The sequence below is a fragment of the Dasypus novemcinctus genome, chromosome 27 (assembly GCF_030445035.2).
Source record: "Dasypus novemcinctus isolate mDasNov1 chromosome 27, mDasNov1.1.hap2, whole genome shotgun sequence".
Lineage (NCBI taxonomy): Eukaryota > Metazoa > Chordata > Mammalia > Cingulata > Dasypodidae > Dasypus > Dasypus novemcinctus.
The window spans coordinates 29,027,630-29,099,718 of record NC_080699.1 but is presented as its reverse complement, the minus strand read 5'-3'; the positions used below and the strand labels follow the sequence as shown (position 1 = coordinate 29,099,718).

Below are 72,089 nucleotides of genomic sequence, written 5' to 3'. Positions count from 1 at the left end.
GTCAGAGATCCTGGGTTCAGATCTTGGGGGCTCCTAAAGAAACAAGGAAGATGAAGAGACACAGCAAGTAAAAACAATAAGGGGGTAGGGAGAAATAAATAAATAAAAAGAAATCTTTAAAAAAAAAAAGGTCTCAGGCAGAGCGAAAGTGTGGAGCAAAGAGAAAGAGCATGATGCTACATTGTAGAAACTGCAAGCAGTTTAATAAGATTTAGGATGGTATGAAGCAGAGAATAAGGAGAAAGAAAGACGGAGAAGTAGTCAGGGGCCAAATCACAATGGGACCTGTATGTGATGCTAAAGAATTTGGGGAGCCATTAAAAAATTTTAAGGGGAAGTGGATGTGGCTCAAGTGATTGGGCTCCTGTCTACCATATGGGGGTTCCCAAGTTTGGTTCCCGTGCTGGTGAAGGTGAGCTGGCCCGTGCTGCCGAGAGCTGATGCAACAAGATGACGCAACAAAGAAGAGACACAGAGGAAAGACAATGAAAGACATTGCAAACCTGGGAGCTGAGATGGCTCATGTGATTGAATGCCTCTCTCTCATGTTGTGGGTCCCAGGATCAGGTCCTGGTGCCTCCTAAAGGGAATATGAGAAGAGAAGACAAGCAGATACAGAAGAACACAGAGAATGGACACAGAGAGCAAACAGCGAGTGCAGGCTGCAAGGTGGGGGGTGGGGGTGGGGAATAAATAAAATAAATCTTTAAAAAAAGATTTTAAGTAGAAGGTTATCATGATTACGTATATATTTTTTAATGATCACTCTGGCTTCAGTAATAGGCTAAGTCGGGAAGTGGACTTGGTCCAGTGGTTAGGGCGTCCGTCTACCACACGTCTACCACACCGTCTACCACACGTCTCCTTGACCCGTGTGGAGCTGACCCATGCGCAGTGCTGATGCGCGCAAGGAGTGCCCTGCCATGCAGGGGTGTCCCCCGCGTAGGGGAGCCCCACGCGCAAGGAGTGCGCCCCGTAAGGAGAGCTGCCCAGTGCGAAACAAAGTTCAGCCTTCCCAAGAATGGCACCGCACCCACGGAGAGCTGACACAACAAGATGACGCAACAAAAAGAAACACAAATTCCTGTGCCGCCAACAACAACAGAAGTGGACAAAGAACACACAGCAAATAGACATAGAGAATAGACAACTGGGGTGGAGGGGAGGAATAAAATAAAATAAAATAAATCTTTAAAAAAAAGTAATAGGCTAAGTGGATCCTATGATATGATGCAGAGATTCAGTCACAGAATAGTTCAGAAAACTAGTTTGAACTTCAGTTCAAAAACTATAGGCAGGGAAATAATTAAGAGGACTCAAAGAGGTGAAAATATTGAGACCCTGAATTAAGAGAGGGGCAGTGGAGATGGAGAGAAGGGGACAAATCGGGGACATACTTAGGAAGGACAATGAGAATTCACAGGGCTTGGTGACCACTTGGGGTGAGGGAGAGAAAAGAGTCAAGAGTAGGTCTCATCTGCACACCTATGTTCACAGCGGCATTACTCACGATTGCCAAAAGTTGGAAACAACCCAGGTGTCCATCAACTGAAGAGCGGATAAACAAACTATGATATAGTCACACGTTGGAATATTATGCAGCTGTAAGAAGAAATGAAGTCATAAAGCACATGACAACATGGTTGAACCTGGAGAACATTTATGTTGAGTGAAGCAAGCCAGACACAAGGGACAAATACTGTATGATTGTGTTACAATGATCCAAATATATTGTGTATATATTTTGTATGATTCCGTTTATATAAAATGTAAATATAGATCAAAATTAATAAAGATGTAGGGGCAGGGAAGTCATGCAAACGAGTGTGGAGTTTTTCTTTTTGGAGTAATGGAATAATTCTAAAACTTTTTGTGAAGATGAATGCACAACATTTTGATTATACTAAAAGCCATCGATTACTCACTTTAGATAGTAAGGTGTGTGAATATATCTCAATAAAACTGCTTAATAAATAAATAAGTAATTGTGCAGGGACAGCCAGAAATAGCAGCTCTGACAGCAGGGGAAACAGAAATTGAGGGATGAAGAAGTTTCTCGTTTATTTGTCTGGTTTTTGTTTATTGTTATTATTATTATTATTATGGAAATAATGAAAATGCTCTAATGATTACTGAAGTGATGAATGTACTACTATGTGATTATACCAAATACTATTGATTGTACACTTTGGATGAATTATATGCTTTATTAATATGTATCAATAAAATTGATTTGTTTAAAAAAAAAAAGAATGGGTCTCAGGATTTGGGCCTGCAACCCAAGTATAAAAATGAAGGCAGCAGATAGTGGGATTAATGCAAAGATTGGGACTTAATTGAGAAAAGTGAAAAGACAAAGGAGAAAGAAAGGTGAGGATAATTAAAAGATAAGGAAGAAGTAATGCATTTTTATTTCTAGGCAGATTGGAGAGGGAAATCAAAAAAAAAGAAGATTGGCAGATGGCTGTGAATAGAGAGGCAAAATGACCAGTGATCTTATTAAAGTCAGAGATTGGAAGGGTGAGAAACTCTAGTCACAGTTTGGATAATGGAGTTAAAAATTTCATACATTGAATCATTTTATATTAAGGATTTCTTTTATTTATTCTTCCCCTTGTTTTTTGTGCTCCTATGTCTGTTTGTTGTGTGCTCATCTTCCTTTTAGGAAGCACCAGGAACCAAATACAGGACCTCCCATGTGGGAGGGAGGCATCTAATCATTTGAGCCACCTCCACTCCCTGCTTTGTTGGGTCTTTCATTATGTTTTCCTCCTTGTGTCTCTTGTTGCATCATCTTGTTGGATCAGTTCACTGCACTAACCCATCACTGTCTTGCTTCTCTGGAAACCAAACTGAGAACCTCCCATGTGGCAGGTGGGAGCTCAATCGCCTAAGCCTCATCTACTTCCCTGAATCATTTAGATGATGACAATCCCCAGGGTGTGGCCATAGGTGGGAGTGGCTGAATGGAATAGAAGCAAATGTCACATGGAAGCTGAACTATGGGACAGGTCACCCACATAGATCCTGAAGTCAGGATGATGGCAGGTCCTGGGGTGGAGAGGAAGACTTTGAGCCAACAATAGAATCTTCCAGGAACAAGTCAGGGTGGTTGGGAGTTTGGGGGATGAACATTGTGATAAAAGGGTAGCACTGAGGGCATGGGCTTCAAAGGAGCAATCATAGCAGGATTAGAAAGTTTGGTTTGTAAGCAGCACCCAGAAACCTTAGGATTGTTGGTTGGGTGGTACCTGGAGAGTGGGAGAATGAGTAGGCTCCAGGGTAGACAATGGAGGTGAAGCCAGATCCTTGGGTAAGGGCAGGACTCAGTTACAATCAGGAAAGGGGACAACGTTCCAGGAAGAGCTTGAGGAGGTAGGGGGTGTATTTTCCTTGGTGTTAAATTCCTGAGTTAGGGGAGAAGAAGCCCAAGGACAAGGACAGGAGAACTGTTTGGTAAGGCTCATCTTCATCCTGGTCTCCCCCACATTCAATTAGCCACCAAGGCCTGTTGATTTTTAGTCCTCAGCAGCCCCCCAGCCCCTGCCCATCCTTCCTTCTCCACTGCCGGGGCCCCAGCCTGGCTCTCTTGGCCTCTCACACGGCCCACTGCAGTGGCTTCTTTTCTCTCTGTCTCCGGCCTCCCTGCCTCCTCCACCACGCCCATCCTCCCATCCCTCATCCTCCACCCAACAGACAGAATGTTCTTTTTGATCCACAAATCTGCTCTGTCATTTCACCACTCAACATTCCTCAATGGCCTCTCAACCATTAACAAGATACAATCTCTCCCATTTCCGTGGCATCGACGCTCACTCGCTCCTTCATAGTCAGGCTCCTGCTGCTCTGTCCATGACTCCATCTCCAGAACTTTATGCTCTAGTAACACCTGGTTATTTATAGCTCACAGAACCTGTTCCTATATCCTCTCATGTACCCAGATTTTGCACATTCCATTCCTTCTACCTACCACATCTTGCCCCTGCCAGAGCCCACTCTAGAATCTACTTAAATACTCATTTAAATACTGATCCTGCCTCCTTGGATGCTTAGGAGATCCTTTCCTGAAACTCTCCTTCTCCTTTGCATAGCATTCCACTAATTATGTACTGGACTAAATTTATGGGACTATTTGTCTCACCACTTGACAATAATGTCTAGAGGGAAATGTATTTTAATGCTTATTTCGAGTGCTTATTATGTTACCTAACATATAGTAGGTGAAGTCAATAGAATTAATGACTGAATTATCAGATGTGTGTTTAGGGAAAGAATATCCAGTGATCTGGGGCAGAGAGTAACTAACTAGCCTCTAAGTTCCAAAAGAAGCTCTGCAGTGAGCTGTTTTGAAGCTATAGACTGATTCATCTCCAGATGAATTCATCTGCTTCATCTCCAGACTTCCTATGGCCAGGGTGAGGACAGCATTTTTTAAGTGACGGTGGCTCAATAAACATGAACTGAAGACAAAATCCCTGCCCTCCAAAGTACACAATGTACCAAGAAATATTTCTGCACCCATGCCATGCCTAACCTCCTGCTTCTTCCCTTGTCACTACAGAGAGCCAGGAGTTCAATTGCTGGGTTTTTTTCATCCATTCATTCAACAAAGCTGCCATATGTCAAGCACTATCTGCTTTTTAATTGTAAATGTCTGAAAGGGCAAGACTATGGTTAGTTTGGCTCGTGCTGCCTTGCACAGGCTTTGCCTCCTGCAGAAACAGACCCTTTCCCTCCAAGGACTTGGCTGTGCCGACCGCTGTCTGCCTGACCATCCCAGCTCACCAGGCTTTCTCTTACTCTGGAGCCCTGGTGTCCTGGAGTCAGAACCAGACAGTTTAGTGCGAATTGCTCTCTAATTGTTTCAAGTGCGCTATTTTTATCTCCCCAGTACACTGCACACTCTCCTTGAAAAACCAGCCTGGTCTTTGACTTTCTCATTGCCCACTGCGCCCCCAGTGCTCAGTAAAAGCTTGCTGATTGATTTTTCTATGAGCTGTAATTATTTCCAAGGCTGCCCTAGGATATGAAACTCTCTGGAAACTCTTGCTACTTCTACCCCCTGCAATCCCCCTTCCCACCCCCAGAAACTTATTTACGGTTTCTTCTATTGTTGTCTGCTCTTATCCTGGAACTTCTTTGATCTCCTTCTCTCCAAAATAGCAAACCTCTCTCTCTCTTTCTGTCTGTCTCTGTCTGTCTCTGTCTCTGTCTGTCTCTGTCTCTGTCTCTCTGTCTCTCCAGATAGTCCTTTTGCCCAGGGTCTCTCTTGGCAAGAAAGGTTATTTTTTTAATTTTTTTTTTTAAAGATTTATTTTTATTTATTTAATTCTCCTCCCCTCCCCCGGTTGTCTGTTTTCTGTGTCTTTTTGCTGCGTCTTGTTTCTTGGTCCGCTTCTGTTGTCGTCAGCGGCATGGGAAGTGTGGGCGGCGCCACTCCTCGGCAGGCTGCTCCCTCCTTCGCGCTGGGCGGCTCTCCTTATGGGTGCACTCCTTGCGCGTGGGGCTCCCCTACGCGGGGGACACCCCTGCGTGGCAGGGCACTCCTTGCGCGCATCAGCACTGCGCATGGCCAGCTCCACACGGGTCAAGGAGGCCCGGGGCTTGAACCGCGGGCCTCCCATGTGGTAGACGGACGCCCTAACCACTGGGCCAAAGTCCGTTTCCCGGAAAGGTTATTCTTATCAACTGTCTCGTGCTCTATTTCTGGCTCTTCATGCGACTTATTAAATACTTTTGGAACCTGCTGGAGTAAATGAAGCCTTCATTTTGATTGGGTTTCTATGCTTTCAGTTTTATTATCTTAAGACACAGTTAAAGGAAGGGAATCTTGAGGGGAAGACAGAACTAAGGCGAGTTCGAGTGGGAAGAGAGAGAGGCTTCTTTCCCTTTTTGGAAGGGGGAGCAAAGTGTGCTCCCAGGGCTCAGGGAGGGTGTAGCGCCCTGCCTGTCAGCTCCTTGCCATTTGGTCTTAGGAAAAAGACTAGAAGGTGATAGAAACATTTTAGATCTTTGACCCAGAAGTGTTTCTTAAAGTTCAGAGACCTACTGAGGATTCTCTGAAAATTGGTAATTTGGCTCTGCAGCACCCAAAACCACCCCTGCCTGCCCCGAATGCCTGCCAGGATTGATAGATCTGAGCCAGCTGTCGGGATGGTCCTGTCACCCGCCCCCCAGGCAGGGTCTCTCTGATGGGCCCTGACTGAGCCATTCCAGTGACTGGAAGTCCTCAGATTCACAAAGGGGAGTTGGTGGTGATGACAATCATTCTTCAAGTCAAGTCTACACTTGTGGCCTAGAGTGGGAGTGGCAGAGAATAGGGGCTACGAGCTGGGCTTGGCTTAAAATTGACCTGAGTTTGGATCACAGCTGTACCATTTCCTGTGCAGCTTCAGGCAGATTGCTTAAACTCCCTGAGCCTCAGTTTCTCCCCAGATAAATGGGCACAAGAATACCCCCTTTTCGGGCTCCTGCTAGTTCTCCTCGGGGCCTGGAGAGCACCTGGATGATCATGCTGGATGATCAGCGACACCTGCTAATATTCCTCCAGGTGAAGCTGTTACCTTCATCCTCACCCTAATTCCCTTCCAATGCTCTGCAACTCTGCTGAGGTCCCTGGACAAAGTAATTCAATCTTTTACACTTTTCCTGGGTGTTCAATCAATTGTGGGAAGTTAGAGATGCGGCGACAGCAGCGACCTGAGCCCCTTGCAATGCGGCCTTGGCACCGTGGGAATTGAGCAGCCTTTTCTGTGGACACAGTCCAGCCCTAGCCAACAAAATATACATGTCTATAAAATATTTTCCCCTCCTGGCCTAGCCATGTGGTGGCCCAGGTCATTTATCATATGGGGTTGGTGACAGGTAATGTAGTATGAGTGCAAAAAGCAAACCATTAGAAGGTGGAAATCTCTGGGTTCAAATAATGGCTCCAGTTTTTACTCTTATTTACCCTTAGGCGAATTATCCAACTCGCTAAGAGAGCTTCAGTTTCCTCTGCAAAATGGGGGTCATAAAAATTCTTTATTATTTTTTTTATTTTACTGTTGTACTAATCAAAAGAGACCACATAAGAAAATGTAGTGATTGCTCAATAAATGATGGTGTTAGTAGTCATTAAAGGGGTGGTAGATTACCCCCTTACCGGGATTCACTCTGGTTTTTTGCCTCTGCCTTGCAGGTGCCTGCTGCTCTTCTTCATTACCATCATTCAAAGCCCAGCTCATGCCAACCTGGACTTGAACCGAAACAGTCTGTTTCCAACCTCATTGGGGCATTTAAGTTTCTGCATCTTCATCAACTGAGCTTGGCCCAGAAGAAGGCAAAACTCCTTCTGGCTGACTTGGCACAGCAGGAGAACAGCCGTGTCAAAGGCTTACTTCCCCCTAAAGGCTGCCGACACCTCCATTCACAACACAGAGCAGACACTGCACTCCCCGGCAAGTTCCTAATTAATGGTGTGTAATCAGTGTCTCTCAAATATGCATGTGCCATTCTCTGCAAACTAATTAGCTGCACTAAGCATTTCATGGTTGAAGATGGGGCATGGGCTATCAGAGAAGCCTGTTAGAACCAGACATCCCCTTTCGAGTTCTGGGTTCACAAGACCCAAGTATTGGGCAAGTTTCCACTAAGCTGCGTAGGATCTTAAATTGGTCAGTTAACCTCTCAAAGCCTGTCTATCAGGTGGGACAACAGAGCCTCTTGAGGTTATTATAGCTGGGGCAAACGTGACGACCTTGAGAGACGTTCTCTGAAAGGTATGAAGTGCTACACAAATGTATGCTCTGTTCACTCCTGGCCTTGACCGAGACACTGTTTTCCAGGCAGGAAAGGTGAGCAGTCTTAGGCAAAAAGGTGGTGTGTACATGCCTTGTGAGGTCAGGACTTCACACACATAAGCTTCATGAACCCCTTTTTACCCAGAAGGAAGAGAAAGCTCCTTAGCAGGTGTTATGAATTCAATCATGTTCAAGTCCTAAACCCCAGTCCTGCAAGTGAATTCATCTGAAAATAAAAGGATCTTTGAAGATCCTATTAGCTAAGATGAGGCCAAAATGAATTAGGGTGGGCCTTCATCCAATTGGGTGGGGTCCTTATGAGCAGGGGAAATGTGGCCAGAGAGTGGGAGAGAGGTGGGGACAGATGGCCATGTGACGGAGGCAGAGAGTGAGTTACAGATTGCTGGTAAGCCGCCATTGGTACGCCACAGACCTCAGAGAAAGCAAGAGCCAGGCTGCACCTTAGTTTGGACTTTTAGCCTGCAAATCCATGACACGATGAATTCCTTTGGTTAAACCAACAAGCTGTAGTACTTTGTCGCAGCAGCCCTGACAAACGAAGACAGTAGGATTTGCAAGGTGATCACCAGATGGTGAGAGGCTGAGCCACAGTTTGAATCCAGGCTGATCTGACTTAAAAATCCATGATTCATTTTCCTTCCTCTACTGTGCAAATTATACTACATCTTGTATAGCCCCGCCCAGATGGCTCCAACCCCTGCTCCCTACCTCCTTTTCCATTTCCTTCTCATCTCTTTCCCATTGCCCCCTCCACCACCTAAATATACTCTCTTCTGTTATGCCCTCTCAGGACCCTGCAGCTTCTCTTCCTCGGTGGAGTCTAGTCGAGCTGATCAAATGCCAGATTAATGCTACCATTCTTTCCTCCCCTCCGCCTCTCATAATTTAATTTTTTAAGTAGGCACCTTCTGGGAAGAATGGGGTATTCTCCAATCACCCAGGAGAGTACCTGCGTGCTCTCCACCTGCCCTGGGAGTTGCCCTGAGCAAACCTGCTGAGGAAGCTTGAATGAGCGAAGCCAGGAGGTTTTAGGCACAAGGAGATGAAGGCAGAACAGGTTACAAGGTGAGGGGTGCTGTGAGGAGGAGCTGGGAGACACTGTGAGGACAGACAGGATCATAGAAGTGAGCGCATGTTGGAGCTGGAGCGCTGACTTCACTTGGATAGCACGGAGGGCCCAGGGAGAAAAAGAAGTCTCTCTCTCCCCTCTGCTGCTTCTCTCTCCAAAGCCTTCCTGGTCACAGAGGTGGCTCTTGTGGCGATGAGTCGCAGGTGGCTGCTAAGCAGTAATTTTTGATTTACTGCCAGCTTTCAGGCAGGGAAGGGGCAGCTGGTAGGGCCTCATCTGAGTTTTGCCATGGAATCAATTGCAAAAAGATGTTTATTTCCCATTATTACACTCAGGAGGCATCTTCCAAGTCTGCATAATAGAGGTTAGGAGAGGCGGGTCTCAGCACACGAGGTATGCCTGGCTTATCAGCGGCACGTCACGTTTCATTCTCTCTGTTTCTCAATCTGTCTCATACACACACACAAACCTGACTACGGAAATTGGGAGCAGGTGGACAGTGGTTCATTGCTAGGGACACAGAGAGAAACAACAGTCCAGAAGAAATGATCAGTTATGCTTTATAAATGTAGCAAGATGCTGCTGCCCCCACTTCTGGTCTGTCTGCTGTCCTTATTGCCCAACTCCTCTACTGGCTTTGCTCGCTCAGCCTCAGGCCTGGGACCCTCCACGGGTGGCTGTCTGTGATGTTATCTGAGTCGGGAAGCATTCGTCTGTGGAAAGCTTCTGAGCCAGTTACCTGGACGTCCAAAGCCTCCCACTTAATTGGGTTGTTTTTGCATTTAAGATTTAATTAAAACTAGGTCATCTCCATCCCCTCCATGGCTTCCCAGCATTTTCACCCGAGATTCTCCCAGCCCCGCGGCCATGTTTTCCTTGTCCCCGGGCTCCCCTCCTGAGCCTGCGGTCACCTTTCCTCATCGCGTGGCTCCCCTGGACACCACCAGCTCTCACCAGCCCTTCACTCCCAAATTGCCGCCAACTCCAGGCCCTGGGTGGAGCAGACATTTCTGAAGCATTGGGGCAACAGAGAAGTGACACAAGAGTGGCGCTCAGTAAATGCCTTAAGACTGAATATTAGACATTCCAGTTTTAAAATTCTGTTGAGCCGTTTCTGCCACCAGAGAAGTTTTTGCTGATTATCTTTTCATTTTCTTAGTTTCCAGCCTCTTGCAAGGTCGCTGAGCCCTTTCCCTTCAGCCTCTTTCTGGCTCTTTCCTAGTTAGATTGCTCCAAACCCTCAAATTTCTATACATTATAGACAGAGCAATTTAACCACAGCCTGGACTCTTAGTGACTCCGAGTCATGCCCTGAGACCAAAGGGAGCCTTTTCACAAACCAAAATGACCCAGCAAATTGTTCTGATAAACCTGTGTTGTCACATATTTAAATTTATTAAAATTAAATAAAATTTAAAATGCAGTTCCTTAGTCCCATTAGCACATTTTAAGCTAATATATTGGATGGTATAGGTACAGAACATTCTCCTCATAGCAGAAAGTTCTATTGGACAACCCTGAAGCTAAACTGAGGCCAATCTCTTCCCCAAAGAGTTGTATCACCAGTCATTCAACTAACACTTTTTCCTTGCTCTGTGCAAAGCACTTTTCATGTGCATTTCATGTAATCTTCACAATAGTTCTTTATTTTATTTTATGTTTTTAAAGATTTATTTATTTATTTAATTCTCCCCCTCCCCTGGTTGTCTGTTCTCTGTATCTATTTGCTGCATCTTGTTTCTTTGTCCACTTCTGTTGTCGTCAGCGGCACGGGAAGTGTGGGCAGCGTCATTCCTGGGCAGGCTGCACTTTCTTTCGCGCTGGGCGGCTCTCCTTACGGGGCGCTCTCCTTACGGGGCGCACTCCTTGCACATGGGGCTCCCCTGCGCAGGGGACACCCCTGCGTGGCAGGGCACTCCTTGCGTGCATCAGCACTGCGCATGGGCCAGCTCCACGGGTCAAGGAGGCCCGGGGCTTGAACCGCGGACCTCCCATGTGGTAGACAGATGCCCTAACCACTGGGCCAAGTCCGTTTCCCACAATGGTTCTTTAAAGTGGGTAGTATTGGGAAGCGGATTTGGCTCAACTGATAGAGCGTCTGACTACCATATGGGAGGTCCAGGGTTCAAACCCAGGACCTCCTGACCCGTGTGATGAGCTGGCCCACACGCAGTGCTGATGTGTGCAAGGAGTGCCGTGCCATGCAGGGGTGTCTCTTGTGTAGGGGAGCCCCACACTCAAGGAGTACCCCCATAAGGAGAGCTGTCCAGCACGAAAAAAGCACAGTCTGGCCAGGAGAGGTGCTGCACACATGGAGAGCTGACACAGCCAGATGACGCAACAAAAGGAGACACAGATTCCTGGTGCTGCTGACAAGAATGCAAGCGAACATGGAAGAACACACAGCAAATGGACACAGAAAGCAGACAATGAGGAGTGGGGGGAGAAATAAATGTTTCAAAAAATAAAAATAATAAAGGGGGTAGTGTTTTCCTTGTGGGAGGAGCCTGAAGTTCCCACAGCCAAGGAAGTTGGGCCAGGTTCTTTCCACTAAGCAAATGCTTATGGGTAATGGTGATCGATGGACTGGAAAGGGACAATTAGCAATAAAAAAAAGGAGAGGCCTTTGTGACAATTTGAAGCTTTTTGTGAAGCCAAGAAAGATCATGTTCTTAAAGCAAATCATTCCGTGCATGTGAGACCCTTTGATGGGACTAAGTTCAGATGGGGGGATTTGATTGGATGGCTTCAGGGAGGTGTGACCCCGGGCGGGTCTCGGCCCTCTTCCTGGCTTCCTTGATAAACAGGAGAAACACGCAGAGTGCACAGAAAAAGTGGTAGAGTCAAAGAAACCCCGTGAGGCTGAGACAGAGGCCCTGGAGGCCAAAGGCTGGGATCAGCGGAGCCGGGAGGCATGGAAAGAGGCTCCCAAGAGGCTGAGAGGGAGGCTGGAGAAGGGGGAGAGAGTGTATGCCTAATCACCCACAGCTGAGCTGGGGAGAAAGTGAGCCTGGAGGAGACGGCAGAGACCTGCAGAACCGCCAGAGTGTCTTGTCATGTGGCAGGAGTCCAGGGTCACCAGCAGCCGACCTTCATTTCAACAGCATCTCTGGTGATGCCTTGATTTGGACATCCTCAGAACCATATGCTTTTTTTTTTAAAAGATTTATTTTTATTTGTTTCTCTCCCCCCCACCCCTTGCCAGTTGTCTGTTCTCTGTGTCTATTTGCTGCGTCTTCTTCTTTGTCCACTTCTGTTGTTGTCAGTGGCACAGGAATCTGTGTTTCTTTTCGTTGCGTCATCTTACTGTGTCAGCTCTCCGTGTGGGCGGCGCCATTCCTGGGCAGGCTGCACTTTCTTTCACGCTGGGTGGCTCTCCCTATGGGGCGCACTCCCTGCGCGTGGGCCTCCCCTGTGTAGGGACACCCCTGCGTGGCAAGACACTCCTTGCGCGCATCGGCACTGCGCATGGGCCAGCTCCACATGGGTCGGGGAGGCCCGGGGTTTGAACTGCGGACCTCCCATGTGGTAGACGGACGCCCTAACCACTGGGCCAAGTCCGCTTCCCGGAACCATAAGCTTTTAACCTAATACATTCCCATTATAAAAGGCAACACATTTCTGGCATATGGCTCCCAACAGCCTTTAGCCAACTAAAACAGGCTTAGTCAAGCACATTTATTATTTTTATTAAACTTTCGGAAGAATTTCCTTATTCTTATGGGTTGAGTACCAGAATGGGGTTACTAAAAAGGACGCTCAAGGAATATTTTATACTTTGTTGATAGAGAGAAAGGAGAACATTGCTTCTGGCAGCTGGCAAAGCAGAAACAAGTGTATCAAGGGAGAGATCGGAGCCGTCCTTTCAAGAAAACCAGCAGTGAGAGGGGACTGAAGTGGTTAAGGAGCCACCCATTCCTCCCCCACACCAGCTGCTCCCAATACTTCCTTCTGTTCTCCACTCCGCAGAAGAGCCTGCCAGGCCAGAGCCACCCCCTCCTGCTCGGGAAAACCTGTGTTTCTGTAGGTTGAGGAGCTTGACCCATTTCCATCAGCTTCCAAGGAAGCTTGGGGTTCGTCGATAGCGCCATCTGCTGGCCCTTTCTCACGCTGCAACTCACGGGACCGTTCCCTCCAAAATCTAAGGCAAAGGTTTGGTTCCTAAGCTGGCAGCATCGACAACACCTGGGAATTTGTTAGACATGCAAATGCTCAGGCACCACCCCAAACTCAGTGAATCAGCAACTCTGGGGGTGGTCTTAGCAGTCTGTGTTTCACAGGCCCCTCGGGTGATCTTGATGCCCGCTAAAGCTTGAGAATCTTTGATTAAGTAGATCCATCTCCACCATTTACTCTTCCATTAAGTCAACAATTGTTAATGAGCATTTTCTAGACAATAGAGATAACAAAGGAGAGAAAAGCAGACAGGAAATCCCCTACCCCTATACGCACATTCCTGCTTGCTCTATCTCCACGTCTCTGTACAATGACGAGTAGAAGCATCAGGATCACTCCATTTTACAGAGGAGGATGAAGAGAGAATTGGCCCAGGATCTCATCCCGAGCTCAGGTCTTTGCACATCAAAGTCTACAGATTACTTCCCTTGTACTTCCGAGAGGGCTTCCTCCCTCACATACACAACTGAATGTCATCACGATGCCTATAATTGCCTGTGGCGTTTGTCCCACAAAAGATCTTCCTTTTAGAGGCTAACGAATGCCTTGCCTGTCTTGTTACTTCCCTTCTCTCACCTGCCACCTAGCGGTTCCCTCTCTGCCTCTTTCATTGAAGACACGGGCCCCTATCGGGCCATAGTGATGCAGAAGGCAGAGAAGAGTAAATGTGCAGCGTTTAGTGGGCGCTGCCCACGGGGGACAGGGTTGGGGACTCTTAGCAGGCAGGAGCTTAGCTTGAACTGAGGGTATTGAGAGGAAAAGACAGGAAGGCTTAACCAAAGCGGGAAACTGCCAAGGGGAAGGAGAGCCTGGATCTGCTCTTTCACAGCTGAAGCAGGCTGCGGAGTACCCTTACATGGGGGACATCACATCTGGTCCCTGCCTCCAGGGGTCAGGCTACTTTGCAGAGGTGAAGAGATCCAAGCTTAAAAATGTATGTTAGGAAGCGGACTTGGCCCAGTGGTTAGGGCCTCCGTCAACCACATGGGAGGTCCGCAGTTCAAACCCTGGGCCTCCTTGACCCGTGTGGAGCTGGCCCATGCGCAGTGCTGATGCGCGCAAGGAGTGCCCTGCCGCGCAGGGGTGTCCCCCGCGTAGGGGAGCCCCACGCGCAAGGAGTGCACCCCATAAGGAGAGCCGCCCAGCACAAAAGTGCAGCCTGCCCAGGAATGGTGCCGCACACACGGAGAGCTGACCCAAGATGACACAACAAAAAGAAACACAGATTCCCGTGCTGCTGACAACAGAAGCGGACAAAGAAGACGACACAGCAGATAGACACAAAGAACAGACAACTGAGGCGGGAGGGGGGAAGGGGAGAGAAATAAATTAAATGAATAAATCTTTTTTTAAAAAATGTATATTAGACGTTCCTGTGGTTAAAATTCCCTTGGCCATACATAGATATTAAACCAATAGTGAACTTGTTTGCAATGATAATGGTAACTCTCACTGAGCACGTAAATGCTAGGCATTGTGGTAGGTCTGAAATGGGCTGCAGTGGGCAAGGGCTACCTCCTTGGGAAGTCCCATTTTAGTCTTCAGCTTTGCAGGTCTGGAGACTGGATTTTACCAGTTCCCTCCCAACTGATCTGGCTCATCCCTGTCAGACTCACAAGAAAATATATTAACCAGAATAGCAATATGGTGATTTACAGTCAAACCTATCGCTGCCAAGTAGTTGCTGGTTCATTAGCAAGTCAACACAACCTTTTCCTTATGAAAATCTGTAGGAGACACAAACAGTAATGCCTAAGGTAAACCATGAACTAAAGTTAATAGTACAATTATAAAACTGTGCTTCCGTCCCTTGTAACAAATGTACCACCCTAATGCAAAGCGGTAACAGTAGGGTAGGGGAAGCAGACTTGGCCCAGTGGTTAGGGCGTCCGCCTACCACACGGGAGGTCCGTGGTTCAAACCCCAGGCCTCCTTGACCCGTGTGGAGCTGGCCCACGTGCAGTACTGATGCGCGCAAGGAGTGCCCTGCCACGCAGGGGTGTCCCCCGTGTAGGGGAGCCCCACGTGTAAGGAGTGCGCCCTGTAAAGAGAGACCCTGGGGGGAGGAGTGGGGTGAGGAGGGTGGGGGGTATATGGGGACCTCATATTTTTTTAATGTAATATTAAAAAAATAAATAAAGACAAAAACATTTAAAAAAAGAACAAATGGAAAAAAAAAAAATAGAGAGCCACCCAGCGTGAAAGAAAGTGCAGCCTGCCCAAGAATGGCGCTGCACACATGGAGAGCTGACACAACAAGATGATGCAACAAAAAGAAACACAGATTCCCCTGCCACTGACAACAACAGAAGCAGACAAAGAAGACACAGCAAACAGACACAGAGAACAGACAACTGTGGGGGGGTGGGGGGAAGAGAGAAATAAAATAAATAAAGCTTTAAAAAAAAAGAGTAGGGTGGTCTATGAGAACCCTGTACTTTATGCAAGATTTTTCTGTAAACCCACAACTTCTCTAATTAAAAAAACAATCTACATGTGAAAACACCCTCAGTCATATGGTGGGCACAAAATCAGAGCAGGGGCATTGGATGAAGGTATTGGAGCATATCAGGGGATTAATACAAGCCTGACGCTCTTTTGTCTCCAGCCCAGGAAACACACCTGAGCTGAGGCAGAGCGCTGATCTACACAGCTCAGGTGAAGTGCTGAGGGCACCTCTTCCTGGGTCAGGCCTGGGGACACAGGTCTGGATGCCCACCTCCCTTTCTACCTCCTCAGCATTATTTCAGTTACAATGAAATGAAGGTCATTTGTTTTCAGCTTTAGTCTCCAGGTTCTCTGAGCCCCTTCATTAAATCTGGGGGTTCTCCTGCTTCATGTCTCACACATACACTCACAGGTGTCTCTCAGGGTAGTTTGCAGTTCCATCAGTAAATTGCTCAGTCTCATCGCTTCTGTGCTGATTCTTAAGTTGTTCTATGAGGATGACGACCTCTATAGCCATGTCCCCCAGTACCGAGGCTGTTCTGGGTGCTGACTGGCCTTCTGCTTTCAACCCCCCTCTCAGCCTCTCTTTTCTCCTCACTTCTTACCCTCACCTTACACAGAGACAGGGAGAAATGGATCAAAACAGTCTCAGTGAGCCTCAGCGCATCTGTTTACTGCCTCTCCCTCTTCTAAGAGCTGTGTTTTATTCATCTTTGTGTCCTCCAAGGCTAAAATGGTTCTGAATACTCATTACAAATTAATAAATCCATAAATGCCTGTTGATGAATAGAAAGAGTCTGTGAGTCAAATATTTAGAGCCTAAAACATAGACATCACCATCATTAACTTACTTTGGGACAAATTGCTAGACTGCTTTGTTCTCCAGTTCCCCAGACAAAAACTGGGAGAAGTATCCACCCCACCCTTCCTGGCTTAAAAGGACAATATTAGGCAGGTATGCCTGATCACTGCCAGGGACTATAATTCTACCAAGCAAGTTGTAGGTCACTGTTTCTCATCTTTTCTCCATCCCAAGAAAGGTAATAAAACATAAAGGCTTCTAAGCACTAAAAAATATCTATTTTTCAGGTTCATCATGTCAGTCTTTTAGTGTTTCACAACACAGGATCTTGTCCCACCAAACTCTCAGAGATAATGAGATACTGTCCATAAAGAATATGACAGCTCCTAAAGTTGCTGTTAACTATTATTTTGGTTAACTATTGCTTGTGTGCACCTGACTTTAATTCTCAGAGAAGATATTTTATATTTTTTCTCCTTTTTTATTATCTTTATTTTAAAAGATCCATAGATCACACAAAATGTCACATTAAAAAATATAAGAGGCTCCCACAGATCCCACTCCCCACCCCACCCCCACTCCTCCCACATCAACAACCTCTTTCATCATTGTGGCACATTCATTGCATTTGGTGACATTTTGGAGCACTGCTGCACTGCATGGATTATAGTTTATAATGTAGTTTACACTCTCCCCCAGTCCATTCATGGGTTATGGCAGGATATAGAATGTCCAGCATCTGTCCCTGCAATATTATTCAGGACAACTCCAAGTCCCAAAAATGCCCCCATCTCACACCTCTTCTTCCCTCTCCCCACCCTCAGCAACTCCTGTGGCCACTGTCTTCACATCAATGATACAATTTCTTCCATTGCTAGAGTCACACTAATTCTATAGTAGAATACCAATAAGTCCACTCTAATCCATATTTTATTCCTCCATCCTGAGGATCCTGGGATGGCAATGTCCACTCCACCTTTAAATCAAGAGCGGGTTTAGATCCCACATGGTTGATGGATGGAATTCTCCTGCTTACAGTTGTAGACTCTCTTGGTTCCCTGCTGTGGTGGTTGACCGTATAGGAATTAAGACTGAGAAGCAGATATGCAATATAATGGTTGTTTCATTTCTAGAATTTAAGGATTCATGGATCTTAGTCAAGGAAGCTGTTTTAGTTTGCTAAGCTGCTGAAATGCAATATACCAGAAATGGGTTGGCTTTTACGATGGGAATTTATTAATTTACAAGCTTGCAGTTCTGAAGCCATGAAAATGTCCAAATCAAGGCATCATTGGGCTATGCTTTGTCCCCAGAGACTGGCTACCAGGGATTCTGGACTCCTCTGTCATATGGCAAGGCACATGGTGGCTTCTGCTGGTCTCTCCCTCCCCTTCCAGGTTACATTACTTCAGCTTCTGGATTCCTCTACTTTTTTCTCCACTTCTATCTTTGTATTCATCTCATCCATAAAGGAATCCAGTAAGAGGATTAAGACCCACTCTGAGTCATGCCTTACAAAGTAACCTAATCAAAGTCCCTTAAGTGAAATAACTTAATCAAAAGATCCCACCTACAATACATTCACACCCACAGGAATGGACTAGCTTGAAGAACATGATTTTCTGGGCTATATACAGTCTCAAACAACCACAGAAGTTCTGATAGTCAACAAAATTCTGAACACCACAAGGATATGCCTGGGAGTAGAAGTAGGTACAAAGGTAGGGGAATAGAAGTGGGGATACAGAGGGAAGAAATTCTCCACTGAAGACCAAGTCAACCTCTTGATGGCAGGCGCCTTGATAAAGAGTCTGGGGACTTGGGCCACCATCCCTTCTTCCCCTGTGGATAAATGACGCCTGGGATACCGTCCTATAGGGGAGATCAGTTCTGGTCACCACTGTATTCTGCCAAAGATGAAATTAGCTCTTTTAAGCTCTCCCTCTGGCCAGCCTCAGCTACATTTTCTTCCTTCACACTAGGAGTCTGGGTTCCTAACAACTCTGACAGTATAATCAGCTATTCAGATTTTCAAAGGATAAGAATAATAGGCAAAAATCTATTTTGAAGCCTGCGGCTCTAGTGAATAGCAGTAATAAGATGAGGGCAGTTTATAATCATTAATCCTTGCCTCAAAATATTTCTTGATAATCTCCCTTGATAACCTCCATTTCTACCCCTCTCCCCAGCCTTCATTTTTCCTGCTGCCCGTCTTCCTTGACTAGCATACATAATTGAAAATGGTTCTCCTCTTGCTGAATTTTTGAACAAAATTTTATAATCCTCTTTCTTTCTTTATTTTAAAAGTAAGCCTTTAGCATTTTGCATTGCCTAAAGGAAAGACAAATTGCTTTCTACATGTATTTGGGGGGAAGGGGGCTAGATTGTGTGAATAGAAAAATGCTCCCTCATCCTTGACACTAGTCTAAACTTTTCTCTCTGATTCCAAACCTTTTCCTAATTTGATGCCACCTTGTGTAAGCAACTGTATTTCCCACTCTCTCTAGTATGGATCCTGGTCTCTAGTGAGAATAGTCTTCCCAAGGACCTTGCCTTCCTGTCTTGGTGTCTTCCTGAAAGACAGGCATGGGCTCTCATACCCGCTTACTAGCTGTGGCAGGTCATTCAATTTCTCTGAACTTCCTCATTTGTAGCTTAATGCCAGACCTAACTCCCAAAGGATGCAATTATAAATGAAGTCATGAATATGCAGATTTGGGAAATTTAAAGTATGTGAATGGAAAGTATTCAATTTGCTGAATTAAATCATTTAGTTGTTTGTCTCTCTCTTTTCTTTTGCTATAAGACTTGGTTCCTAAAGACATTAATATATTTACTCATTTTATGTATCCTTGTTATTAGTCAGCTAAAGGGGTGCTGATGAAAAATACCAGAAACTGGCTGGTTTTTATAAAGAATATTTATTTGGGGTAGGAGCTTACAGATACCAGGCCAATAAGCGTAAGTTACTTCCCTCACAAAAATTTATTTTCACGTGTTATAGCAAGATGGCTGCCAACAGCTGCAAGGGGTCAGGCTTCCTGGGTTCCCTTCCAGGTCTTGCTCCTCTCTGGGTTCAAGGTTCCTTTCTTCCCAGGGCTTGCTTTTTCCTGGGTTCAGTGTTCCTCTCTTTCTGGGGTTGGCTTCTCTTATCTCTGTGAGTTTACTTCCAGCGTTCCAGCTTAAGGCTTCAGCATCAAACTCCAACATTAAAAACCCCCAACTCTGTCCTTTGCCATGCCTTTTATCTGTGAGTTCCCATCCACCAAAGGGTGGGGACTCAATGCCCTAAAGATGTGGCTCAGTCAAAGCCTTATTCATAACTTAATCATGCCCAGGTACAGACCAGATTACAAACATAATCCAATATCTATTTTTGGAATTCATAACCATATCAAACTGCTACAATCCTAATATATAAATACATATGTATACTTAATAGTTTTAGAATGCTAGTATTACTCAAATCATGATTACTAAAAACAAACAGTTTAATATAATCACAGTTCTTTTTATCATTTGGGAATATATTCCTTTAGATTATACAGTCACGTTTCTGTGTTATAAAGTAATTGAAATAATATATAATATATATAAATATATGTGTAAATATAATTACTGTGTTTAGACCAATTAGATACATGTTTAGATTCATTTCTTTCATTTTGTTTTCAATGTTTAGGGATTACTTTTTCTTTTTTATTTGGATTTAATTTACTTTTAAAATTATATAAGCCATTTTTATAGTTCCAAACTCAAATAAATTAAGCATGATGGTGGTTTAAAATATGTTCACAAAATCTTTAACACACACTTCAAAAGGTGAAGCATAATTCCCCTCCTCTTAAATGTGGCTTAGACTCAGTATCTTACCTGTAATAAATAGAAAAATGTAGAAGCAGCAGTGTGTAACTTTCAAGATTGGTCATAATAGGCGTTACAGTTTCCTCTGCTCTCCCTTGCTCTAGGGGAAGCCAGCTGCAGTATCGTGAGGATGCTCAAGCTGCCCTATGGAGAGAGGTTCATGTGGAGAGAAACTAAGGCCTCCTGCCAACAGCCATGTGAGTGAAAGTGGATTCTGTAGCCCCAGTCAAGGCTTTAGATGACTGAAGCTCAGAACAACATCATGACCACAATCTCATTAAATCCCCGAGTCAAAGTCACTCAGCTAAACCATTCCTGGATTCCTGACCCTCAGGATTTATACAAGATAATAATTATTTATTGTTCTTTTAGGCCACTACGTTTTTGGAGTAATTTGTTATGTAGCAATGGATCATTAAGATAAATATAATCAGGTGCTCACAGACTTCAATTCCTGTCTCTTCTATCCCATTAAAGTTAACCAATTTTTTTACTTGTTAGTTTGTCCTTTCATTGCTTTTTACACAGCCTTCTGAACTTGGATGTTTTCAATTTACAACATTTCCTGGAAATCATTTCACAGAAGAATATCATGATAGACCTCATTCTTTTTTTTTCTTTTAAATTATTTTTTATTTATTTCTATCCCCTTCCCCCCCCACTGTCTACTTTCTGTGTCCATTTGCTGTGTGTTCTTCTGTGTCCACTTACATTCTTGTCATGCGGCACTGGGAAACTGTGGTTTTTTTGTTGTTGTTGCATCATCTTGCTGCATCAGCTCTCCGTGTGTGTGGCACCGTTCCTGAGCAGGCTGTGCTTTTTTTTCCCATGTGGGCTATCCTTACGGGGCACACTCCTTGCACATGGGGTACCCCAACGCGGGGGACACCCCTGCATGACACAGCACTCCTTGCATGTGGTAGCACTGTGCATGGGCCAGCTCCACACGGGTCAGGAGTCCCTGGATATGGAACCCTGGACCCTTCGTATGGTAGGCAGACGCTCTATCAGTTGAGCCATAATCACTTCCTGTCCTCATTCTTTTCAACAGTTGCTTAGTATTCCATTCTGTGGGTGAACCAGAGATTATTTAACTGGTCCCTAATTATATTGTGTCATCTCTAGTCTTTAGCATTATGACTAGCATTATGAATGGAAGGGAAGGGGAGCAGCAGGGATCATAGAAACCAAAATGGTAAATCCTTTCCAGTATTTTTTCCAAATAAGAGGCAACCCTTCTTGCCAAAGGGAGAGAAATATAACTCTCCACCACCCCTATCAAAATGATGAAGAAGTTAGTACTGAGATCAGTAAAGATCTAAGATATGAAACAGATCATTCAGGTTAGAGAAAATCTATTCCTGGATTAACCAGCAAAACAGGCAGAAAACATCTCACCAAGCTCAGTAGCTAGAGATAGATGATATTTAAAGTGAATTTATAGATTTGGGGGTGCAAAGGTTAAGAACCATTGACTGGTCACTCTCTAAAGGAGGCCCCCCTTTCGGAATGATGTCATAGTTTCAGGAGAGATGCACGTGGGGTGGCGAGGGAGAAATGGGATGCTTGCCTGTGAGCCAGAATAGCTTGGTCAACCCTGAGAATCAAACACAGAGTCAGGTGGCTGTTCAGATCACCCACATCCCAGGAAGAACCTATCAGTTGCAGTTAGGAATAAAGAAGCACTAGCCCCAGCAAAAGTCTGGATGGCACAAAAACCACAGGAGAATATGGAGAGAGCTTGGAAGACACAAGGCAATGAAGAGCCGGAACAAACCAAACCAAAGACGGCTCTCTGGACCATGCTGGATCTCCCCATTTCGTCGGTGTGGAGGTGCTGGTATTTGATGTCAGAGCCTCACTGTCCAGTCTAGTAGTCACAGTTACAACTGTCTATGCCTAAATTAACTGTATAGAAGAATATATAGAATTCTCATCTTGGGGTGTGGGTTAAGTCATGCTTTACTAGTCAAGTCCTTTGTTGCTCTCATTGAACCCTTAAGTGTTGAGAAGCGGACTTGGCCCAGTGAATCCTTAAGATTCACTGAATCACTGAAGATGCAAGAAGGTGAACTTTGTTTTAGATGTGATTCTATAACCCAGCATGGGCAAAATCAAGGCGGCACCTCCCCTCCATAGTGTTGCTATGAGATTGCTACTGAATTATGCTATTGCTGACAAATACTGACAAGCACATGATGACATAGACCCACAACAAACCTAATCACTGCTCAGATCCTTAGCGCCTAATTGTCATCATAGTTATTTTCGTATCCTTGCCTTTTCTGCCTGTTCTTATGTGAACTAAATGTCAGAGCACATGATCCTGAATTTATGCGATAGACAAGATCCTTAAAAAATGGCATATGAATCTACTTTCAATTATTTAAAAAAAGCTGTTTATTCACACAATATACAGGCCACTGAAGATGCAAATGTGTGGCTAGAATGGATGTAATTTCTGCATTTTAGAAAGGGATTATTTAGCCGGGGAGACCAAATAAAGACACAAAGATAAAGACAATCATTGCTAAAGGATTTCAGTAGCAAGGGGATTCCCTTAGGATGCCACCTGCTGGAGATGCCTTACGGAGGATGGAAGGCTGGGTTGAACTTCGAAGAGTGTGATAACAGATAGAGAAGAATGGGGGGTGGCAGGAGGGATTCCCACCCTTTCGGCACAACCCAGAACAATTGGCATCATGACCTTCACTTTCAGCTTCCAGGATCGAGCCAGGGACCTGGCAGAGAGGACAGAGGGGTGGCCAAGACTGAGAAGAATGTGGGGGAGACAGAAAGGAAGGGAGGAGATGGGAAGGAAAAGGGACTCTCAGGCCCTCATCCACAGCAGACACAGCAGACTTAACTCTGTGTGCGGATGAACCGTGGTCCCCCAAACTCGCATCCACCCTGAACCTGTGAATGTGACATTACTTGGAAACAGGATCTTTGCAGATGTAATCAAGGTCATACCGGATTCTTATAAGAAGAAGGAAATGTGGGAAGAGAGACGCTGACTTACAGGGGGAAAGCCACGAGACAACGAAAGCAGGCATTGGAGTGATGCAGCTGCCAGCTAAGAACGCCAAGGACAGCTGGCAACCGCCAGAAGTGGGAAGAGGCAAGGAAGGAGCCTTCCCTGGGGTTCTCAGAGGGGGCGTGGTCCTGCCAACACCTTGACTGCAGGCTTCAGGCCTCCAGAACTGGAGAGAACACGTTTCAGTTGTTTTAAGCCACATCATTTGTGGTGTTCCGTTATGACAGTCCTAAGAAACTAATAGGATCGGTTTGTTTAAATGTAAACCAATGAGAAGAGTTAGGAAACCTTTAGCAGGATGCTCTGGGCTCCATGTAGGTTTATGATTGGCTGGTAAAAAGACTGTTTTCATTTTAGAATTGATGGCACTTGAATCCCTCCCCAACTCTTGCAGACAGACTGAGGGGTTCATCCAACTTTGGGTACATTAAATGGCAACTTTGAAAACCATTGTATGAGATCCTGGCATATTTCCTTTCTCTCTTCTTTTCTCCTAAACAGAAGCAAGAATGTGACATTGATGACTGTGATTGTAGTAGGCCAAGAATCATTAAGGAAAGGGGGCGCTGTGAATAACACTTAACATGGCGTTCTCCGTGCCTGGTGTGTACTAAGTGTTTGTACACATACTAACTCATTTAACTCTTCTAACAACCCTGTGCGGTAAGTACTATAATCACCATCTCATTTTATAGATGAGGAAACCAAGGCACAGAGAGGTTAGGTACATTGCCCAAGTAAGCCAGGATTTAATCCAGACAGCCTAGCTTTAGCGACAGTGCTTGAACCTCCAGCCAGTACAGCTCTTAGACCCAGGCAGGAGACAACCCCACTCTGTGTCCTGTGTTCTACGGGGCCTCACTCTAGTTCCCCTCTGGCTGTGCCTCTCCCCATGGGCCAGGTGCCCAGTCCAACAGCCCTGAACCTGCTTCCAGAGCCCGCTCGGGCCTCTTTCTTAGGCCCACCCTCCAGGCACCGTACTGTACCCCCAGGGCCTACACCCCTAGGGCCGAGAGAGGGCCAAGGAATGGCCGTCTATGGATAAGGCACGGCTGGAGGTGTGGGGTAAGGTGTCCGCATATGGCACGTAAGGTCCTCATTGTGTAGGTCAGAAATGGAAGTGGCAAGAGAAGGGGGCCAGGGGCCCAGCACCAGCTCTTCCAGGTCACCATGTTCTGACACAGAACTCCAAGGAGTATGAGAATTTGAACTGGGCCTTCGGTTCATTGTGAAGGTCTATTTGTTAGGGAAGGAGGCTAGAACACATCTTGCCTTACAGTGTGTTGGCTTGTTTAGAACTTTTAAGTGTTCGAGGATAAGCGGGCCTCGAATTGAACCTGGGGCTCACCAAGCTTAGGGGTGGGCTTGCCCTGTGTTAATTTGCCCGTAACGAGTCCTCACTGCCTCTCAGACTCTGCTGTGAGCATTTCACCTCTACTCTCATTTTGTCCTTGTAACAACCCTATGAATCAGGAATCTCCATTTTACACCGACAATTAGGATCAGAAACCAAACTAGAATGGGAGTTTCTCACTTCCTTCATCCTGCAAGAAGATTGACCTACAAAGAAGAATAACTCTCTTTTTGAGACTCTAAAGTCCTTTAAAAATACCAAATAAGGAGAAATTTAATCCTATTTAAATGATTTCCAAACAACCCTGCTACACTATTTTCCTATCCTGCCAAAATGAGCATCAACCAAGGCAAATTCTATGCTGCTCTGAGAGATGGTACGGAACCAAAAATGGCATAAAGTCAAATCTACTCCAGTAGATCTAATTCTGGGGCTGCTGCATAAACAATCAAGTGAGTCACCACATGCCCTGTGTTTTCTATAGGAGTGTTGTTTACAAAACACTTTCATTTTAACCTCATGTTACCCTTGTGTTCAAGAAAGTACGGAAAAGGCAATGGACACCAAGATACTCAGGCAACTTGCCTAGCAAATTTGACTCTGTCATCAATAAAAACAGACCTGGTTTCCAGGTAAGTCTCTTCTTCCCAAGTTACCACCTTTATCTTAGAAGAAAACCCTGGCCTACTACCAACCCTAGGGGAAGAGAGGTTAATTTTTTCTTTGGGGAGGCCTTAACTTTCTTTCAAATGCATTGAATTGAAATGCTGCTATCCTTTTTCTCAGGCATCATCAGAGGCTAGGATAGGGGAGTGGATATAGTTCAAGTGTTGAGCATCTGCTTCCCATGCATGAGGTCCCCGGTTCGATCCAGGTACCTCCTAAAAACAAAGCAAACGAAAAAACCAACTGTATTAGTCAGCCAAAGGGGTGCTGATGCAAAATACCAGAAATTGGTTGGTTTTTATAAAGGATATTTATTTGGGGTAGGAGCTTACAGATACCAGGCCACAAAGCACACATCTCTTCCCTCACCAAAGTCTGTTTTCACATATTGGAGCAAGATGGCTGCCCATGTCTGTGAGGATTCAGGCTTCTTGGGTTCCTTCCAGAGTCTTGCTTCTCTCTGGGTTCAAGGTTCCTCTCTTCCCAGGGTTTGCTTCTTCCTGGGCTCAGGGTTCCTCTCTTCCTGGGGCTGGTTTTTCTTTCCTCTGTGAGCTTACTTCCCAGGGCTCCAGCTTAAGGCTTCAGCATCAAATTCCAACATCAAAACTCTAACATGAAAAACCCTTAACTCTGTCCTTTGCCATGCCTTTTATCTGTGAGTCCCTGCCCTTTGGTGGGGACTAATGACGTGGCCCAATCAAAGCACCAATGATAACTCAATCATGCCCAGGTACAGACCAGATTACAAACATGATCCAATATCTATTTTTGGAATTCATAACCATATCAAACTGCTACACCAACTCTCACTGGGGAGCAGATGTAGCTCAGTGGTCGAATGAGTATTTCCCATGTACAAGGTTCTGGGTTCAATCCCAGGTACCTCTTTAAAAAAAAAAAGTGGCTAGGGTCCATACCTATCACCATTATCAATGCTAAAAAAGAGTGCTGCCAGGGGTTGGGGGGTAAAAATCTAGGATCTCCCTTCCACCAAGCAGAATAAGCAGTCAAGAGGCAATGACCTTGGTAGTGCTACTACATGGAGGACTGAAAGGCCACTCGCTTATTAACTCCATTGGTTTCTCCTGCTGTACCTGTCACGAGGCATGACAACCTTAAAAAATGAAAGGTACGATTTCCCGTTCAAGTGACTATCCAGTTCCTCTCCAGTGCCCCAGGCATGGTCCTTATGGAGATGGGGAGCTGGGGAGCTGCCAGAATTCAGCGCTCCTGAGGTTCCAGCTCTGACATAATTGCCTCTTTTTAGATACAAAGCCATAAATGGAGAAAGGGTAGGTGGGTGGTCCTTTTGCAGACTATTATCAATATCCACTTGCCGAGGCTGGTCTGCTTTGTCCTCTTATTTTAAAATAGTATGAGGAGGAGGAGAGTTTGGGAGAGGGAGGGTGGGCAAGGAATATCTTGCCTTTTTTCCTCCCTCCTTAAGCTTGAATTTGAGAATTTGCTTTTAACTTTCTTTTTCCAAGGAAGCAAAAAAATCTTAAAAATGAAGAAAAGAAAGGCAGCACAATTGACTTTAGTCGAATATTTTCAATTTGAAAGCGATGGCAGGGGTTGGGAAGGGGCATCAAATTAGATTCTACTTTTTGTTTTGTTTTGGGCAGTTTCTTTTGACAAGATTGAACGAAGGCTTCACCTGAGATTGTTGAGGCTGCGTTCACCTGCTTTTTACCTGCCCCTACAGCATGCTTTTTTTTATCTTCATGCTTTTCCATCTTCATGCACCTAATTGATCTGTGTCCTAGATCAGGTTCCCCAGGAAACGACTCTGAGTTGGAGACTTTTGCATGCAGAAGGCATATTAGGAGTGTTCTCAGAAAGACTACCAGTAAGGGAAAGCAGAACTGGACAGAGGAAGAAGCAGAGCTAGGATGCAGCTGCGATAGGGGCCACAAGGGGCTCTGAAGCTGTGGTGGCCATTTGCAGTTACCCTAAATTGAGAACATGGGCTCAGGTTTTTGTAGCTCCAAATCAACTCATCCTTGGATGTGGGCTGCCTCTAATTGGGGGAACACAACCTTGGAAAAGACAGGTCCTGCAGCTGAGGGCAATTCTCTGGCAAGGATGGAGGTGTGAACCAGAAATTGGGGTAATGGGTGCCTTGGTCCTGAAGGAGGGGTCTGAGTGGCACACAATCTTATCCACTACAGTTAAGTCCTTTTTTCTCCTCCCCAGAAGAACATAAGGTTGATGAAGGCAGGCATCTTACATGCTTTCTTTTCCATTTGTATCCCCAGTGCTTACTGCATGGTACATAAATATGCTCAATATATAATTGTTCAAATAAGTTAACACTTTCTATTCTATATACATCTTCATTGTTTTAAACATGTAGGATCCATGTAACCCAGTTGTGGCAATGTGAAATTATTTTATGAATCCCAAAAAGAGAAAGGTTATGTTTGTAAACTAATCTGTTCCTCTGAGTGTGATACCCTTTGATGGCATTAAATTCCATTGAGGGGCCATTGATTAGATTACCTGATAAGATTGCTGTAGGGCTTTTTATTGGACTATGTCAGTGAGGCAAGACTCAGGCTGAGTCCCCGCCCCTTACTGGGTCTGATATTAATGGATTCACATGGACAGACAGGAAATAAAGGGAGCTGCATATTTGATTTTGCAATGTAGAGAGAGGATTGCTTAAGCACAAAGCCCGCAAGAGGTTGGGCCCATGGAACAGCTCAAGAGCACACCAGCCTGCTATATGCCTGAGAGCTTACAGCTGAACTTGGGAAGAAAGAGGACAGATGAGCCTGAAAGAGGAAGCCCAGAAGGGAAGGCAGAGACCAGGCAGAAATTGTCTGCCATCTTGCTTCAACATGTGGCAAATGACTTTGGTGAGAAAACTCTTTTTATGGTGCCTCAAGCTGGACTTTCCATGGCCTTGTAATTGTAAGATTTTACCCCCAAATAAATATCCTTTTTAAGTGCCAACACATTTCTGGTACTTTGCATTGACACCCCTTTGGCAGACTAAGACCATTTATGCCCCCATTTAAGCACACATAACCATATTAAAATAATCATGTTTAAGAAATTTATATTGATACAATGCTATTATTATCCAGTATACAATCTATATTCAAAATTTTCCAATTGTCTTAGTAATGTAATTTTATCTTTTCTTCTCTTCTTTTTCTTCTCTTCCCTTTTATCTTTTCTTTTTTAAAAAAACCCAGAATCCAGTCTAGAGTCATACACTGCACTGGGTGGTCCTGTCTCTGCAGCATCCTTTAATCTGCTAACTCCCTTGGCCTCTTTTTGTCTTTCAAGATGTTGGTATCTTTGAAGAGCTCAGACCAGTTGTTTTGCACAGTGACTGTCTGTATTAGTCAGCCAAAGGGGTGCTGATACAAAGTACCAGAACTCTGTTGGCTTTTATAAGGGTATTTATTTGGGGTAGAAGCTTACAGTCACAGGACCCCAAAGAGTCCAACCCAGGGTACCATAAGAGATTCTTTCTCACCCAAAGTATTTGCCACATGTTGAGAAAGATGGCAGGGGATGTCTGCACAGGTCAGCCTTCGTTCTTCCTCTCAAGGCTCCGTGGTCCCAGCTTCTCCGGATCTCATCTGTAGGCTGACATAAGGCTGGTCTCTCTCCCTAGGGCTGGTTTCCTTCCAGGCTCAGCTGCTCTGCTCTCTCCACAAGGCCAGCTGTAAATTATCAGCAAATGCCTTGGCTCTCTCCTGGGGCTCCAGCTTCGAAACTAAGGTCTCTCTTCTGCTGTGTCATTTTCTGTGTAAGTGTCCACCCACCAAGGGGGCAGGGACTCAATGTCTTATGATATGGCCAAATCAAAGCCCTAATCTTAATTTAATCAAGTATAAGTGAAACTTCTGAATTTAATACAATCAAAGGGTATCACAGCCAGAGGAACAGACCAGATTACAAACATAATCAATATTTCTTTTTGGAATCCATCAATAATATTAGACTGTCACACCCTCAATTTGGAGTTGCTTTATTGTTTCCTCTTGATAGATTCAGGTTAAAACTTTTGGCAAGAATATCACATGTGCAGTGTTGTGTTCTTCAAGTGAATCACACCAGGAAGCTGATGACACAATATGCCCCATTATTGGTGATGTTAAGTTTGATGATTTGGTTAATGCAGCATTTGCCAGATTCTATTTCTAAAGTATCCTTTCTCTTTGTACTTAATAAGTAATCTGTGAGGTGATACCATGAGACTGTGTGAAATCCTGTTGCCCAAAACTCTCCCAATGATTTCAGCAGCTATTCATGATTCTTGTCTATGTCAACCATTACTGTGCAGATTACAAAATAATGTAACACTTTTGGAAATAAAAATATAATGATCTCACCTGATTGTGATTATCTACAATTAGAAATTCCGTATGTTATAAAGCCATCAGAAATGTATCATACCATAGACTACTTCATTTGAAGTCCAACTCTGGCCTGCAAAAGCTTCATCAAACTGGAAGAGTTTTAGAACTAGGCAGGCAGTAACAGGTTTCAGATAGTCTGTTCTCCATCTGAAGATGTGAGAAAATTCAGTTCATTCTCATTGCCCTTTTGTTCCATCTCCTTTCCGCATTCCTTTTCCTCCTTGACCACCCACATGGCTCATCACTGTGCCTTTGAGTTGGTCTTGGCACCGTCAAGATCCTCTACTTCCTCTGGGTAAAACCCAGGGTCATAATGTTTTTGAACTCTAGAGTAATTAAGATTCAGGTGGGATGACTACTAAGCTATACCAGCTTCTACCCTCAAGACCAATTTGCATTTTAAGGAGAACAACTCAATTCTGAAAGCATTTATGAAGTGTCCTCCAAGGTTTTTTATTGAATGAGTTGGAGGTGGGAAATAGAAACCCTTATTATTCTCGGGGTCAACTCAAAATTAGGCTATAGTCAAAATGGGATCAATCAGGGAAACGGACTTTGGCCCAGTGGTTAGGGCGTCCGTCTACCACATGGGAGGTCCGCGGTTCAAGCCCCGGGCCTCCTTGACCCGTGTGGAGCTGGCCCCTGCGCAGTGCTGATGCGCGCAAGGAGTGCCCTGCTACACAGGGGTGTCCCCAGCGTAAGGGAGCCCCACGCGCAAGGAGTGCACCCCATAAGGAGAGCCGCCCAGCGTGAAGGAGGGAGCAGCCTGCCGAGGAATGGTGCCGCCCACACTTCCCATGCCGCTGACGACAACAGAAGCGGACGAAGAAACAAGACGCAGCAAAAAGACACAGAAAACAGACAACTGGGGGAGGGGAGGGGAATTAAATTTAAAAAAATAAAAAAATAAAAATAAATCTTTAAAAAAAAAAAAAATGGGATCAATCAGACTTCGGCATGTTATACCCTGAATGCAGATTGGGCTGCTTGGAGTGTGGGAGGTTTAAGACGACTCACCTTCTTGTGTCTTTTTACAAGGCTCTAGGGCAGTGAACATAGAAAGGCGAAGTAGACAGTCAGGATTGCTTGGGTCATTCATTATATAAGATAAATGGCTAAAGCTCCAGTTAGTAGGAGGTTGAGGTGAAGAGTTGGGAGTTCTCACCTCAATTTTTTTTCTAATTTCGATCATTTTTTTTCTGATTATGAAAGTAATTCTTGTAAAATTTTAAAACAAGAAAGAAAATAGCCTACCCCATTGAGTTATTAACTATGAGGTATGTTCATCCTTATTTTCTTTCTGATGCATTTTCAAATTATTTTTCTATCTATCTACATATATTTACACATTTTTAAATAGCAGATATTTAATCCTTGATGGTTTTTTTAATTAATTTTTTTATTTTTAAAGAAGTTTTAAATGACAAAAATGTTACATAAAAATATAAGGAGGGAAGCAGTTGTGGCTCAACTGATAGAGCATCCACCTACCATACGGAGGGTCCACGGTTCGATGCCCTGGGCCTCCTGACCTGTCTGGTGAGCTGGCCCATGCGTGGTGCTGCCGCACACAAGGAGTGCCATGCCACGCAGGGGTGTCCCCATATAGGGGAGTCCCATATGCAAGGAGTGCACCCCATAAGAAGAGCCGCCCGCATGAAAAAAGCGCCGCCCGCCCGGGAGTGGTGCCACACACAGAGAGCTGACGTTGCAAGATGACATAACAAAAAAGTGACACAGTTTCCCAGTCCTGCATGACAAGAATGCAAGCAGACACAGAACATACAGCAAAATGGACACAAAGAGTAGACAACTGGGGGGGCGGTCAGGGACGGGAGAGAAATAAAATAAATCTTAAAAAATATATATATATAAGGAAGGGGAAAGCGGTTATGGCTCAAGCAATTGGGCACCTGCCTACCACATGGCAGGCCCTGGGTTTGGGTTCTGGTGCCTCCTAAAAGAAGATGAGCAGATGCCCACACCTGCCACGGTGAGACATAGATACCCGTACCCACCACAATGAGAGCTAGACACCATAACCCACCCCAGTGAGAGCTAGAGGCTGCACCACCGCAATGAGCAGACACCTAAATGAGGCAATGCCACAAGCCAGCAGACCCTGCAGCCCATGGGGAACAGGACGTTGGGTGCTTGCCTCCCATGTGGCAGGTCCCAGCTTCTATTCCCGTGTGCCCTGGAGGAGGCGAGCAAACTATAAGCAGACAGACAAGAGAACCATCTGGGGGGAGGGGGGATAAATTAAAAATAAAGTAAAATAAATAAATCTTTATATATATATATATAAAAGGGAGGGAGTGAAGGTGGCTCAGGCAGTTGGGCACCAGTCTCCCATATGGGAGGCCTGGGGTTCGGTTCCTGGTACCTCCCAAAGAAGATGAGCAGGGCAGCGAAATGACACAATGGGCTGGCATGGCGAGCCGATGCAATGAGACGACGCAACAAGGAGACACAACAAAATACACAACAAGCATGGAACAATGTGGCTCAAGCATTTGGGCGCCTCCCTCCCACATGGGTTTGGTTCCCAATGCCCCCTAAAAGAAGATGAGCAGATACAAAGAGCACACAATGAACAGACACAGAGAGCAGAGAGCGAACACAAACAACAAGGGGTGGGGGGAGACATAATTAAACAAATCTTTAAAAAAATAATAAGGGATTCCCATATGCCCCACTCCTTCCCCTTCCCATACTTTCCCACATTAACAATAATCCATGATATTTTACCAGAAGTCCCTCATCTTATTTTTTTTTAATTAACTTACTGGGACATCTTTCCATAACAGTGTGGAGAACAACAATTTGTGTGTGTGTTTTCTTTTTGTTGTTGTTGTTTTCATAGAAAAATCAGATTTTTAAATTTTGAACAGACCTTTTAAACAACTATTTGTCATAATATACCAATGTATATATTTTTTAAATTTTATTTAATTGCCTCTTTTTTAAAAGATACATAGATCACACACACAAAAATATTACCTTAAAGAATAGAAGAGGTTCCCATATAATATTTTTGCTCTTCTTATTATTATTGGGCCATAACTCATTCAATTAATTCCCTATTTATGGACATTCGGGTTATTTCCAACTCTCTATTAAAATAACGCAACAACAAACACCCTCTACTAAATATCTCTGGGAACACTGGTGGGTGTTTTTGAACAACAGGCCCCGGAAGTGATCGGTCGGAGGCACGTTTTCAGTGTCACGGTTCCCTCAAGCGGGCAGGAGCAGCAGGAGCCTGAGCTCTTCTGGATCACAGCCCTGGCGTCCTGGGAGCTTGCGCAGCCCGTCCTCGCGGAAACCTGATGTGAGGAGACAGCGGCCTTTTTATTCACGACACCGATGGAGCCCTGGGGTCCTGTGTGCAGCAGCGTATAGATCCCAAGCCTGCGCTCAAAGCAGACCGCGATGGACAGTTGAAGATGAGGCACGGTCTTCACCGCAGGTACTGAAAATCCTTTGTGGCGAAGAGAGAAACCAGGGCACTGGAGAGGAACCGCTGCACTTCCCTTTTTCAGAGGTTGGGCATGAATGAGATGTTCACCTGACAACTCACGCTTCCTCTGATTGTCTTTGCAGGCACCTCTGGACGTACTTTTCAGACACTGAATCAAAGGAAGAGAGGCAAGACGGCGCCAACTGCAGATGAAGTCACAAATGCACATTTCTCCGGTTAGGTGACACCTCCTGCGGGCGGCTCATAAATGACTGCCAGTCTCCGCTCCTTCCCTGCCCGGTGACACAAGCATCACGTGCAGGCCGTCTGGTTCAGAATAATCCCCGCCTGACCTGTGCCCTCCCACTGTCCCCACTGCAGCTGTCAGGCTGATCCCTGATGCATCTGCTGTTAGGGAAGGAAAGCAGATAAACCGGAATTGTTTAAATCTGTGCTTCAAATCGTTGGGGCAGGAAAGAAGCCGAAAATCCTGGCGAAGGGATTGGCGTTGAGTAAGAATTTATTTTACTTTTAGGAGCACTGTGTGTATTTCCCTCCCAGAGTTGTCACGTATAAACCAGGGTTAAAATGCAAGGACAAAACAAAACCACAAAGACAGACAGAGAACCCGGTACCTAACTTATATTTCCAATGTTGGTTTAATCCCACTTGGGTCTACTTAACTCTTTATAGAGAGTTAGGATATATCATTTGTGCATCTCTTTACAAAACCCCGAGCTACTAGCTCTATAATACATTTACAGTAGACATTACCCACAGGAGCAGGTGTCATATACTGAGCATGGAGCAGCAGCTTCACTGGATGTTCGCAACCTCCTTTTTTTTTTTTCTCTCTCTCCCCCCTCCCCCAGTTGTCTGTTCTCTGTGTCCATTTGCTGCATGTTCTTCTTTGTCCGCTCCTGTTATTGTCAGCAGCAACAGGAATCTGTGTTTCTTTTTGTTGCGTCATCTTGCTGCATCAGCTCTCCATGTGTGCGGCGCCATTCCTGGGGAGGCTGCACTTCCTTTCACGCTGGACAGCTCTCCTTATGGGGCGCACTCCTTGCACGTGGGGCTCCCCTACACGGGGGACACCCCTGTGTGGCAGGGCACTCCTTGCACGCATCAGCACTGCGCATGGCCAGCTCCACATGGGTCAAGGAGGCCCGGGGTTTGAACCGCCGACCTCCCATGTGGTAGGCGGACGTCCTAACCACTGGGCCAAGTCCGCTTCCCAATGTTCACAACCTCTTGTGGTAGATGTTATTACACCCATTTTATAGACAAGGAGCTGAAGCTCAGAGAACTTGAAGATATTGCCCAAGGTCAAAGAGTTTGAGCCAAGCATTCTGCTGTCTGAACCCATGTTGTTTACTACAATATTTCATTTTTTCAAATTACCTTCCTGTCTTTTTCCACATGCATGCAGATATTTACAGTTATATTAAAGTGTACTCCCGCTTTATCATTTTTCAACCCCTTGCTCGTCACCTGGGACCCATGATCTGTTATTTTCTCCCATTTCTCTTCCCTCCCTATCTGAATAAATCACTAGCCTAACTATAAATAAATAAATAAATAAATAAATACAGTGTACAAAGTAATTTGTATTCTGCTTTCCCCCTTCACCATTTAGCATATCAAATAGGTTTCCATGTTTCTCTCTAGTCAGTATAATTATAGCTTACATTTTAATAGGCTCATAATATCTCATTGAACCATCAACATCATTTACCAAACCATTTCCCACAGTTGGGGTTTTAGTTTTTTACTATTTTGGTTAGCATAGACCACACTACAATGAAGTTCTTTGGTTTTTTCAGCTTTTATTTTAAAAATATTTATTTCCTTATGATAAATTCCTAGGAGTGGGATTATCTTCTTTTGCCACATATAATTATATTGCTTTCCAAAGTGCTGTACTAATTTACAGTACTGGAGTAAAAGAGTAGATTAATTTCACTGTATTCTCACAAAAATTAGCCTAATGGAACACTTTCAAACAGGAACATTAAATAAATGGAGCACTGTTATGATTATCGTTGTAACAAAAATTATTGCCAGAAATCAAATTGTCCTTTGAGCCTCTACCCTTCATTTCTCTGTGGCTCCCTTTCCTACTGCTTTAATATCTTATCTGAAGCCAAAATCAATGAATCTGGCTGTATTATTGGCCACCAGCAATGTAATTGCAACCCATAAAGGCAGTTGTAGCAGTTTGACATGGTTATAAGTTCCAAAAATAGCTATTGGATTGTGCTTGTAATCCGAGCTGTACCTGGGCATAATTGAGTTATGATTAGGACATTGAGTCCCCACCCCTTGGTGGGTGGGGACCCACAGATAAAAGGCAGGGCAAAGGACAGAGTGGAGGGTTTTCTGATGTTGGAGTTTTGATGTTGGAGTTTGATGCTGAAGACTTAAACTGGAGCTCCGGGAAGTCAGCATGCAGAGGAAAGAGAAACCAGCCCCAGGAAGGAAGGAACCTTGAACCCAGCGTAAAGCAAGCCCCAGGGACGTAGGAACCCAGGAAGTCTTAACCCTCGCAGACTTAGGCAGCCATCTTGCTCCACATAGACTTTGGTGAGAGAAGTAACTTAATGCTTTATGGCCTGGTATCTGATAGCTCCTACCCCAAATAAATATTCTTTATAAAAATCAAGCAATTTCTAGTATTTTGCATCAGTACCCTTTTGGCTGACTAATACAGCCGTCTATTTCTTCCTAACAGCTGGCACTAAAATTGCTCCTTCTCCTGTCTCCCTAATTTCTAGCTCCATCTCAGTTTCCCAGGTTGCCAAGACAAATACCATTCAATGGGTTGCCTCACAGTTTTGAGACCAGAAGCCCCAAATCAAGGCATAAGCAGGGCAATGCTTTCTTTCTTTTTTTTTTTTAAGATTTATTTATTTCATCCCTCCCCCCCGCCCCCATTGTCTGCTCTCTATGTCCACTTACTGTGTGTTCTTCTGTGTCTGCTTGTATTCTCATTAGGGGACTCTAGGAACTGATCCTGGGACCTTCTGAAGTGGGAGAGGGGTCATCATTCTCTTGTGCCACCTCTGCTCCCTGGTCTGCTGCATCTCTTATTATTTCTCCTCTGTGTCACTTTTTGTTGCATCACCTTGCTGTACCAGCTCTCCACTTGGGCCAGCACTCCTGCACAGGACAGCACTCCATGCAGGCCAGCACTCCGCGTGGGCCAGCTCGCCACTCTGGCCAGCTTGCCTTCACCAGAAGGCCCTAGGCATCGAACCCAGGACCTCCTATAGATGGGAGCCCAACTGCTTGAGCCACATCCACTTCCCACAATGCTTTCTTGAGAAAGACTGGTGTTGTGAAGCCGGCTGCTGGCAATCTGGGGCTCCTTGGCTCTCCCTTTCCCATGGGATGCACAGAGCCATCTCCCCTCCTGTCTCTTCTGGGTTTGGCTTAGTTCTGGCTTCGGCTTAGTTCTGGCTTCCAGCTTCTCCCCACAACTTCTTCCTCAAAAGGTCTCCAGTAAGAGGATTAAGGCCCATCTTCAGTCAGTTGGCCACCCCTTCGCAAAAATAGCATCCTCAAAGGGTCTATTTACAACGGGTTCACACACACTGGAAAGTGGGTTAAGATTAAGAAAATTTTTTTTTTTTTTTTGCGTACATAACTCAATCTACCACACACCTTCCTCTCGCCTAATGTTAACAAGACACCTGGGAAGATTCTGACTCCTCCTTGGACAACTTCATGAGTTACCACAACTTAAACAGTCTCCCTCCAAAGCTGACCCATCCTCTCCTCTCTCAACGCTACTTCACAGTTTCTGACCCTCGTGATTATTTGACTGTACATACGTTTTGTCACAGGACTCTTTTTTACTCTCATCAGCCTGTGGCAGATGGAATCCTGCACCGTTAGGGTGTGAATCCACTGATAAACAATATCTTTGGATACGTTAAGGTAAGTCAGGGTGTGGCCTCATTTGTGTTTAGGACTTTCAAAGATCCTATTTAAGTGTGGTCAGGCTGAGTCAGGTGGGCCTTATCCCATATTCCTGGAGGCCATATAATGGAGAGATTCAGGTGCAGAAGTCAGAGGAAGCCACAAGAGGAGACCAAGGAATGTCACTATGTGAGGCAGGACTGCCATCCCCAGGACGCCACCGACCCCAGGGGAAAGCCGGGCCCTTCCACATCTTGATTTTGGGCTTCAAAACCGTGAGACAATAAGTGCTTGCTGTTTAAACCAACCCTTTGTGTGGTATTTGTCACTGTGGCTCTGGCAGAGTAAGACACTGCCCTACACACAGCTCCCAGATTAATCTTCCTAAAGCACAGCCTCTGAACATGTCATTGCTCTGCTTAAAAGCCTTCGCCAGTTTCCCGTAGCCTTAGGAATAACATCCAATCCGTGGTGCCCAGTGCCCTCCAAGATGTGTGTCTCCTCCTTCCAGCCTTGCTTCCCACCACTGCTCTCCATCTTATTCCCACTGGATGTCTCAAAATTCCTTGAAACCTGGTCTTTACGGGTCTAATAGAAAGTCCAGCTGAACAGGAGCTTCCACTCAGCAGCCCCCCCCGTCTGCATTTATTTGGGTCCACTGCTTTGAATCACTCTTTGGCTGGGGAAGCCAGTGAAAGTCTCTTACTCATCTTTAAAGCCCCCAATGAGTATTACACAGAATCTTTCAACAGCTTTTCTGCTTCTAATCTTGCCACCTCCCTTTCTCTGATCTAGCCTTCCCACATCTGCTAGAATGATCCTTCTCGAATGCAGGCTGGGTCACATCCCTGCCCAAGCTTCCCACTGACTCAGGATAAAGGCCATCTCTGTGGGGTGTCCTCCAAGGTGCTGTAGGAGCTGGCCCCTTGCTCCCCACTCCCCCAGGTTCTGCCATTCCAGAGCTCCATCCACTAGGTGTGTGTCTCCAGCTCCCTGCCCCAGCCCTGCTCACCCCCTTAGAGGACCTGTGTGCCCGCAGGCTGTCCCACATTCCTTGCCTCTGTCCGGGTACCCTCTCTTCCCTTCACCTTCTTATTTCGTGGCATAAGGCAAATGTTACCTCCTCTGGAAAGTCTTCTGAGACCTTCACAGACAGAAGAGGCACTGGTGATTCCATGAGCCCATGTACTTTATGCTCACATTGTGTTCTACTGAGTTTCTGGAATCTGTCTCCTCTGAGGAAGGCACTAGATATGAACTCCTCTAGAGAAGAGACCTTGCTCGATTCATTTCGGCTTTCCTGATATCTGTATAGTTTCTGGTATGGGGAAATGGCTTCTGGGTGAAATTTAACTAAAGCCCTGCCCCCCACCCCACCATGGGATGGCTAAATCTCCAGTCCAGTAATCTCATGGAAGAGTATCTAGAGAAGGGGGTGGAGCTGAACGGAAGTGGACTCTCAGCCCCTGCACCTCCCTCTCCCCTGTTCCCGTCAAGGGCAGGACTGGAAAGATCTCCAGGAGGCTCTTGGTTCTGGATGGAAAGAACAGGAAATGCAGCCGAGGTGTGGCCTGCCCCCTTGCCCACTGTGGGAACAGAGGCCTGGGGGTTTTCTTCTGGTCCATCTGTCTAGACCTGGAAAGAGGGAGGTGTAGGTGGGTGGACAGGAAATTATCAAAACTGGGAGCTATTAGTTGAGTGTCTACTTTCAATGGACTTATTTTCCATTTTGAAAACAAAGGTTTAGAGACTTGGAGAACACCAAGTCAAGAGTCAATCCCTGGATCTGGATGGGGTACCTGTGTTCCCCCAGAACATTTAGCCCTTTATGCTTGGACGGGTTCTGAGAATAATTAAGAAGAGAGCCTGCTGGTTAATACACCATTGTCTTTCGGCTCCAAACTCTATTCAGCACTCCCCTTTGAAATGCTGGGTCCGGGGCTCTGTAAAGCTCCCCTCTCCTTTGCCAGCCGGCTCTGTTAGGTACCACCATGGGCCCCGAGAAGGAGGCTGGAGAGCAAGAGGAGGGAGAAGGGGCCTTCTCCTTCCTGTTTGCTTGCTTTTCCCGCCAATGTCTCTCCACCAATGGCTATTCACTCCAGCAGAGCAATTGGTTCCAGTTTCCACGTGTCTTCCGTCCTCCCAGAACAGGCCCGATGTGCTCCCTCAGATACCCCAAAACCAGTCTGTGACTGCTCGGAGGCTTGGCTCCGAGAAGCTCGTCCTCTGAGCGTCCATGTTCTACCTGCCTCAATCTCTTTCCACTGTTCCTCCAGCCTTACTAATGGTATCTGCTTCTTGCTGGTGCTATTTCTCTACTACCTCATTGCCCCACCGCCTCTGCTAATTCGGTCTTCCAATCCCTGCAACCCATTTCCTCTATTTCATTAACTCTGTTAAAATAAATGGTGTAGGCAAGCAGATAAGGCCTCCGCCTACCATAAGGGGGGACCCAGCTTCAATCCCTGGGGCCTCCTGGGGAAAAAGAAGAAGAGATAGCATGCCTGTGCAGTGAGCCAGTGCCCGCACAGCAAGCCGAGTGCCTGCTCCAGGGCCCACATGGCGAGCCGAGGGCCCTCATGGTGAGCCGAGTGCCCGCACAGCAAGCCGAGAGCCCGCGCAGTGAGCCAATGCCCGTACAAGTGAGTCATGCAGCAAGATGATGATGCAACGAAAGAGAGACGAAGGGGAGAGTCAAGATGAAGTGCGGCAGAGACCAGGGACTGAGGTGGCACAATTGACAGGGACCCGCTCTCCATATCAGAGGTCCCCAGCATCGAATCCCGGTGAATCCTAGAGGAGAAAGAGGAGAAGACAAGAAAAGAGAAATAGATATAGAAGATCACCCAGTGAATGGACACAGACAGGAAAAACAGCAGGGCGGGGGAGGGAGAAGGGAAGAAAAAATAATAATAAATAAATAAATAAGTGGTGTGAAATAAAATAGAATAGTAAAATAACAGGTGTGGTTTCTGTTTTCCTGACCAGAGCCGTGACTGATCCAGGGAAGAAAAGCTGTTGAGAGGCTACCCCTAATATCTGTCCCATTACAATTTTAGAGGCACATTTGAGGTTGTGAACTATTAGAATGATTACCATTTACCCAATAAATATATGCCATGTGGCAAACTTTCAAGGCATTATGAAAGACTGAGTGTACAAACGGACAATGGTCAGACCATATATTACAATAGAACGCCTGCCCACGGCCTCTGCTGCAATCAGCCTAGAACGGTGAGGACTTGCTCAATGACTGCCAGCTTCCCTATTTTGTAACCACTCCCACTCAGGACCAATCAGAGAAAGCCAAATCTGCTCCCCAAACCAATCACATAGGGTGCCCCACTTCTCGTCAGTCCTCCTCCAGCTCCCCCAGGCCAACAGCCTCTGATCAGAGCACACCTGGAGCTTTCCCCATTCTCCACATAGAACTTCCCACTCCCTGTCTCCCCGAGTCTCTCTAAAACCAAGTGATGGTGGCTAACTCCCTTGCTACAACAAGCCTTAAGTAAATGCCTATTTGTTCTCATTTCATTTCATTCTATAACCCAGCAAAGCAGACATTATCACTTCCATTTTGCAGAAGAAGGAATGATGTTCAGAGAGGCCAACTAATTTCCCCTAGTATGTAACCATTAGTGACAGATTCAAGATGCAAACCCAGGTCACTCTGACTCCAAGTCCTACCCTGGCCCATTATCCCTCCAGCATGGCCCTCCCCACTTTGAGTCTATTGTCTTCCACTGAAAGTATATCTTAAAGAGGTGTTTTCTCCTTAAAGAGACTCTGTTTTCCCAAAGTCAGGAAATGTTACTTATCAGCTTCATATTCAATGCTCCTAAATGGTGGCCAGCTCCAGTGCGGAAAAATGCCCCTGATCGTCCTTCCCCAGGCAGGGGGCTGAGAAGCACCCTGACAAGAAGATAAAATCATTTGGGTTATGGTCTTGGATAGGTAGTCCCATACTCTCGCATTTTCCTCCTGGGCTGTAGCCCAGACAGCGCACAACGTCCTGGGCAAAATAAAGAAGGCACGGCCACGGCGGGAGCTCACAAGCAGATATCAATGTGCCGGGGAATTTGAAAGAAGCAGGATTCCTAGCACTGTTGGACTTTTGTCTACCAAGCCAAACTGGTCAGAGTTCAAAAATCAGTCATCTCAGTTACTTAGAAGTTTGCGGTTACATGATGTGAGTGATGGCCTCATTTATCCGCCCTGCCCCCCAACTTTCGAAGCAGCTCTTATGCTGTGGGGGAAACCTGCTGGAGAAGGCAGAGGCCGAAAGCCCTGCCCGGCTGCAGGGGGCCAGGACCCGCTGGCGCCCGGCGGCCACTAGGTGGCAGTAGTGCTGCGATAATGCTGGGCTCCAGCCTCCCCGCCCACGGTCCCAGGCGGGCCACGCGTCCATCAAGGGAGGCCAGGGCTACTGGGGTGGAGCTGGAAACGGCGCTGTTCTCACAACCCCACCGCGAGCCTCTCGCGTGGTTACAGCTTTTATCTTTAATAGTGCTGTTGTTCTGCCCCAGAGGACTCAGAGCTTTCAGAACGGTCCAGTGTGTCGACTAAGCTCAGTGATGTCTTGAGGGCTTTCAGCAGAATGACCGGCGCCATCTCCCAGCAGCGTCAACGTCAACTAAGCTTTTTCTCTAATTGGCCTTGTTCTGCAACCCTGGGCTTTCAGATTACAGGTTTTCTGGGGAATCACAGTTTCATTACATCATCGTACAGTAATAATAATAAAGCGCCAAGCAAACAAAAATGACAGCAACATTTTCCAGACCATCGTCAGCCGTTGGCGGCAGCCTGGTATAGGCCAGCGGGTAGGTCTGGAATTGTACCTGGGTTCAGATCATAGCTTTGCCTCTTCCTACCTGCACATCTCTGGGCAAATTCTTTCATCTCTCTTAGCCTCCGTTTCTTTATCTATTAAAGTCTGATAACAGTAAGATATACATCACAGAATTGTGTGGCTTCCATAAAACGCTGAGCACAGAGCGTGGCACGCAGTAGGTATGCAGTTAATGAAGATCCCTTCCCCACTTCCCCGAGAGATGGGGCTTTGCACAGATGATTAAAGTGGATGCGCGGGCCTTTGGGCAATTGCACCCCCAGCAGTTTATTTCTTTGAGATCACGCCTTATCCACCATTCCCTTTAGGCTTATTGATTTTGGAACGTAGCTGCCTAGGGCAGAGATCAGTGTGGGATGGAGGGGTTTTGTTTAAACTGCACATGAAGACACAGCCAGCCCTCGGCAGGCACAGCCTGCACTGGCACCTCCCACGTGGCACCCTTTCAAAAGCCCTGCACGCTGCTCTTGCAGACGAGCTCACTCTCAGCTGAGGCGGAAGCACGTTGGAGAATTTGCCCGGCATCCTTCCTTCTTATCTTAGACATGTGCAAATTGGATTATGGATTTGCACCTGTTTCGGGAGGGCCAAGCCAAAGGGCAGGGTGTGATTTTGAAGTATCTGAGGTCTCTCTCCAGGTCTCTGGGACATCAGAATACATCACTTCTCGCTCTTTCCTCAATTCATGGGCGGAAAACCAGGTGGGAGTCGGGCTCTGGGTCCAGTGGGGCGCAGAGAAAAGCACTTGACCTGGATTCTTCAATGTCCAATTCAGACTCGGCTCTGCTCCTCACCGCTACGTGGCCCTGGCAATCACGCACCTTCTGCAGTTTCGTTTCTTCTTCTACAAAGTGAGGCCACTGGGAAGATTGTCGTAACTGCTCCCAATGCGACAGTGTTGGACATAGTGCTTGATAAACTGCCTGGTGCTGTAGAAAGTGCTTGTCCCCTTTCTTACTGATCTACCTGGAGACCTCAGGCCAGTCTAGCTTTCCTGGGCCTCAGTGTCCCAGGAAGGGAAATGGGTGCCTTTGTTCCTGTACCTCATAGAGGGTTTTGGGGCTTTTTTTTCAGATTGGTTTATTTCTTTCTCCCCCCACCTCCTTGTTGTTTGCACTTGCTGTCTGCTCTCTGTTTCTGCTCATCTTCTTTTTAGGAGGCACCAGGAACCGAACCTGAGACTTCCCATATGGGAGGGAGGCACCTGATCATTTGAGCCACCTCTACTCTCTGTCTGATGTGTCTCTCATTGTGTTTCCTTGCTGTCTCCTGGTTGCATCATCTCACTGCATCATCCTGTTGTGTCATCTTGTTGCATCCACTCACCGCGCCAGCACATCACGTCAGCTCACTGTCTTGCTTGTCGTTTTTATGAGGCACCAGGAACCAAACCCAGGACTTCCCATGTGCTAGGCGGGTGCCCAACTGCTTGAGCTACATCCACTTCCCCCTCACAGAGTTTTTTCCCTCTCCCCCTCCCCTGCTCTACTGTTTTTTGCTGTCTGTGTCCATTTGCTATGTTATCTTCTATATCTATTTCTCTTTTTATCTTCTCTTCCCATTTTTCTCCTCTAGGATTCAGAGGGATTTTACCCTGGGGACCTCTGATGTGGAGAGAGGTTCCCTGTCACCTCCGTTCCTGGTTTTCTGTTGCACCTCACCTAGACTCTCCCCTTCATCTCTTGTTGTGTCATCATCTTGTGTGGGCACTGGCTCGCCGCATGAGCACTGGCTCACTGCACAGGCACACTTTCTCTTTTTCCTTTTTACCACAAGGCCCCAGGGATCAAACCCAGTTTCTCCCATATAGTAGGTAAAGGCCCTAACACTTGAGCTACATCTGCTTCCCTCATAGGGTTTTTATGAGGACAAACTGAGAGCACCAATGTGGGAAACCTTTGGAAAATAATCCATATTATTTTCAAAATAAAGTTTCTGTATTTTCTTCTAGCATCTAAATGCATCCCACAAAAATGGCTGAGTTCATTTTCACGAAATTTGGAGAGTGTTTGAGATAGAATTAAAAAGTAGGCCATGAGGCAAAAAGGAGATTCACTCAGAAAGCACTGGGGACCTCTCAAAGATAATGACAGTTATTTGCTGAGGAAAAGAAACTGAAGAGTAATGAGAGGCCCTAGTAACTGCTGTACAAGGAAGTCCCTCACACTAAGATGTCATGTCAGGAAAAAACAGAGGTTTTACTATGAGCCCTGAAAGGAATGGGCAAACGTTGATTTACAACGGACTTATTTTTCACATGATGGTTAATAATTCCTTCTGGCAATCCTGGGTTGGCCAGCTAAATAGCTATAGATCTAATACAGTTATAGACTCAGATAGAAGAGATCTAAACTTAGAGATTGTTTAAAATTAAGAGACTCTTATTAATGAAGGCATTCCCCTTCTCAGTTTGATTCATTTTATGAGCCAGGATGGAGGGTAGAGGGTTGAGTCCCTTTGGCTCAATATGAAAAAGCAGACTTGAAATAGGCTGGTTGTGCCCAAGGTGTGTGCTGGGCGTGTGTAAAGTGGAAATCCTCTTCTATCCCCAGCACCCAGCCCCTCCTCCTGTGTTGCCAGTCTTAGTGGGAACGTTACGGGGCCATTCTCCATGCTGTGGCCCGAACAAGAAAGCCGCAAGACACTCCCCTCCAATCCATTACCAAGTTTGACCAAGTCTACCTCCGAGATATATCTCAAATCCATTTTCTCCTCCGCAACCTTTCAACTTGGGCCCTTGTTGAGGTCCTACCCTCCGAACACAGGCCTGGGGCTGTGGGTGACCCTCCAGCAAGCTGCAGGCTTGCTCAGGAAATGGCAGGACTGAGACAACAGCTGGGGACACCAGTGTTGAGGGGGTTAAGGAAAGCAAGAATGACCAGCATCCCTGCCTCTTTGCCTACTAAAGTGTCTTGGTAAAGCGAGAGGCTACCATGTAGGATTCTTGCTTAAGCCTTAGATGTTATACCCGTGAAAAGGGCCTGTTTATTCAGAGCTGTGTGAACTTTGCTTTATACCAATCATATGTCCAAATTATATCCTTTTCTATCTACCCCTAGACTTTTGGCTTAAAAACATCAAAGAATAGATTAGAGCATGTTGGGTGAAGGGCAAGAGAACTGTGGGAAGAGACGGGAGAGAGAAGCCGGAGCCTACGGCCTGCTGCCGTTGCCGTGACAACTGCAAAGGACTCCTGCTCCACCCCTCCGAAATCTCCTACCTCATGGCACGAAGGGCAGTTAAATTAAGGGTTTAACTTAACATCTTTGCAATTACAGTGATTAACTGAGCAACTCGCCGGAGAGTCAAAATGAGGCCTCAGAGGAGCTTGGGTCAGAGATAAGTTCTCGAAACATGCATTACACCGTGAAGATGAATGAGAGACTAGAAAGACATTGGAGATGGGAGGATCTTCTGAAGGTACCAGAAGGGAGAAGGACACAACAAGAAAGGGAGAGGAAGAGAGCAGGACGCAGCCCATTTGACCAACATCCCATTCAATCCTGTCATTGGGACATTCATTTGTTCCCTCAGTTATTTCACAAACTGTCTTGAGCATCTACCACTAAGCTAGGTACTAGTTACACAAAAACAAAGGAAATAAGGTCTGTCCCTAAAGCATTCATGGTTTGGGGTTGGACCAAATACGAAAAAAAGACTGAGAATCTAGATGGAAGCAACAGGGAAAATCAATAATTGAGTTCCCATTATAGGGACCCATAGCAGCACTTGTACTTTCCTATATGGTTTCTCATTTAATCCTCATAACAACCCAGCAATATAGTTCTTCATGCCTCCATTCTACAGATGAAATAACCGAGGGTAAGAGATTAAATTCCTTGCCTAAGCAACAGAGCTATTAAGTGCCAGAGCTAGAATTCAAGCATGCCTCTTCATTTCCAGAACCCCACGTTTCCATCCCTACACCATTCTGCCCCCCAGGAGCTTTCAGAACCACGCAGAGAGCCATGATGCCCACAGTTATGTGCTGGGCAATGAGGTGGGTAGGTGTCCCCTCTCTGAGCCAGGGAGCACAGGGTCGATGAGTAGGTCTGGGAGAGGTAAATCACGAGTTCCATTTTAGAAAAGGAGAGCTTAGGTGGTCACTAAAGAAAGGGCAGATGTCCAGTAGGCCATCAGATGAACAGATCTGGAGCTCAAGAGAGAAACCTGGATGGAGATGAAACCCAAAGCTACAGACTGAATGAGGTCACAAGAGAAAACCAGGGCGGCCTTAGACGCGGTTTCTACTCATTTGATTGAACACCAAAAGTGTTGAGAGTTAAAGCTGCAGTGATAAGGTAAGCTGGCACCAGACTGTGATAGTCCAGGAGCTGATGTGGCCGTGGTTCCAGGCTCCCTCCACCATTCTGGATATTTGCTGAACAATCTCAGGCTCATCAATGTCCTTCCCACGAGTGAACACCATGGTCTACATGTGGAATGGCCAGCCCCGAGCAGAAGACAACCCTCCTCTCTCTCATGCAAGATGCTGTACTCCTATTCATGCTGCTCAAAATCACAGTAAGCTTTCAGGCTACCACATGATGTTGATGACTTCTTTTGGGTTCCAGCCAAATAAAACCCCAAGTTGTTTATCCCACTTGCTGCTGCATCCCAAGCTACTTTCTCAACTACAGGTCCCCATTTCCCTTGAATGCCAAGAATGAAGGTCCCAGCACCACGTAAAAAGGCACTGCTGAAAATGACCGGAAAGGCCTCAGCATTTCTTCTGCAGCAGGATTTACATCCTCAAAGTGTGGAAGGAGAGGAAACATGACCCATACTTATTCAGTTCTAGGTTTCTAGCTTCTGCCCTATCTCTGCCTCTCTCCATTTCTCTTTTTCTCTCTCGACGCCTTTCTCTCTTCCTCTCCTCTCTCCCCTCTCTCTCTCACACATGTGCTCAAGTGTGTGCATGCTCACACACACACACACAACTTGCACACCAACCTGCCTGAGTGATGACGAATACAAATGAGCCAGTGTACAGAGGTCAAACAAAGGAAGCCCTGAGAATCAGCCGGCCAGCCCTCAGTGTTTGCATTTCCAATTCAAAGGCAGCACTGGAAATTGATAATGACGAGGCACTGCTGCCAGCTGTCTAATGCCATGCTTTCATTGATCTCTTCTGCTCAGCATCAAAAGACTAGTGTCACTACCAGGAGAAAATGGCTTCAAAAACCTGGAACAAGTCCTCACACTGGTTCCATAGCATCAGAATCACTATTTTTCAAAACCCAGGCTTGTGCCTGAACACAAAATAGGTAACATAGGTCAAAACAGTGTTCTATTTCTGGTCTTCTGTTATGAAGACAGCAGGATGTCAGCAAGGTGAATTGTTTGGCTGCTGAAATGTTGGTTCTTTAAAGAAATACATCCAATGTTAAACCCACCAAATTATTCAGAGCACAAGTTATTGTTTCTAAAAGTATTGCTACAAATACTTTAAAAATTTTATACCGTTAGTGAGATCCCTTCCATGCAACGAACACAAAAACCTTAGATCAGGTTGAAAGGTAAAGGTCTCTCATTGCTCTTCTGCTCCACATATCTAGGTCAGCTGCACGTTCCATGAGCTCTTTCTCCAAAATGGGTTCAGAGCACTCCCACTTCTCTTCACCCCATTTGCCTCTGATCAGCTCTCAGCCACCGTTCCCTCTAACCTGGACTTCTAGAATATCTTCTTCACTGGCCTTCCTGTCCGCCCTCTCTACCTCCCGTACAGTCCACTTGCCTGGAAGCTGCCTGAACATATTTAGTGATGCAGTGGGATCACGTTACCCCCAGAACGTGCTTCGCTTGTTTCCCACTACCTCGAAGAACCCAAAGTACTCAGCCCTGCTGCCTCTCTGACCCGGTACCTCCCCTCAGTTCTCTGTGCTGTGATGCTACAGCCTTCTTTTTTTTTCTCTCTCTCTCTCTCTCTCCCTTTCCCCCCGTTGTCAGCTCTCTGTGTCCATTTGCTGTGTGTTCTTCGGCGTTCACTTGCATTATCCCACAGCACTGGGAAACTGTGTCTCTTTTCTGTTGTGTCATCTTGCTGTGTCAGCTCGACGTGTGTGTGGCACCCCTCCTGGGCAGGCTGCACTTTTCTCACATGGAGCGGCTCTCCTTACGGGACGCACTCCTTGCGCATGGGGCTCCCCTACGCGGGGGACACCCCTGCGTGGCACGGCACTCCTTGCACATGGGACACCCCTACGCGGGGGACACCCCTGCGTGGCACGGCACTCCTCACACGCGGCAGCACTGCGCGTGGGCCAGCTCACCACATGGGTCAGGAGGCCCTGGGGCTCGAACCCTGGGCCCTCCATATGGTAGGAAGATGCTCTTTCAGTTGAGCCACATCCATTTCCCAGCAGCCTTCATTTAGACCCATGGGGTGGGGGCTTCCCCATATGATGGGAGATTTGTGCTTGCTGTTCCTTCTGCCCAGAAAGTTCTTCCCCAGATGGGCATATTGCTGGTTCCTTCTCATTAATTAGTTCCCAGGTTAAAGGTCGCCCACTCACAGCAGCCTTTCCTTATAGTGCCAACTAAAGCAACACCCTCTCCCACCACCTTGCTTTGTTTCCTTTGAAGTACCCACCAAAATCTATAAGTATTTCAAAATAAAGAAAAAGAAAAAAGTATTTATTTGCTTTCATGTTTCTCTTCACTTTTCATTGAAACTCCATGAAAGCAGAAACCCCATCTATTGCTTTTAAATTACTTAATTTCCAGTATCTAAAACAGCGCCTGATACTTGGCAAGTGCTCAATGTTTGTTGAATGGATGAATGAAAAACATTTTAACTTTTATGGCAGATCAAGGGTTAATAGTAGGTTAGACCCTTCATTCATCAGCAAGAAAATTATGAGCAAGTCCAAGGAAAGCTGGGCCAGAGACTTCCAGCCAGGATCCGAGAAAACCTATTCTCAGCCCATCAATAATACTTAGAGACTGCCTTTTTCTTTCTCTACCACTGAACATCCATGAGGATATGAAGAAACAAAAGGGAGACGGTAGATAATGAAGAAGAGAGGAAAGAAGAGGTCAAAAGGGAGAAGGGTGAGAGGCTAGGTGGGTTCATTGCACTTAAAATGGCCAGGACGCAGCAACCCAGGGCGGAGGGTAGTCTGTAATTACAGACCACCGCCCCAAAGATCTAAGTCCAAGGAATAAATCAGCATCTTTCTGTTCCTGTCATTGTTTCATCTCCTTCCCCCTCCCCTCTTTTCTCCCTGTTTTCTTGTTCCTGGAAGAAAATGCTCACAACAAAATATCACTTGTTGGGAGTGGATGTGGCTCAAGTGGTTGAGTGCCTGCTTCCCACATGGGAGGTCCCGGGTTCGGTTCCCTGTGCCTCCTAAAAGCAAACGACAAGCACACAAATGAAAAAACCAACCCAGGAGCTGGTGTGGCTCAGTGGCTGAGTGCCAGCTGCCCACTTATATGGTCCCCGGGTTCATTCCCTGGCCCCAGTACCTAAAAAAAAAAAATCACTTCTAAAGTGACAGGATCACAGGTGTGGTTTTTCATTTTTCTACAATAAACATATTAACTGTATAATTTTTAAACTGTTTTTTTAAAACCGTCAAGCATGGGACATGGCATATATATTTGCAGCTGTGCCAAATGACATATATCCCTGGTGATCAATGCCTGAGCTATACAGCTGCAATTGGATAATTCTGCTGAAAACATTTGCATCTGCCAACATCGGCATGGGGTCGATAAAAAGTCAAATGGCGAAGAATCTCCAAGCAGGAGAAGAGAGAAAGAATAGGAAAGCAAGCCTTAGACATTTCACCAAGGATAGGAAGGAAATTTTAACTAAGGAAGATTTATAGGCACCCCTGCTCTCAACAGGAGACAATGAGTTCAGCTGCCCACAAGGGGGCGGGATCCAGCTAATGGCGAACTCTGTGCAGCCTGCCCGGGCTATCCTTGGGGGACGTGGCTTTAAGGGAGACGCTTTGAGACTGAAATGTCTTGTCATTGATTAGTTCGTGGGTTCGTTTTGCTGTCATTCTGACCCCAAAGTGCCCCCAAAATACTGAGAGGTCAGAATTGGATGTCTCTTTTCAGAAGAAGCTTCTCAAATGAGAATAACAGCATTTAGTATCAACTCTGATGACCCCCCTGCCTATCACACACAAAACTCAAATCAATCCTGTTTAAGAGCCAAAACAGGAAGGTGGTAAGGCAGATCTAGATTAGAAAATTAAACCGAATAGAGGGTGGCCTGCCTGTCCTAATGACATCTTAGCCCTACACCCCATCCACAAAGGAAGAGAAGCCCTCCCACGACAAAGAAGCCCCTCTAGAAAATGGGGTTTTTGAGGCAGGGATTCACGCCATTTCAAATCTTCAGTTCTACACAAGCCACAGGAATCAAACTCATTGACTCCTGAATCCCTGCTCCCAAAGATTTGGTTTAGCAAGGTGTATTAGTCAGGGTTCTCTAGGGAAACAGAATCAAGAAGAGATATCTGTCGACAGTAGGAGATTTTATGAGAGTCTCTCACGTGACCGTGGGGATGCACAAGTCCGGGTTCCACAGGCAGGCTGCAACCAGGGGCTCCATGAAAGTCCAGTGAAGGTCCTTGACGAATTTTGGGAGATGTTGGCTGTCCAAAGACGAGCTGGAAAATACTCACTCAATGCTGGAATCACTTCCCCGTTTAAAGCATTCAACTGATTGGATAAAGCATCACTCATTGCTGATGGCAATCTCTCTGATTGATGTAATTGTAATCAGTAATCTATGATTTACCACTGCAGCAAAGTCAATAATGACTAAAGTCGATAAGCCCTTGTGTTACAATTAGTCCAGTGTTTGCTTGACCAAACAACTGGGCCCAATTACCTGACCGAGTTGACACATCACACAACCATCACACAAGGAAAGAAACCAAATAATGTGACCAGATTCTGGAGTCCAAATCTAAATAATGTAATTACTCTTTTAATTATCCTCCTATGGTTTATTTCTTTTATTGTACTTGCGAATTACAAAGATTAACACTACTCCCACACTACCAGCAAAACACACACACACAGTTCGCCTGGTTGTAAAGCCACAAACATACCATGATGACCTTCACTTAGAATCAATGGTGGGAAGTGGACTTGGCCCAGTGGTTAGGGCACCCATCTACCACATGGGAGGTCCACGGTTCAAACCCCGGGCTTCCTTGACTCGTGTAGAGCTGGCCCATGAGCAGTGCTGATGCGCACAAGGAGTGCCCTGCCACGCAGGGGTGTCCCCTGCATAAAGGAGCCCCACACGCAAGTAGTGTGCCCCGTAAGGAGAGCCGCCCAGCATGAAAGAAAGTGCAGCCTGCCCAGGAATGGCGCCGCACACACGGAGAGCTGACACAACAAGATGACGCAACAAAAAGAAATACAGATTCCCGAGCCGCTGACAATAGAAGCGGACAAAGAAGATGCAGCAAATAGACACAGAGAACAGACAACTAGGGCGGGAGGGGGCGAAGGGGAGAGAATAAAATAAATAAATAAATCTTAAAAAAAAAAAAAAGAATCAATGGTTCTCAAACTTCAGTTGCATCCAAATCATGTGGAGGGCTAGTTAAAACAAAGATTTCTGGACCCTGGCCCTTGAGTTTCTGATTTAGTCAGTGTGGTGGTAGATTGTGCTATGTATCCAAAAAAAAGACTTGTTTCTTATCTTAATCCCTGTAAACCCATTTTAAATAAGATGTTTGGAAGATATTATCTTTAATTAAGGTATGGCCCAAATGAGTCAGCATGGGCCTTCATTCGTATAACTGGAGACTTTATAAAGAGAAGTCAAAGAAGGCCATGCAAGAGCCAAAAGCCAGAAGTTAGTGGAACCTGGAAGAACAGACACAAGATAGAGCTGGTCATGTGACGGGAGCCAGAGGCTCCCAAGGTTTACATCAAGGCAGCACTAGAACGCTACCGACCCTTAGAGAAAGCATGGACCTGTCAAGACCTTGATATGGAATTTCTAAACTCTGAAACTCTGAGTCAATAAACTCCTAGAGTTTAAACCAATCCATTGTGTGGTGTTTGTCATAGCATCCTGGCGAACTAAAACAGTCAGTCTGGAAAAGGGGCTCAAGAATTTGCATTTCTAACAACTCCTCAGGTGAGCTTCACAGTGATGGTTGGGGAATCACACTGTGAGAACCACTATTGTCACTAATAAGGTACAGAGGGACTTGCCTGAGAGTTCCGGGAAGATGTCAGAGTAGGCAGGCAGGGCTCAACTCTCTCAAAAAAACAGTGGAGAAAGGGCCAAGAGAAGTGGATGTGGTTCAAGCAGTTGGGCTCCTGTCTACCATATAGGAGGTCCAGGGTTCTTTTCCTAGGGCCTCCTGGTGAAGGCAAGCTGGTCTGTGTGGCAAGCTGGCCCATGTAGAGTGCTGGCCCACACAGAGCGCTGGCCCACATGAAATGCTAGCCTGCTCGGAGAGCTGGCTCAGCAAGATGATGCAACAAAAAGAGACCCAGAGGAGAGACAATAAGAGATGCAGCAGACCAGGGGGCTGAGGTGGCGCAAGAGATTGCATGCCTCTCTCCCAGTCTGGAGGGTCCCAGGATGGGTTCCTGGTGCTGCCTAAAGAGAAGATAAGCAGACACAGAAGAGCACACAGTGAATGGACACAGAGAGCAGACAGCAAGCACAAAATATCGGGGAGGGGGGAAGGGGAATAAATAAATAAATCTTAAAAAAAAAAAAAAAGGAAGGACCAAAAGCTGTCTGAGGGTCATTTTTGGGGGGTTGGTAGACCAGGACAATACTGTGCAACTGTCAAGAAGGTGAGGGACAGAAAGATGAAGAACCTGAAACAATAAATGTGAGTTACTAAACCCCCGTGGTGGCAGATAGAGGCCCCCATCATCCCCAACTCTCAGGACATCAAGCCTGGATAAAACCCCTAGCTTACTGCAGCCAAATGAGAGGGGAACAGATGTCTTCCTTCCTGTCAGCTGTTACAAGTGAAGAGGAAGAGGAAGTCGGAGGGCTTCTCATCAGTGAATTTGGTCAACAAAGCCTGCTTTGAATCTGCTTTGAATCTGGACAGACAAGAAATGCAGGAAAATGGAGGTTGAAAGAAACACCTCTGTAGAAAGGGTCACTGATGAGCACCATCTGCTGACTGGCCAGGAAATTGCAAGGGGAAAACTGCCTTTAGGTCTCTCTTTAGCCGCAATCCTGGGAGAAAATCTGTGCCCCAACAGTGAGTTGCTGGCCTGATTTTGATAATGTAAACTGGGCAATTTCAATCACTTAAAATAAGTTGAATCAAAAACCAAAGAGCTGTGGGAAAAAAAAAAACACTAGGCAAGAGAGAAATTGACCATCAGATTAAATTCATTAACATATTCAGATGCTTAGACATCAACAAAAAATTACAAGCCATACTAGGAAGCAGGAAAAGATGGCCCAGCCAAAGGAACAAACCAAATATCCTGATGAGACACAGGATTTAAAGCAATTAATCAGAAGGGGAGAGAAATAAAATAAATCTTTTAAAAAATAAAAATAAAAATAAATAAATAAAACAATCGGTGATAATCACACAACTCCCCTAAATCAATTCAAAGAATTGAAGGAAAATATGACTAAATAGGTACAGGATATAAAGAAGACAATGAGTAACCATAAAAAACAGTTTGAAAGCCTGTAAAGAAAAGTAACATCTTATGGGAAAGAAAGACACAGTGGATGAGATCAAAAATACATTAGAGGGAAATAGATGTGACTCAACCAATTGAGTTCCCCTCTACCATATAGAAGGTCCTGGGTTCGATCCCCAGGGCCTCCTGGTGAGGGCAAGCTGGTCCACGTGGTGAGCTGGCCTATGCAGAGTGCCAGCCCACTCTGGAATGCAACCCCATGCAGGAGTACTTCCCTGCATGGGAAAGCCGTCCCACGCAGGAGTGCCAGCCAATGTGGAGAGCTGGCGCAGCAAGACGACACAACAAGAGACACAGAGGAGAGAAAATGAGAGGATGTAGCAGCACAGGGGAGCTGAGGTGGCGCAAGAGAGCAGTCACCTCTTTCCCATTCCAGAAGGTCCCAGGATTGGTTCCTGTAGCCGCCTAATGAGAATAAAACAGACACAGAAGAACACACGGCGAATGGACACAGAGAGCAGACAATGAGGGAAACAGGGAGGGGAGTGAAATAAATTTTTGAAAATTAAATCTTTAAAAAAAAATTAGAGGTGCAGAGCAGGTGTAGCTCAGTGGTTGAGCACCAGCTTCACATGTACAGGGTCCTCAATTCAATGCCCATTACTTCTTTTTTTTTTAAGATTTATTTTTCCCCTCCCCCACTCTGCTGTTTTTGCTATCTGTGTCCATTCGCTGTGTGATCTTCTGTATCTATTTCTCTGTTTTGTCTTCTCTTCTCATCTTTCTCCTCTAGAATTTAGAGGGATTCAATCTCGGGGACCTCCGATGTAGAGAGAGGTTCCCGGTTAGCTGTACCACCTCAGTTCCTGGTCTCTGCTGTGCTTCACTTTGACTTTCCCCTTTGTCTCCCTTTTGTTGCATCATCATCTTGCTGTGTGACTCACTTGCATGGGCACTGGCTCACCACGTGGGCACTGTCTCACCACACAGGCACACTTTCTCTTCTTCTTTTTCACCAGGAGGTCCCAGCGATCAAACCCGGGTCCTCCCATATGGTAGGCAGAGGCCTTATCACTTGAGCCACATCTGCTTCCCCCCAGTACTTCTTTAAAAAAAAAAAATTAGAGGCACATAACAGCAGATTTGAATTGCTTGAAGACAGAATAAGTGATCTGAGGACCGAACATCCAAACTAGAAAAGACAGGAGAACAGAAAGAGAAAAGAATGGAAAAAATGGAACAAGCTCTCAGGGAATTGAATGACAATGTGAAACGCTCAAGCATACATGTTATCAGTGTCCTAGAAAGAGGAGCACGGAAAAGGGACAGAAAGAATATTTGAGGAACTCATGACTGAAAACTTCCCAAACCTTATGAAAGACATAAATATCAATATCTAAGAATTGCAATGTACCCCAAACAGAGGGACTTGTCTCTCTACTCATGACATTATCCTAAAGCACTAGAATGCTCAGAAACAGGTATCCACCAAATAAGGGGGGGAAACTAAAGTCTGAGATTACCATATGCTGGATAATTAACATTCATTATCTCATTTTATTTACTCCTCACTAATTCTTGGAAAGTGTGTATTATGATCCCCATTTTGCAAACGAAAAAACAAAGGCTGCAAGAGATCATTTGACCAAGGTCATCCAGCTAGTAAGGGTAAGAGACTGGACTTGATCCAGCTTCAATGTTCGCACCAAATAGCTTGACTCCTATAGGAAAAGCTGATGAGCTGAAATGAACAAGCAAGTGCAAAATATGCAGTGTTTAAACAAAAGTAAAACAAAAGCAAGCAGTATAGGAGAGCTTTTTAGTCACAATTAGTGTCAGCGGCAGATGGGAGGTTTGCCCCGGTGCCCTCAGGAAACATATAGCTCCTGGAAGAGAGGAGCCAGCTGGCACCTAAGATGAAGTAGCTACTGGAGATGCAAACCACCTCCTAGAGGAGAACACCATACACTATTTAGGATAAAACATTGCTTCTATTTTGACATTCTGGGGAAAGAGGTATTTGTATGAAAGTGTGCTGGAGATGCTTGTTAGAAAGCTTTTTACAGATCAGAAATCCCCAAGCTGGACACTTTTTAAAAATGACTTAAAAAGTGGAAAAACAGTGCTCACTTGGGCAGTACACACTAAAACTGGAGTGATACAGAGAAACTCGGCTTGGTCCCTGCGCAAGGACGGCATGCAAATTTGTGAAGTGTCCCATGTTTTTCCTACTCTATACCTCCATATGAGCACCATGTCAATGTCTCCCGGTCCCCATGCAAGGGAGAAGGAGCGACTCCCAAGTGCACAAGACCTGTGAGCCCGGCTACTGCCCGTCCTACAAAGACAAGCACCACGGCTGCAGTTCCTACAGCATCCCTTCTAGCAAGCAGGAGATGATGGCTGAGATCTATAAAAATGGCCCAGTAGAGGGAGCCTTCACCGTGTATGAAGACGTCCTGGCAGGCAAGTATGGAGTGTACCACCATGAAACTGGATAGATGGTGGGAGGTCATGCCATCGCATCCTGGGCTGGGGAGTGGAGAATGGCACCCTCTACTTGCTGGCTGCCAACTCCTGGAACGCTGACCAGAGCTGACAATGGCTCCTTCAAACTCCTTAGAGGAAAGGATCATCATGGCATTGAACCAAGTGTGGTGGCTAGAATCCCACGCACCCAGCAGTACTGGAAAAAAATCTAATCTGTGGACCTCTCAGTCCAGGTCTGGGGGAAGGTTGTCCCTAAATATAGCCTTGGAGCTGGGGCTGGGCCGGGGGCTTTATTTGAGTTCAGATAAGATACCAGAGGTTTCAGACAGCTCCTGAAGGACTGCCCTGAGCCTAGCCTGGTGTCTACCTTCAGAACTGCCCTGTTCTGGAGTAGACAACTGTCTTCCGCAGGATACAAACCCAAGTCCTGGCTACCTCCCAGCCTGTTCAGTGGACTGACGCTCACGATGCAAAGACCACGGAAGCCACTGTTAAAAGCAAAGTGAGCCTTTTCCCCATAGAGCAGTACTGTATGTAGTGCCCGCTGCCCCAACTCCTGGGCATCTCCACCCACTTCCCCCAGCAGTGCATCTAAGCCAGCACCTTTCTGGATTCGGAGCAGGTTGAGAGAAGAGGTGGTGGGAGCAGCCCTTCGAAGAAAGCCTCATTCGCCCAGGGCCCTGTATCCGCTGCACTGTGCAGTATTGCAAACGCTCTTTGGTCTTTTCCGTGACATGAAACTTTTTGTAGAAGTTTTATTTTAATGCACCCAGGCTGATCATGTGAATGGATGGTTCTAAGTTGCAAGAGCTGTGCTAGTTTTATAGCCTCTCAAAGGTGTGGCTTGTCACAAAACGGGGTGGTCATGATTCGACTGACTGACCTACCAACCTCCGATACCATGTGCGGGTAGATTGGGAGAAAACAGCTTTTACTGGATTTCCTTTTTCAAAAGTTCATCCCTTTACCCTATCAGTTTAAAAAGGAAAGGAATAACTGCCAAAAAAAGGTTTCTCCTTAAAAAAAAAAAACACTAAAAAAGTGGAAAAACAAAAACAAAACAAAAGGCCCGAGAAACTGATTAACACACCTCACAGCTTTTGGGTTTTTGCCTTGAAATGGAAGTATTTGCTTCCCCTTCTGTTTTATTAGGCAAACAGTAAGGTTTTGGTTCTGAATTGGGTGTGTGTGTGTTGGGATTTTTTTTTCTTTTCTACTCAAAGTAACACGCTGTCAGGGAATACACCTTTTGTTTAAAATAATCTTGATATCCAAAACAGACTGATGATCGGTATGTCTTGGAGACCAGTTAAACGATGTTCCATTGAAAGCAATAGACAGAGTGACAAAAATCTAATTTCAACATATTAGGTCATATACCTTCTAATTCTGCTTATGTTTATCTAGTGTCCCTTCTCAAGCCAACAGTTTTCCCTTCAAGATACCTGCAATCCTAACAGAGTAGTAAGATAGATATGCCAGGAGTTATGATAACCATGACCCAACAAGGAAGGAAGGCAAGCACCAAGAATTGCTTCTGTCTTCACAGTCCTTCTCATGGGTCTCCTTCTAGTGTCCCCACCCCTGTGGTTTATTCTCTGCCAGGTGCCATGTAAACTCTTCCAGCTCTCTTAATAGCCTGTTATCACTGATTCTGGTTGCCAAAAAACACTGCCTACCAGGTTTGTCTTCCCAAATCAAAGACAGGCATGATGCCCCAGCTCATGATGGATATTAGTTGCCTGCAAAGTTGATATTACCCTGGCTATCGGTGGCCCCCACAATCTGGTTGCAAGCCACCTCACCAGTGTTCTTCCCATTCACTCTTCCATGCAGACCCTCAAATCCAGGCAAATTGACATACCCACTGTCACCTGCAACACTGCAAACCTTCCCACTTACCTAAGAGAACCCACTAATGGTACCTGCATGTGTTATCTGACATATGCTGGATTGAGAGCTTCTCTACCTTAACGTCGTATCTCATGATTTGTTGCAATACCTTAAGAGTAGGAGTAGAGTAGGAGCTGTGTACTATTTGTTTCCATATCTTTAGTACTCAGCCCAGTCCCTGTATACAGTGGGTTCCCAAAAATATTTACATCTAAAACCCAGCTAACTTTGACTTGGGCTTCAGTGAAAGTCTTATTTACAATGGTCCATACCTAGGTCCATGCAAGATACACCTGAATGTTTGAGTCATATCAGGAGCTCTTTGAGTGAAAAAATAGTCAAGAGTTAAGACACCTATGCACCCCTCTCTGTTGCTCTCTGATAAAATAATTTCCCTGGTCCTTTCAAAGGCAATGTTACATGATCACACAATATCACATTATGTTTATTCCTTAGATTGAGATGTTTTGGCCTTCCACAAAAGGGACCAAGCTAGGAATCACAGGAACTTCTTGGCAGTAGAATTATCTACAACAGCTTTAACCAACTGGGTGTGAAAAGCCTTCTGACAACTCTGCTAGACTCTTCAGACTAATTAACAGTTTTTCAACACAGACCTTGACTCAGAGGCTCCTCTTGATTATAAGGTTTATTTCTCCTATTTTTGCCTCTTAATCTGTCATGCTGTTTGGGCCAATTGGTTACCTTTTGCTGACTTGAGAATGCATATAAATTTCCAAATGCTTCTCTCATTCTCTCCTTTGAGTCCCCTCCCTTACCCCTCACCAATACAATTATTACCTCCATTCAGTTCTGTTCAGGAAAATGATAGTTATGAATTAAGTGTTACTCTGAGAACAACAGAGTGCTGCTGGCAGAGTGCATGGGCCTCCATCAAACACCTCTTAGCAAGAGCCCTCCACAACAATTGCATATAGATAATGCATTGCTTCTTTAAAACCAGAGAAAACTTTAGCCATCAATCAGTATTTTTGCCTATAATTGATTCCCAATTTGGCAAAATTAAGGAATCGCTACCATGCCAAGTTTCCGAAATACAAAATAGTTGAATGACCCAGGGCAGAGGACTTGCTCAGAACTGATACCTACCCAGTGGGAGGCAGGTGTGTACATGGGCGACCTCATCAATTTTCAAGATCTCAGGTTTAGTGTTTCAGATTTAGATTACTTTAGATTTATATTTCAGGATCTTCTTATTTTAGAGGCCCCTCTTTTACATATTTCCCAAGTCATTAGAGACAAACACCTCAGGTGCATGAAATGAAAGCAACACCCATATAATGAGTGAGGCTTTAGACTCAGCCCTCCCCCGCCACCCACTAATTTCGGTGACTCAGCGTAAGTACTTTCCAAATTAGGAGCTTCCAGAATCTGCTAAGATGCCATCCATGCTGCCCCCCTGCATCCCAGCTGACTGTGTAAAGCTCAAACCCTTAGCCAGACATCTAAGCCCTCTACCCGGTGGCTGGGACTTGGACCTCCCACCTCACGTCCCATCACTCTCTTTATGACCCCATTAGCCCTCTATGTTCCCTGACCCTTATACTTGTTTCAGTCATTTTTGACAGTTCCTATGAAGCAAACAAGCAATTATGGATCACTGACCAGGTATCAGGTGCCCACAGCAGACATTTTTGCACCTTATCCATTTATGCCTCACGACCATGCCATGAGGCTTTTTTTTTTAGATAAAAAATGAGATTCAGGAACTTGTGACAAATGTAAGTGTTGGGGGAAGCGGATGTGATTGAGCTCCCACCTACCACAAGGAAGTTCCCTGGTTTAGTTCCCATTGCCTCCTAAAGAAGACGGTGAGCTGGCACGACAATCAGGCGTGGCAAGCTGATGCAACAAGATAGCACAACATGAGACACAAGAAGAAAAACACAATGAGAGACAACAAAGCAGGGGACAGAGGTGGCTCAAGTGATTGGGTGCCCCCCTCCCACATCAGAGGTCCTAGGTTTGGATGCTGGTGCCTCCTGAAGAAACAAGGAAGATGAACAGACACAGCAAGTGTAAACAATGAGGGGGTGGGGAGAAATAATAAAAATTAAAAAGAAAAATAAATCTTGAAAAAAAAGAGTTAAGTGTTGGATTATCTGTAAATCTAAAATTCAAGTCTCTCCAGTAGTGTCCCCCTGCTCCTGGGGTAGCTTCCCTGCTCTCGTTCATCTCTACAAACTCTACTCGAACTCAAGACCCAGAACTAACTCTGCCCCCTCCTAAAGACTTCCCCAGCTCTAGACATCACCTCCTTGGAATTCTTAGCACATACTGGCATGTCCTGGACAGAATGACTTGAATCATTTATATATTATTTGTATTTCTCACGTGTGTCTGTCTTATTTCTCTGCCAAGACTGAAAGCCCTTAGAGCAGGAGTCAGGAATTGCTGGTGGTATCAACTGAACGCGGTGCGCAGAGCGGGTGCTGAACAATGATCCACTAAGTTAGGAAACATGACACAGCTAGAGTGTCTAGTGCCATTCCAGCTGCCGTCTGTCTCCTGAAATTGAACTGATTCAAGAAAACTTCTAGTGAGCTCCAGAGAAAGCAGACACTTGCCTAACAAACCAGTGTGTCTTTAGGAGAGGATAAAGGGAAAGAGTCAAGGCTCAGAGGTATCTTGGAGCTTTGTATTACTCTTTGAGGGTGATTATAGAGAATAAAAAGTAAGACGAGATCTACGGCTGTAATCAAATGCTAAATGGAAATCTGGGCAGGAGCAACGTGGCCGTAAGATTGATCGATTCCTCTCAGGAAACTGCCCATGACTGTCTCTGAGAGCATCAATCTCACATGCCCTCAAGTGTATATGCAGTCCTTAATTGGTACAGGAGACCACTGGAGATGCAAAATGGTGTTCATTAGCATCTGCTCAAAAAGGATCTACAACTTAATTGGCAAGAGAGGACAAATACCTACTGAGAAGAACAGAAACACCAAGAAATATGTGCTGGCTACTGAATGAAGGACTCTGAGGGTGGGTGGAGCTCAGGGGAGAGAGACACCCTGGGGAGTGTGTTATGCCAGGGATTTCTTCATGGAGAAGATGGAACTAGGGCTGCACCTTACAGTAAGGGCAGTATTTAGAAAGAGAATTGGTAAAGGAAAAACAATTCCAAGCAAATGAGCTTTGAGCAAGAGGTGGAGACTCAAATTCCTAGGGAAGAACTGATGGACTATAATTAAGAGTACAATTATAAAAATGTTCTTTCATGCATTATAACAAGTATCATACTAATGACAGGTGTTAATAGTAAGGTGGTATATGGGAACTCAGTATTTTATACAAGATTCTTCTGTAAACCTACAACTTCTGCAATTTAAAAAAATGAACAAAATTCCTAGGGAAGGCCGAGTAAACATAAGAAATGATCAGGTATATGACATCTGATGCGAAGCTGCTTATATTACGATCCAGTATAGCATCTAATTACTTTGCCTCTTAAAACATTGCACTGAGGCAAAACAAAAATAGCCAAACCAAACAAATTTGAGGACTACTAGTTTGTGACACCCGAGAGCTAGGCATCAAGGGAAATGTGTCCAATTTAGTGCTAGGGATTGTGGAGGAAAGAAGTCAAATTTAAGACATGGCCCTTGCCCTCAAAAAGCTAAATGTTGGGAGCAGATGTGGCTCAAGCAGTTGAGTGCCTGCATCTCACATGGGATATCCCAGTCTTGGTTCCTGGTGCCTCCTAAAGGAAAAACAAACAGACAACGAGCAGACAAGGAGGAAAAACAATCAGCAAGAAAACGAGCAAAAACAACAATCAAACAGATGAGAGAGCCATCTCAGGGGAGGGGAGAAATAAACTATGAAAAAAAAAAAGAACCCACTTGCTAAAAAAAGCTAAATGCTTACTTTGAAAGACAGGCTAACTCCTATGGAAATATTTAAATATACTTTTAAATAATTAATCAGGGCTAAATTATATTCTTCTGATTGTAGGATACAAATGCACTTTAGCAACCAAAAGGATGAATGTGGACACAGGTGTTCAGCAGAGGTAAGAGGTAATGACACGGATTTCCTTGAGGCGGCCCCTCAAAATGCAAATTCAACTTTAATTTAGCCTGGGTTTGCCCAGATACCTACTTTCACAACTGAGCTTCTCGGACACCGAGAATCTCTTGCCAATGTATCAGAAGTGTTCGGTTCTAACCTGAAGCCTTGAAGGGGGCGACAATTTCAAGACCAAGCAAGAGTCATCTGACTTGGCAGCTTGGAACGTGGGAGAAGCTGGTGATGCCATCTCCTGACGGGTTCCATTTATGCTGAGATCCACTAAGTGAGAGACACCCGGCCAATTTGCAGGATATTAAAAGTAATAGAGACAGTCACACTGTGAGGGGAGGTGCAACTCACAGAAGTGAGTCAGTGCATTATTCATGAGCCTCCTCTACTTGTCTCTGGTTATGGAACGCACATAACCCGCCTGCGGCGCAAGCAGCTGTTTTGCGCTGCCATTTAAAGGTTTGTCTGAAATCATATGTGTCTTATTTTAACAACCCCCAAAATGTTACAGCACGCTGAATTCAGCTCTCGAGCTTGCTGAAAACGCCCTCCCACACAGCTCTCTCCATTACCCCTGTCGTCTATAGAATTCCACAGCCCGGCCAACATCTCCATGACAAGTCAAGCTGGTAAGAAGATGGCACGTAGAGCTCCTTGGCCCTGGGATCACAGTGTCTCCCTGGTGGTAAGTTAACTTTGTCAGTCGCCTCCAGTGACCTCTGAAAACTAATAATCTTTTTCAAGGACAGGGGAGTGCAGAACCAGCCAAAGAAGCAAAATGAATGAACTGCTGTGGAATTGGTTGGCTGGCGACATGGTGTTAAACCAGCCCGGTAGGAGAAGAGGCCATGAGTACAGTGTCGAGTAAGGCTTCCCACACGTACATGACTTGAGCGAATGAATGAATGAAGTCACAGTTCTCTATAAACTAGGTGCCAGACTGAAATGGTGAAAAAGACATCCAGAAGAAAAGCTACCATCATGGATGATTAATATGTGCCAACCACTCCTCCAAGCACTTTTTCTACGTATCACATTTCACTCTCACAAGCCTCTACTCACAAGCATACTATTTTTAACCTCATTGTACAGAAAAATAGAGAAGTTAATTAGCTTGCTTGGCTTGAGTTTATAAGAGGCAAAGGCAGATTTGAACCCAGGCTGCCTAACTCTTTAACTCAAGCTTTTAATTCTATGTTCAACAGCCAGATTTGCATAACATTTAGGACACATAGAAAGGAAACGACCTATTGATTCATGGCCCCACCCTCAAGACACCTTGTCGCCTAGTAGGGGAGAAAGATTGGCCACTGACTGTGCCCATGATTGTGACACAACGTAAGGCACTATGAGAGAAGACAGCCCAGGTTCCGTGGGAGGGTGGAGAACGGTCTTAGTTTCCTGGCTGCTAAAACAGATATAATGGGTAGGCTTAAACAATAGGAATTTGTGGTTCACGGTTTTGAGGTCAGAAGAAGTCCAAAACCGAGGTATCAGCAAGGCACCACTTTCTCCCAGGAAACTGTGGCATTCTGGGGTCAGCTGCCGGCGATCCTTGGTCCTTGGCTTTTTGGCCACATGGAATGCACACGGTGATGTTCTTTCCTTTCTCCTCTGGGCTCCATTGCCTTGTGACTGCTTCCTGCAGCTTCTTGCTGTGTAAGAATTTCATTCTGTCTGTAAAGGACTCCTGAATTCTGCATGAAAGCCCAGCCTGACTGAGGCGGGTCACACCTTAACTGAGGTAACATCTTCAGGAGGTCCTGTTTACAACGGGTCCACACCCACCACTGGAGCGCAGAGCAAGACCAAGAAAGGTCCTAACTGGTCCACGACTCCGTCCACCACAAGGGGTGAGACGAAGCTTCCTGGAGGATGTAGTGCTTGACTGAATTGTGAAGATACGTGGAAATTCAGACTAGAAAGAAAGGTATGGGAGACAGATGGCAAAAATGCCCACAATTTTTCACCCCACCTCATATCCTTGCTCCTTGCAATTTCTTCCCTCTAAAGGTAGAGTCTGTTTTCCAGCCCTGAATCTTTTAACTTGCTTTGACCAACAGAATGTGGTGGAAATGATGTGCCAGTTCCAGGAATAGGCCTCTCAAGGTCTTGAGTGCTTCTATTCTCTCATTTAAACCTGCCTCCTATATGTGAGAAGCCCAGGCTAGCCTGCTGGATGAGGTTCGACCACATGGACCAGTCACCCTTGCCACCCCAGCCAAAATCCAACCATCATCAGACACAGGAGTGAACCCAGACTGGACCAGCCAGCTCCCGGCTGACTGCAAGACCTGAGTGAGCTCAGCCAAAATCAACCTAGACTGGCCCAGATTAGAACTATCCAGCTGACCTCCAGACTCAGGAGCAAAATAAATACTCATTGCTGAATGTTACTGAGGTTCTGTATTGTTTTATTTTTTATGCAGCATTATTATTGTAATAGAGGTAGGCAGGTCCTCTTTTGCAAGATTAAAATCAGGGTGGTACAAGCTCACTATACTGAAATCTTACTACACTTTGCTTGCTTTATTAAAGAATTTAGGATTCCTTGATTGGTCCAGGATAAGGTTTCTCAGCCTTGGTACTACTGACATTTTGGGCTGGATAATTTACTTGGGAGGGAGGCAGTCCTGTGCATTCCAGGGTGTTCAGCAGCATCCGGGCTTCTACCCACTAAATGTCAGGTAGCAACCCCAGTTGCCAAACAATCGAAAAAATGCCTCCAGACATTGCCAAACATCTTCCAAGGGGAAAAACTGCCCCCCAGCTGAGAACCCCTGGCCTCCAATGTGAAGAAATTTAGCTATAAAATACCCCAAACCCTGCTGCCCCTAAAACTGCAGGCAATCTTTTTCCATACGATAGATTCAGTGGTGGGCCCAGATCAGGCACTGTGTGAACACAAGTGTCTGCTGTGGGAATGTTTGGTTTTGGAGTGGCCAGAGCCAGGAGGGCTCAACTGGGAGGCTTCTGTGAACGGCTCCAGTTTATGTTAAAGCTTACTCTGGGCAGGGCAGATGCTGGCTCAGCAGGCTGTGTGCTGCTGATAGCAATGAATTCCAAGGGAAAAGAGAAAATTACAAACCAGGACAAGAAACAGGAATTAGAGGCCACCGAGTAGATCTGACTGCTTGGGTCCACAGATTTCTTCTCCTTTCCCTCTGACTTAAACATGTTCTCCTTCATTGTCTCTCGTTTTTAGACTGCTGTGAAGAAGAATGATTCATTGCCACATTCTCATCCATACCTGTGTTTTCTACATGCGGGTTCTAATCCAGCTCTATTTTAACAGATTGTTTCTTAATTTGTAGCTAAAAAGAGCTAGTTAGTATTTCTCCTTTTCCAAAGCTACAGTTTAAATCAACATCCGTAATCAGGACTGTACTTCCCAGAAGCTAAATTCTGCCTCATGAGAGAGTGCCAGAACACAGGATTTGGAAGAACTTGGCTTTTCTCAACATTAAACAACTTAATCAGCCCATCCATTGGTTCCAAAAGCCAGGGAAGGCAGAGGAGGGAGAGGGCTAAGCAATCGCTGACCTTCTAACACACCCACGAACCCTGCCTTTTCCTTGATAAACATATTTGAGGTTTGTCTCCTTTGTGACCTTAAGCAAATTGCTTAACTTCTCCAGGCTTCAATTTTCCTCTGTTTTTCCTGCTTTACAAGAAAAACCGATAGCTTCAACCCCAAAGGATATGTTTCACATACCCATGAAAAATAAAGTGAATTCCCATTAAGAAAAGGAAGGGCAAATCAAAGTCAAACCTAGCTTGACTCTCTTTTCTTTCTCTCCCCCCTCCGACCCCCATTGTCAGCTCTCTGTGTCCATTTGCTGTGTGTTCTTCTTTGACTGCTTCTATCCGTAGCAGCGGCACCGGGAATCTGTATTTCTTTTTTTTGTTGTGTCATCTTGTGTCAGCTCTCCGTGTGTGCGGCGCCATTCCTGGGCAGGCTGCACTTTCTTTCGCACTGGGCAGCTCTCCTTACGGCGCTCATTCCTTGCGCGTGGGGCTCCCCTACGCAGGGGACACCCCTGCATGGCACAGCACTCCTTGCGTGCATCAGCACTGCGCATGGGCCTAGTTTGACTCTTAAATGCTCAGCTTCCCGCATGCAAGCCTGTGTTCCTAATGTATTTTGCTTTCAGGGGAAATGTGCTCAGTCAGGCATTTGGGGAGTGCTTCAGAAAAAGGTGAAGTCATAGATTCTCAGTGTCTCAACGCTGGAAGCAACCAGACTTTATGAAAATGAACTATTAACTCACTCTCTCTGTAATTTTATGATCATTTTTCCTGCTGGGCTTTGTGATGATGATTCTGCTTTGTGGACACCTATTAGGGTGGGCAAAAAAGAAGAGAGTTTTAAGATTTGGGTGAGATTCCTCCTCAGATTGTTTTGGGAGTTCACATCAAATCTAAATGTTAGATATGACAAAGGAACCATAGATTTCAACAAGCATGCATCTTCTAGCAGAAGAAAGGCAAAGATCAACTCTCTCAGCCAATGGCAGAGGATGCTGCAGAATGCAGTCAGAGGCAGCCAAGCGTTCTTTTGCAAGGCTAAGGATGGCAACCCCAATGTGCACACCAACCCTAAAGCTCCATGTAGGATCAGCAGGTCATACTTGAGAGCACGTGGCCCTGCCAGGACCCCATCCCTAGTAAATGACTATAGATGTTAAAAATGGAAAGAAGATGTAAAGCGTAGGACCTTGCCCCTGCAATGCTCACAATCAACAGCTTGCTTCTCAGGGACCTGAAGAGATATTTGCACACCCATGTTCATAGCAGCATTATTCACAATTGCCAAAAGATGGAAGCCACCCAAGTGTCCACCAACCAATGAATGGATAGATTAAAAGTGGTGCATACCTACAATGAAATATTCTTCAGCTGTAAAAAGGAATGAAGTCCTGATACATGGGACAACATGGGTGAACCTTGAAGACATCATGTTGAGTTAAATAAGCCAGACACAAAGGGATAAATATTGTATGATCTCCCTGATTTGAAACAATTAGAATAAGCAAACTGGGAAGTGGATGTGGCTCAAGAGACAGAGCTTCCACCAACCACACGGAAGGGCCTGGGTTCAATCCCTGGGGCCTCCTGGTAAAAAAAGAAGAGAAGCATGCTTGCATGGCAAGCCAGCACCCACGCGAGTGCCCATGTTGTGAGCCAGTGCACGCACAAGTGAGTCATGCAGCAAGATGATGATGCATCAGAAGAGAAAAGGGAAGAGTCAAGGTGAAGGGCATCAGAAACCAGGAACTGAGGTGGCGCAATTGAGAGTGAACCTCTCTCCCCATCATAGGTCTCTAGGATCAAATCCCAGTGAATCCTAGAAGAGAGAAAATCCTAGAGGAGAGAAGACATTACAGACAGCAAAAACAGCAGGGTAGGAGAAGGAGTGGGGGGGAGGAAATAAATAAGTAAATCTTAAAAAAAAAAAAAAAGAATAAGCAAACTCATAGAATCAGAATCTAGAACATAGGTTACCAGGGGATAATGTGGGTATAGAGAATTGGATATTGAAGATTAAAATGTACAGTCTTCCTATTTTGAATGATGGAAATGTTTTGGTAATAGATGGTGTCACAACATTGTGAAAGTAATTAACAGTGCTGAAATACATATCTGAATGTGATTAAAAAGGGATATGTTAGATTGTATATATGGTAACAGAATAAAAATTTTTTTTAAATATGTGAAACTACACAATGAAACAGTGAGACCTAAATTGTACCATGGACAATAGTTAATAGTACAATTATTAAAATGTGCTTTCATCAGTTGTAACAAATGTTCCACATCAATGAAAGGGGTTAATAATATTTTAATATTATTTAGTATTTAGTATTTATTAATGTTATGAATACTAAATTTTTTACATTTTTTTCATTTATTGAAATATATCACTTATACATAAACAATAAAGGTATAATGGTTGTGAAATACTAAATATTAATATTTAGTATTTTGTGTATGATTGTTCTGTAAACTCACAATTTCGCTAATAAAGAAAAAAAATAGAAAAAAAGAAGAAAAAATCTGCTTCTCACAGTAGCAAACCTAACAAACACTCTGCGAAAAGAAACAACAATTTCCAGGTACATTGTGCCTTGCAGAATTCATAGCACTTTTTCATAAATTATCTTACTTTATCCTCAAGCACTGTAATGTAGGTAAAGGAGAGATCTTAACCCATATGTGAGCAATGAAGAAAAAGGAAGTTAAAGGCTTTGACTTTAACGAGCAGAGGAAACAGGACTGGAACCAAGGTTTTCTGACTCCAAATCTGGAGCTCTTCCCCTTTGCTTGTCCAAACAGATCTGGAACGTTGGAAAGCATGGCCTCCAGGTGACGTTCCACTGACGGGAGCCACCTTCTCCTCCCCTCACTTTGACTCTCCTTTTTTTTTTAATCTTTTTTTTCAGTTTCTCCTGACCTGCCCCAGTTGTCTGCTCTCTGTGTCCATTTGCTGCGTGTTCTTCTTTGTCCGCTTCTGTTGTTGTCAGAGGCACGGAAATCTGTGTTTCTTTTTGTTGCATCATCTTGTTGTGTCAGCTCTCCGTGTGTGCCGCACCCTTCCTGGGCAGGCTTGAACTTTCTTTCGCACTGGGTGGCTCTTCTTACGGGGCACACTCCTTGCACGTGGGGCTCCCCTAGCAGGGGACCCGGCGTGGCAGGGCACCCCTTGCGTGCATCAGCACTGCACGTGGGCCAGCTCCACACAGGTCAAGAAGGCCCAGAGTTTGAACCGCGGACCTCCCATGTGGTAGACAGACGCCCTATCCCCTGGGCCAAGTTCGCTTCCCCTCTTTGGCTCTTGAACCAGCCTTAAGGAACCTGGCTTCGACTGCAGCTGTGTTCTTAGACACATGACCCAGACGGGTAAAGCAGTAGAGATGAACACACAGTAAGTAATGCAATAACAGCTCACAAATCCTGACGGATTAAGAGGCTCCCTATGTGGTTATGGGGTTGAGCTCTGTCGGGGACGTGAGCGGAGCTGGGATCCAGCCTGCGGCTCCACTCACCAAGCCCTGCCTCTGGGCCCGGGCTCTGTTTTCACAGGGCACCGCACCTTGTTGTAATAATCCCCGCACCTCCAGCCTTGGCCTAGGGTAGCCTCTGCCCAGAGGGGGCGCCTTCTCCTAATTCCGAGAGGCGCCCCCTGTGGGCGAGGGGCAGCTGGCGTTGTACTTACATAGCATTTACCCAAACCCTACGCGACAAGTAACATTATCATCACCGTTTGACGGGCGAGGTCACCGAAGAGTAAAGAGGTGAATTGGTTTGACCAGGGCCTCCTCTCCTGCCGAACCCCAAGATCCCGATGGCAACCGCTAGATGGCTGGATGCTGCTGCTTTCCCAAGGGTTTACCTCTCATCTTTGGTAGGTCAAGGTCAGGTGCAATTGGGAGTGCGTCTGAGAAATTTAACGCAGGGAAACAACCTCAAGATAGTCATTAAAAGGAAAAAAAAAAACCCAAAAACCTATTTAAATGCCTTCTGCTTGCAGATCTGCGCCAAGATCCTCAGGCGAGAATCTTTCATAGGTGATAGGAGTTCACACGGTATCACCTTATTTCCCCCAGAGAACTAGGAAAGCAAAACTAGTGCAGTTTTAAAATGAAATTAAGGGGCTCTGGCTTGAAAATGTATTATTTTAAAGCACAAGAGGAACTGAAGAGACAGAACAAAGCCTAGCTTCTCCACTCTAAAGAGTGAACGGGTCAGGAATGCCCAGCCCTCCCCCCAGCCCCTCGAATCATCTCCTTCCTCCCCATCCCCAGAATCAAAATGTTCTTCCTCCTCCTCTGCTGGCACAGAAACAGCTTGGGTCACGTGACTGCCACTTCACAATCTGCTTATGGAGCTGTTTGTAATTCTTACTTCAAGGCAATAGTGACAGCTCGTTTAGAATCCATCAAACATTTATTAATAGAGAGGGAACCAAGCAAGGGGCTAAGGCTGATTGAAATTCTCTGGTTTCCTGGCAAGGGCAAGAGCCAAGTGGGAAATAACTCATAGCTGGGGGGGTTGGGGAGGGCGATATCATGTCGGGGAAGAAGTCCATGCTTTAGGGATCTAATAGACAGAGGTTCAGAGGTTCAAAGCCTGGCTCTGCTGTCTCCAATTGTGACCTGAAGTAGGTAATGAAACCCGTCTGAGTCTCGATTTCTTTTAAGAGGTCGTTGTGAGGCTTGAAGATAAGGAAAGTAAAAACCCCAATCCCTAGGAAGGGCTGGACAGCTAGTAAACTAGAAATGACCGCGTTGTAAAGAACAGGAAGTGGAGTAACGCAAAATAATTTATGATTTAAGGTTGACTCCTAAAGATATGGGATTATTTATCCTGGAAGTTACTTTCAAGCAGAAGATTTTCATACAGAAGGGAGAAACAAGGAGGAAACAGAGGACATCAGAGTTGAAGAGAGCTGAAAGAGAGGGTTAAGTTTTGTGTTTTGCTTTGTTTTGTTTTATAGGAAGCGTAACTAAGGGAATGTCTTGCAGGATCTTCTCCAGTGTCCTTCTAGAGTGACCTCATCTTTATCTTGCAGGAGTTCTGCTGGTATATATACACCAAGCCCTTATTAAATAGTGTTTGAAGAAATGAATGAATTAACAGAAAGTTAATTACTCAGTGGACCTAATGATCCCATAAGAACCTTGGATTTCATGAAAAGGGGAGAATCAGATGCTAATAACCAATTTCCTCCCTTCGTGTCCTAGTTTCTTAGCTCCTACATGCATTAGGATTCTTCCTGGCCAAAGCATTTAGGGAGAAAAAAAAAGAAAGAAAGAAAAGCAGGCACGTCCAGATGAATCTGACATGGTTGACAATCCCCAGAAGTGAAAAAGCTCAAAGATAGATGATGAGCCAGTGGATTCTCATCCAACTTTTTTCCATTTGAATTGTTTACAGCCAAAAAAGATTAAACTGACTACAGTCTCATTCTAGCCTCTCGGCTCCTCACCCTGCCAGCTGAAGTGGCTGACTGAGGCCAGGGCTGGCCGCACTGGCCAGCGGTGTGACTGGAACTCGCTCCCTCACTTCATTTCTTCTTTCTTTTCTCTAGTCCCTTCCTCCTTTTTCCTCCTTTTCCTCCCTCTTTGCTCACCCCTTCATTTCTCTTTCCCTCTCTTCTCTTGTTGCATGTCGGGAAGATTATTTGACACTGAGGTTAACTCAGGGCTAAAGAGTTCGCTGCTTTTTGGCTATAATAAAGTTACTTCATTCCCCCGGGTCCCCGATGACTCAGACCAAGGTCCACATTCAGCGTCTTACAGGATCATCCTTACATGAAAGAGCTTTAAATCCTCTTTTGGGGGGAGTTTCCCCCCAAAACAAAATTTATACTAAATCATCTTGTTCCACCCCCACCCTTACCCCAGATGACTCCATTGTCTCTTCCAAGACCTTTACAATGGACTTAGCATTCCAGAACACGCACCACAGCTTCAGTTTAGAATGATTCCAGAAGCGCCTGCTTCAAAGACCATCTGTGAAATTGTGATCCGTCTTTGAGTTGTGGCTACTAGAGTCTCTTCCGAAACTTGCCAGGTAGAATGTAATGTTTCAGATGTTCCAACTCTCCAATGGCTTCTCGTTTCCCATGGAGAAAGTCCAAATGCCCTGCCTATCACTCAGCACCCTCTACCACCAGCCCCAATTGACCTCTCCAGAAGAGTCTTCCTCTTTTTCCTCCACACTCCCTACGGCTTTCTGCCTCCATGCCTTACCGTCCCTCAGCCGCCCTTCCCTCCACCCATCTCGACCTACCAAACTGGAGCACCCTTTTCCCAAGCCCTATGTAAATGCTCCTCCCCAGGAAGCCAGTCCCAAGGACCCTACAAGAAGTGATTACACTTCTCCAGGTAGAGCTCTCGTATGCTACGTATCTTCCACCGCCCCACGGTCCAGATAGCAGCTACCAGACTGGGAGTGCCCTTTGTGGGTTCTAAGGAACCCACACAAATTATCCTCACAGCAATCCCATTTTATAGACGATATTACAAAGATTCTGCCCGAAGTCACGAAGCCGGTAAATGATGGAATTGGGAGCCGAAACCAGGTTATTTGACTCCAAATCTTGTTTCATAAAATCGAGCTACCACATTCATGCATTCAAAAACATTTGTGTTGCTAGAGCAGTGTTTTAGTCTGCCAGGCTGCCAAAATGCAAACAGAAATGAGTTGG

The 72,089-nt window shown here is 45.5% G+C and overlaps 1 non-coding gene and 1 pseudogene across 1 annotated transcript; both read left to right on the top strand.

Moving 5' to 3' along the window:
- Positions 1 to 40,150: 40,150 nt before the first annotated feature.
- LOC101426106 (cathepsin B-like) lies at positions 40,151 to 56,151 on the top strand (annotated as a pseudogene).
- Positions 55,571 to 55,676, top strand: LOC111764410 (U6 spliceosomal RNA). Its single transcript, XR_002797027.1, has one exon. It is a non-coding gene; the product is annotated as a U6 spliceosomal RNA (small nuclear RNA).
- Positions 56,152 to 72,089: the final 15,938 nt, after the last annotated feature.